The sequence below is a fragment of the Nicotiana tomentosiformis genome, chromosome 12 (genome assembly GCF_000390325.3).
Source record: "Nicotiana tomentosiformis chromosome 12, ASM39032v3, whole genome shotgun sequence".
Lineage (NCBI taxonomy): Eukaryota > Viridiplantae > Streptophyta > Magnoliopsida > Solanales > Solanaceae > Nicotiana > Nicotiana tomentosiformis.
In genome coordinates this window covers 122,522,716-122,594,602 of record NC_090823.1, presented here as the reverse complement: position 1 = coordinate 122,594,602, position 71,887 = coordinate 122,522,716, and the positions used below count along the sequence as shown (strand labels likewise).

General features: G+C 36.7%; 6 protein-coding genes and 1 non-coding gene across 9 annotated transcripts; 3 read left to right on the top strand and 4 right to left on the bottom strand.

Moving 5' to 3' along the window:
* Positions 1–6,997: 6,997 nt before the first annotated feature.
* On the bottom strand, positions 6,998–8,535 carry LOC138903334 (putative protein FAR1-RELATED SEQUENCE 10). The gene is made up of 3 exons (XM_070191282.1): positions 8,493–8,535; positions 7,689–8,363; positions 6,998–7,134 (listed from the first exon to the last, which is right to left on the bottom strand). Exons 1-3 carry the CDS (start codon positions 8,533–8,535, stop codon positions 6,998–7,000), a joined length of 855 nt encoding a protein of 284 aa, XP_070047383.1.
* Positions 8,536–11,513: 2,978 nt separating this feature from the next.
* On the top strand, positions 11,514–15,189 carry LOC104118853 (glutathione S-transferase-like). Its single transcript, XM_009630230.4, has 3 exons — positions 11,514–11,760; positions 12,262–12,310; positions 14,544–15,189. The coding sequence occupies exons 1-3, from the start codon at positions 11,614–11,616 to the stop codon at positions 15,050–15,052; spliced, it is 705 nt and encodes a 234-aa protein (XP_009628525.1). The 5' UTR covers positions 11,514–11,613; the 3' UTR covers positions 15,053–15,189.
* A 1,002-nt stretch (positions 15,190–16,191) lies between these two features.
* On the top strand, positions 16,192–16,262 carry TRNAG-GCC (transfer RNA glycine (anticodon GCC)). The gene has a single exon. It is a non-coding gene; the product is annotated as a tRNA-Gly (tRNA).
* A 715-nt stretch (positions 16,263–16,977) lies between these two features.
* On the bottom strand, positions 16,978–21,605 carry LOC104118852 (protein C2-DOMAIN ABA-RELATED 4-like). 3 transcript variants are annotated; one of them, XM_009630227.4, is made up of 4 exons: positions 21,448–21,605; positions 19,182–19,522; positions 18,243–18,338; positions 16,978–17,521 (listed from the first exon to the last, which is right to left on the bottom strand). In XM_009630227.4, exons 2-4 carry the CDS (start codon positions 19,353–19,355, stop codon positions 17,231–17,233), a joined length of 561 nt encoding a protein of 186 aa, XP_009628522.1. In that variant the 5' UTR covers positions 19,356–19,522; positions 21,448–21,605; the 3' UTR covers positions 16,978–17,230. The 3 variants fall into 3 exon arrangements, with proteins under 3 accessions (XP_009628522.1, XP_009628524.1, XP_018634009.1); XM_009630229.4 differs by having other exon boundaries at positions 19,182–19,395; positions 21,448–21,588; XM_018778493.3 differs by lacking the exon at positions 19,182–19,522 and having other exon boundaries at positions 21,448–21,599.
* Positions 21,606–24,247: 2,642 nt separating this feature from the next.
* LOC104118851 (geranylgeranyl transferase type-2 subunit beta 1-like) lies at positions 24,248–35,890 on the bottom strand. Its single transcript, XM_009630226.4, has 10 exons — positions 35,683–35,890; positions 33,968–34,021; positions 33,216–33,366; positions 32,872–32,988; positions 32,501–32,567; positions 32,162–32,310; positions 26,186–26,319; positions 26,008–26,106; positions 25,447–25,522; positions 24,248–24,527 (listed from the first exon to the last, which is right to left on the bottom strand). The coding sequence occupies exons 1-10, from the start codon at positions 35,800–35,802 to the stop codon at positions 24,433–24,435; spliced, it is 1,062 nt and encodes a 353-aa protein (XP_009628521.1). The 5' UTR covers positions 35,803–35,890; the 3' UTR covers positions 24,248–24,432.
* Positions 35,891–53,280: 17,390 nt separating this feature from the next.
* On the bottom strand, positions 53,281–54,114 carry LOC138903333 (uncharacterized). Its single transcript, XM_070191281.1, has one exon. The coding sequence runs from the start codon at positions 54,112–54,114 to the stop codon at positions 53,281–53,283; it is 834 nt and encodes a 277-aa protein (XP_070047382.1).
* Positions 54,115–61,931: 7,817 nt separating this feature from the next.
* Positions 61,932–64,310, top strand: LOC138903332 (uncharacterized). Its single transcript, XM_070191280.1, has 4 exons — positions 61,932–62,211; positions 62,906–63,432; positions 63,522–63,659; positions 63,759–64,310. Exons 1-4 carry the CDS (start codon positions 61,932–61,934, stop codon positions 64,308–64,310), a joined length of 1,497 nt encoding a protein of 498 aa, XP_070047381.1.
* Positions 64,311–71,887: the final 7,577 nt, after the last annotated feature.

Sequence of the window (71,887 nt, the reverse complement as noted above, 5' to 3'; positions counted from 1 at the left end):
TGGGTTCATGTCTTTTTACCCCCTTCTTCAACTGCAAGGCCGAGATGTTCTCGGCTGCCATCTTCATGGGAATGCACGGAATAATGCAGGGCTTGGCCCCATTTGCCCCCATCATCAGCAGCATGTCTGCATACGGTGCGGGCATGGTATTGGTCTGTCTCAGGAATTCCAACCCCACGATTAACTCAAAGTCATCTATGATCACTACGCGCAGGTTGAACTTTCCTTCATAAGGGCCAAGCTTCACTGGTACTTCTTTGGCTATTCCACCCACTGGTTGAGGTGGTGAGTTGATAGCCTTCACACGACCTTTGCCCTTTCCTACGACTAGTCCAAGACGCTCCACCTGAGTCGAGGCTAAGTAGTTGTGGGTGGCACCTGTGTCTATCATTGCCCGAATGGGCTTGCCATTTACCTTCATGTCAACGAACATTAGGGTCCTCTCTTGATGAGGAGGAGTCCTCAAATTCGCCTTCTTATTTCCTTTCCTGGCAATTGGACAGGGGTCCTTCTTCTTGCGGATACCGGCACTGGTACCCGCTAAGGGCTCAGAAATGGAGCCAACAATTGCATTGAATGCACCTACTGGCTCGGTCTGGTCCGCATCATCGGCGTCGTCATCCGTCCCATCCTCAAAAGCTTGATGGGCATTCATCTGTGCATGTGGACATTCATTATTCCAATGTGGTCCGCCGCAATGGCGACATCCTGAGGGGGGCTTCCTCCCCCGATCATTGTTGTTAGATGCAGCACTAGTACTGCCGGAAGAGGGAGTCTTGGATTTGGGTGCACTCCGGTCTCCTCCACTTCTGCTAGGGCCACTAGTGTTTGGTTGGCCCCCTTTGTATCCTCCTCGGACAGGCTGTTGAGGCCTATCCTTCCGGGCTTCCACTTGGTAATCCCCAAGGCACTCTGCTGCTTGGATTGCCTTAGGCAACGTGTCTACCCTTTGTCTCTGCAACTCCATCCGGGCATAAGGTTTCAACCCTTCCAGGAAGGTGAAGAGTTTGTCTTTGTCCCCCATGTCCCGGATGTTCAGCATGAGCGCGGAGAATTCCCGCACGTAATCTCGCACTGATTTGGTCTGGCGGAGCTCCCGCAACTTTCTCCTGGCATTGTACTCAACATTTTCGGGGAAGAACTGTAGGCGTATGGCTGCCTTCAGTTCCGCCCATGTGTCGAGGGCATCTTCACCTGCCTTGATGGCTTCGTACTTCACCCGCCACCAGAGTTTGGCATCACCCTGAAGATACATGGCAGCAGTTGCTACCTTCTTAGCTTCTTCCAGGCTTCCCACGGCATCGAAGTATTGCTCGATGTCGAAAATGAAATTTTCCACTTCTTTGGCATTTCGAGCTCCACTGTATGGCTTTGGCTCAGGAATTTTCAGCTTTTGTGCCATGGGGGCGAGGTTCACACCACCCCCAAATTGGTTTCCGCCTCCTCGAAGTAGGCCTTGTAAAGCAGCATTGACAACATTGAGCTGGCCTGTCAAGTTGTCAATGGTTTGTTGCATGGCAGTCACCCTGTCTGCCTCTTGTTCCCTGTTGGCTAAATCCTCGGCACGCTCCTGCTGGAGGACCTCAAATTTACCAAAAATTTCAGCTGCCTCTGTGGCTGCTGTTTGCCGGTCTCCTTCAGAGTCGCGGCTGATGTTTTCTATGTCAACTTCGGCCTGGATGAGTCTGCGGTCCAGGTCGTCCAACCTTTGCACTAGGCTGGTTTTTAGATCGGGCACCATTTCCACGATGGGCCGTAATGCGTCAACCGTTCCCTCAAGGGTCGCGATGCGATCCCCATAATTCACCATGGTCAGAAATGGTGGTAATTGCAATGTGATCCCTCGTCCGATGTCGAGCCTAGGCTCTGATACCAACTGTTACGCGGCGCCTTCCTGAAGTTCCTTGGAAGGGCGACGTAAGGCTAGGCAACCGATGTCAGTACGGTTGCTGTCCGCCAACTGAGGTCCCCTCCGTACGCTAGACTAGATTGTCAGTGCCGTACGGGAAAACCAATGTCATGAGCAATTGAAAGAGAGCAGAAAAGAGAATTGAGAATGAAAGAAAGCTTGATTGCATTGAATGAAAGCTATTACAGAAAACAAGACGGTGTCGGGGGGGAGAGACACCAGTACAGAGAATTGTTTGCTTGCTTGAAAGTTTTGATTGCTTGGTCCCCCTTAATAATGCTTAAAAAAATAAACCAAAGTTACATGACTAGACCTATGAAAGCTGGAAAATCACACTTAAAGAAAATGCAGCAAAACTACTCTATATTTACAATGAAAAGGACTTAGTCTTCTACAAAGCAGCAGCAAGTCCGTTGGCAGCAACTTTGTCTTTAGCATCAGGGTCTGCGCGCGCGGCATTGTCTGCGCGCGCGGCGCTGTCGGCTTTTGCCTGTGGCTGGGCGCTGGCGATGGCTATCGGTGGGGCGACAGAGGCACATGCGCGCTTGTCACTTGGAGCTGCCGAGACCACGGGGCCGACCGTGGCGACGGGCGTTGGGAGGCTGGCCAGGACGCCACGGGGCGCGTCCAAGGGATCATGGGGCATGGCTGGAAAGCCGCCCATGACATTACACATGCATGGCTTAATCTTTGAGACAAGCATATGACTACTGGCAGGATCAACCAGGTAGCATTCCTCATTGACGTCGTAGTTCATCATAAGTGTTTGGCTCTGAACCAAAGGCAGGTTAATTGTTAAGCTAATACCGAGCCCGGACTCAACACTACAACTAGTTTGGCTGTTTATTCTGTCTTTAATTTGCTCATCTAAAGCTATATTTATCATTTGTATTGAATTAGTCTCCATATCCTTAAAATCGCGTATAAATTCAACTGTTATCCATTTTTAAGGGTAAACAATACGTACATTCGACTCTTACTTTGTATACGATTGAAGAGTAAAAGATTGAAAAGACAAGAAACTTATACATACATACACACTGTTACGCGGCGCCTTCCTGAATATATATATATATATATATATATGGAGTCATCGGACCCCGTAAGTTTCGCCAAAAATTCTGTGTATGTATATGTATATACCTTAAAATTAATTAATTTAACGTACTTGGCATCGTGAACACTAAAAGCCTTTAGGGAAAATTAGTTGAGCAGAACACTGTGTCCTCGTCGCAGAAAAATCTTGGATCCCCCACATATATATATATATATATATATATATATATATATATAGAAGAGTCCAAATGGCACTTACCACTAGTGTACTGACCACTAGTGTACTCTCTAAATTTTGAATCACCATATGAATTTATTTAGGATATAGGTATAGTCCAGTTGTAATTATTGTCAATCTATGCTGCGATAGTATTATTTATAATAAGGACAAAATAGAATAGGCCTATATATGTGCTTGTGATGTTGTCATTTTTGATTATTCATAACAATGTCTATCTACAGTTATTGTCCTTTCTGGAAAGAGTAAGTTGTTTTTAGAATCTTTTCTGTTTTTATTGAACCACTCAGGTTCTGGTGGGGTTTGCCGTAAGCAGTGCCATACAATATACCAAGCAAGTGCAATTATTGGAGCATACTATAATTTGCTATTTGGATTGCAAATATTTTTTTTTAAATCTCTCTCGGTATTCTGTTTTCCTTTGTACATTCAGATTTATTATTTATGCCTTTATAGTAACTGAGGGAATGGTGCCTTTTTTTATACTAGATAATGAGTCTATTTGGATTGAATTAAAAAAAAAAGTGACTTTTCAGCAGAAATAACTTTTAAGCCCAAAAATAATAAGTTGGGGTTGCATAACATATTACTTTTGGCATGTTTTAAACTGTTTTAATTTATTTTAAGCACTTTATAACTTTGACAAATACTAAAAAAAGTTAAACCAGCTTAAAAGCTGATTTGACCAGCTTAAAAGTCAATCCAAAAACCCTCAATAACGAGGAGTAATTTTAAACAACTTTTGGAAAGGGAGCTGCGTAAGATGATAATTCTTGCCGGTTATTAGATTGCCAAAGAAAAAAATCATAAATAAAGGACAATCCGATGCACAAAGTATTCCGAATTTATGAAATATTCTGAAAAAGGTCGCACATCAATGGCGTGTAATGTAGGCAAAGGTAGATCAACAATTTAAGATCTATGGATTTAACCTTTGAGGTTTTTTTTGTCATTGAACATATTGTATTTTTAATATTATGAGTCCATACCTACTATTCTTGGTCATTTTAATATATTTTTACACATAAATTTATGTTTCGCATCAAACATTTTTAGACAAGTAGTCTGCCATGTTCATTATTTACTTTTTCTAGCCATATACATAGATTATATAGGATTATATACACATTAAACATAAATTATACATATTATATATATATCTGTCGACTATTTTTAGTATAAGTGATTGAGTGGACGGCTACTCGGATTAATTCTTCTATCCTGTTACCCATTAGTCTCTTTTCGTCCAGGCCAGACCAACAGGCTACGTGACGAATGGCCCACTAGGCCACTATTGAGCTAAGCTTGGCCCATTAACAAATTGACAGGCCTAAGACCTTATGCCTCCTCTAAGTTTTCCTCAACAAATCATTAGCAAAGATTGTTAAAACATAAATAGCCATCCTCTTACTATAGTTTACTTTAGTTGACCCTAACAAAATTTAGCCATAAATGTTTCAAGTCAAAGAAACGGAAAGAGAAAGAATCCCTCTACATGCAGTTGCGATAACACAAACGTTACCAACAACAAAAATATCCTCAGCAACTGTACCATTCCTTATCTCCAAAGATTTATATTCAAAGTTGAGAAAACTTGGATGAAAGAAAGGAGTAAAATACAAATTTTCACCGAAAAATGCAAATATTCTAGAAATTTTCAGTTGTTGGAGAAGATGAACATAATACATAGTACCGATATAATAAATCTATAAACCAGTATATAATCAGTGTGTAATGTATATGCATTAGTTTATACAAATATTATATAGTGATTACACATTTATAACTTAGTGTATAAATAACGCTTAGTAATATGGGTTGCTAATGCAGTTAATTATGCTTTAGTTTTACCATATCATTGACATTTAAAAGATCACAAATTACTCTTTCAAAGCTTCTAATTGAAATTAATGAGAGAGATGCCAAGGGGAGGAGGGTGGAGGTTGAATTTTTCTACAATTACAATGTAAATAATTGTACATTATTAATTAGTTATTTATCTGCCAACTACACATAAGTGTCCACGTTTGATGCGAACTGGAGCACATGAAGGAAAGTTTTTCCAATTATGCGATTGCAACGTGCAAAGGTAAAGAAATAAGAAAATAGGTGCTATCCTTTCTACTCCATTTTGTATGGTATTTTTTTCTTTTTTAATTTATTCTTAAAGAATGACACAGAAATGTTATACTAATTTGTTTGGGACACAAATTTCATGTTTGGGACACAAATTTCAAATATTTTCTTTCGGTTTAAATTTGTATCCAATAAAATGGTGTCATATAAAATGAAATGGAGGAATATATTATAAAATTTATGTTTCGCACCAAATTTGAACCCAACGATACGAGAAATTTTACTATATAAGTCACATAACCAACATTATTTATGTGAGTCTAGTTTATTTCTTGACAAGTTGATTCAATGTTCCTACTTACTTATTTTAAAGCATAAGCTAAAAAGGCAATATTTAGGTCTACTCTTTTTCCTAATTAGAGGCTTAACTAATGGACAATAAAAGGAAAAGAAGAAAGAAAAAGATCTATTTCATTGCTCCTATTATATTATTATAATATTATAATAAAGAAAAAAAAAAGCAAACTACGGTGAAACAATGCATTATGATCTATGTAATCTTCAAAGCAAAAAACAAGTTGAGAAAAGCAACTACACTAAAATACCTCTTGTCAGTCTCAATACTAATAATTCCAACTCAATTACTAATTCGATTTCTATACTCAATTCGCTTGGCCACTAAAATCAACAATTCTTCCAGTGATGTTTGAAAATTTTGGTTCTCAATGCCACCTCCAAATTGGTTAGTTGAAGCCTGAGTCAACAGTTGTGTGAAGCTAGTGTTTTGATCTCCATATAACTGCATCATTGAATTAAAACGAGTAAAGCAAAAAATCAAATCAAGACCGTTATGTAAATTAAAATATAAATATCTAGTAACAAATTGAAAATTATAACTTGATAGTTTAGAGATTGAACCTCAGAATTTAACCCCAATGATTGTTGCTCATGTTGTTCTGTTGCTCTAGCTTTTAATGTCTTTTGTGGTGCCCGCCTCTTCTTTTGCTCAGTTCTTGGTTTTAATCTTCTGTATCCATTTCGATTACCCTTTTTTCTTAATTGGATCCAAAACTTAATCATTGAATCCCAAAGAAGGGCCAACAAATGTACTAGATTTGGAACAGCTCTTATGGGTACCTTCTGCATATAATTCACTTTAGAGTTTAGTGATCTCAATCCTTGCTTGATACAAATATTTTCTAGCAATTTCTTCAGACTCGGCATCATTTGCAGCTAAAGTCGTAACTGCAAATGATTCTTTCATCAACCTGTTTAAGCGAATAGCCATAGATGAAATTGGTGTTTTCTTCTTATTGTTGTCCTCCTCCAAACCATTCCCTTGTTTAGCATTCTTTGTCCATCTTTTCAAAATATATTGTGCAGGGATATAAGAAAAATCCAAGTCAAGGAACAAAACTTTTAGTGCATGGCAACATAACCAACCCAAAGATTCAAACATAAGACAACTGCAACTTATGGAATTGTCCACAGAATTGAATTGCACTGTCTCAATTTGTCCACCTTCTTCCCTTGAGGATTGTGTATGTGTGACAGGTGCCATTAATTTCAGCATTGATCACCTTTAATTTTTTGGATATCTCCTACAAAAATTCATGTTGAAATCTTGTAAATATAGTTCTTGCGTATAAAGTTGCAACATGCTTTAATAACCCACAATCATCTATTGCAAGTTTAGGTGTTCCTCGACATTTAAAATCTTATGTCGCGTCAATGTCACGCATTTCAGCTGCCCGTTGCTCATAATGATTAACAAATTCAGTTAAACTCATAGTCTTGCAAGCCATTTCTGTAAAGACTCTATTAGTGCTCTCATTCTTCTGAGTTGATTTAATATCTGCAGAGAAAATAGAACGACTAAATGCAGAATACCACTTTTCCCTCAAGTCATATAACCTTTGGAGCCAACTATTACTCCCACAAATTTTTTGCCATACCAACTCAAACTCTGATTCCGACATGCATCTCCATAGGAGTTTATCAAAATATTTTTCTCTAAATCCCGGTTTCCAATAAAGTGGAGGTATATATTCTTTTGGGCATTCCTATTAATATGCGCGCCATTCACACAAACGATGAAAAGTATCAGAAAAAACTTCTTTAATAGCAGCCGCTATTGCAGGAGCTTGATCAGTAAATATAGTTTTGGGTGATATGCCTCCCATTGCCTTAAAAAAAGTGTGGAATAGCCAAACAAAAGAACTAGTTGTTTCATCACTTAAGAATGCACATCCAAAAAAACATTTTTCCAATGATTATTTACGCCCTCAAACGGAGCACAAATCATGTCATATTTATTTGTACGATATGTAGTATCAAAAATCATCACATCTCCAAAACACTCATAATGCAATTTAGATATACTATCTCTCCAGAAAAAGTTGCACATACTTCCATCTTCATCAACTTGAAAAGAGTAAAAAAAGTTTGAATCCTCTGATTGCATATGTATAAAACGATCCACAAGAGTTTGAGCATCTCCATTGTTAATCATACTTCTTTTATGTGCTTGTATGAAGTTATGAGCATCCTGTTCAATAAATCTAGCATTTTCAATACCACCTGCTTCATTTTGAAGGTAACGAACAACTTTTTTGGTGCGAATATCAGCATCTACCATAGAACTGAGAATGTCTTTAGTAGCAGTTGTAAGCTTTCGGCCAGACAATATGAAATGTTTCAAATTTTCCTCGATCATCGGGTGGTTATGCTCATTAGAAAATCCGAAAACTTCCCATATCTCATTTGAAATCTTAAATTTTATGCGAGTCATACGACCACATCTATATTCTAACCTTTGACGTTTTCTTTCTAAATAATTAGAATACAAAGGAGATTGCCCTTCACAAGAACAAAGAAATAAACATCTTGTTAATTCTTTGTTTCTGTTGTAAGTGTTTGCTCCCTTTCGAATACCAAAACCTTTTGCTAAAGCATTGGAATTGTATGCTTCGTATGATTCATCTTCAGAACCAAATTTCATCCCAATCTTAATAACGAAGTCACTGTTGATGTTAGACACATTATGGACGAATGTGGAACAATCTTGATCATTAACAGTATAATCTACAATAATATAATCTAAATTAGAAGTACAATATTTACACATAAATAATAAAAAAATTAAATTACGTTTTCCATTTAAAAAAGTGAGAACTTGAAATTAATAGAGTGTTTAAAGTTCATGTTGCTTACCTTCACCTTCATAATTAATATCTTCAGCAAAGTGATCCTCCATATTTTTTAGCATAAAGTGTATGCTTTCTTCTTCACATGCTAAGAAATAAGATTTTCAATAAAAAATTTTTTTTTATCAAAAAGCAGACCTAGAAATCGTTGATCTTCCTTGATTTTTTCTTTTTTCTTTTCCTTTTTATTGTCCATTAGTTAAGCCTCTAATTAGGAAAAAGAGTAGACCTAAATATTGCCTTTTTTAGCTTATGCTTTAAAATAAGTAAGTAGGAACTTTCTCGTTAACTTTGCAAACCTGTTTAATGGAAGTTTATTTAATGCGTCTTCTGATTGACTTGAAAGTCAACCAACCATTCCTTTTATTTTTTTGCATTTAACTTTATAACAGTTTAAATAACTTTTACACTATTATTTCTGGTTACTAATTTTCCTTTTATAAATAGTTATATGTAATTAAATTTCAAATGATCTAATAGTTGTTGCTTCTTCATATGATTAACAATACTAGCTTTAGTGTGCGTGCGTTGCACGTGTATTTCGCATCAATCAGTATAAAATATATACAAGAAAAATAAATTGGTGTATACATTGAAACAATATCTTCTTAACATATAGAGATGATGAATTTAGTTGAATTAGTTATATAATATTTGTAATTATAATATAAATAAGATATAAATATGCCATGTTGTTGTATATGGTCTAACATCTCTTTGTAATACAAGTAATACAAATTTTGACTATCAATTAGACCAATGATAGTATTATATTAGCTCACAATTTGTCAAAATTGTTATTTTATCAAAATATTATAAACCTTAACTACTGGATATAAATATTTTACCTGATTGTTTATCCGATAAATGCGTCACTACATCCCCAAATATATATTTCTTGAAATTCTAATGGACTAAATAATGCAATTTTTCATAAAACTCTAGTCACCTAACTAGGCCAGTATTCAGGAAGATGTTTTTTAAACAAATTTTCTTAGATCTTTATAAAATGATATTAATTGGTGATAAAATTTATTTTTTGTAACCAAGGTACATAATATTCGGTCATATAGACTCAAGAACCTTTCCAGCTTTGTATCAAAATTAAAAGACAACATAATTCAATTATCTTGTCTTAAATGATATGGCGTTGGTAAATAGAATATGGTTATATGGCATTGATAAATAGAATATGGTACTTGATGTATTTTTGTTGGACAATTAAATCAACGTATAATTGTTGATTTTAAATTCTTAAAAATATTAATTAATTTAAAGGTCCTAAACCTTAGGGAATTAATTAAATAATTTTTTTGGTCTAGTGTAAGCTCTAATTTTAAAAGGATAAAAAGAAACAAACACATTTTGCAAGGGACTTTGTACTTTTAATATATTATCGATTTTTAAGTGTAAGATTTACATGCAGTAAACTTTTAATATTTTTAAAGGTTTTGTAGTACTTTCTACCTAATTCAAATAAGAAAGATTTTAATGCATAAAATTTTAATTCATTTAAACTGTTAAATATTAAAAAACAATTAATTGACTACTCAATAAATTATTTCTTATAGTACTTGACACATATTCCAAGGACGGCAGTTTTTGTTTATTAATAAATGGGGAAAAAACCGTTAGTTTTACAATCATCTATTCTAGGTAAATATTAATTCATTGATAGTAGTATTTAATTAATATTGTAGAATTAAGGAAATATATAATAGGTAATGTATCCCTTGTTAATGAAAGGATATGGGAGAAAACGTGGTAAAAGTATGTTATGTTGGTATTTTATTTTTTTAAGTGATTGATATAAGGTAAAAGTTTAATTGATTTTAAAGTACTAAATATTAGGATTGTCTACCTAGTTTAAATAAGGAAGGATTTAATACATAAAATATAGTAATTAATTTTCAAGTCCTAAATATTAGAAAAATAATTTAAATGACTATTTTGTCTAGTGCAAAAATTAATTTTTAAAGAATAAAAAAGGCAAACGACATTTCGTTAAGGACTTTCGTGTTTTTAATATAGATATAAATGATTAAATTTTTTAATATTTTATCAATATTCCAATGCTTTGCTTAGGACAGAAATTCTTAGGAATCATAATGGGTGGGGAAGCATATTTTAGACGTGGTTTGAATTCTTCAAAGCAATTAGTATCCCAATTATATATCCAGTAATTGCGAGCACGTAGTCGTCAGTTGCTGTTTTTTAAAGATTACGGACTTAGGTTATAAGCAATATGGAGAATTAATTTTGTGGATAAGATTGGTCTTCGTTCTTGTAATGAAGTTGGTATGTTTACTTCATGTATCGTATTAACGTTAACTGCTAATGTCTAATGTAATGAAGTTGGTGTGCTCTTTGTTTTTAGAGACTCTTTTGCTGGTAAACTAATATATAGGCATAGATATTTGAAGTTCGGCTTGAGCCAACCAAAATTTTAGTCGCGTAAGTCTGAAGTTCAGACAAAAAATAATACTAGTATTTGAAGTTTGCTTGCACAAGCAATATGCCAAACTTCACGTAAAATTTGTAACTTTTTTTTTTTTTTTTAGTAACTTCAAAAGCCGGTTTTTGCAACTTTAGTCATGTATGCCTCAAATTGGTTTGTGAAATGACTAAACTTATAAAATTTTATAAACTACGAATATGCCTTAGATAGGGTTAAATCCAAAGTTGGCTATCTGTGCATTTTCTCCTCGAAACAAGCAACATTCTAGTTATGCGGCTCCTCTTAATAAATTTCCTCACCCTACATTGGATGTAATATTGTAACAGTTTATTTTGAAAATATTTGCTAAAGTGCACTTTACTAATCTTTTATTTTCTACATCAATTATCCTAGTAAACTTTTAAGTATATGAGATGTGAGTGTATGTGTATAATTAGAAAAAAGACCAGAAAAAGTATATTAAAAAAAAAGGCTAATTTGATTTGGTTTATTGATTCAACAATGTTAATTTGGTCTTTTTTAAATTTTTTTAAAAATCGACTCAAACCAAACCACCTAAGCACTAATATGAGGTGCATATATTACACCTATATATAACACCTGCCTTCTACTTGTCCTTTCATATTTGTAACACAATTATTCAGCAAATTTTCTCTAACAATATTATATAATGGTAATAAAGGTTCATGGTCCAGTCCAGTCACCGGCGGTGTTGAAAGTGATAGCGTGCCTCAAAGAGAAGGAGCTTGATTTTGAGCTTGTTCATGTTAATTTGCCTGCTGGTGATCACAAGAAGGAACCTCTCATTTCCCTCAATGTATGTACACCTTAAACCTAGCTAGTACCTTTTTCATGTCCTTATCGTGACTCCATTCGCAAGACTTAAGCCTGAAACATCTGATTAAGAGTGAACGAACTTTTACCATTCTATCACACTCGTTGGTGGTGAATTCAATTTTATATATTCACAGTGTTTTAAATTATTTCATATGCATATGTGTGTGTGAGATCTCTATTACTACATGTTGATAATTCCATTTATTTTCTAATTATCTTGAGGTTATTAGTGCTTGTTGTTACTGCTTTCTTTTCATCTTTCCTTGAGTCGAGAGTTTATCGGAGACAGACTCTCTACCCTCAAGGTAGGGGTAAGGTCTGTGTATACATTATCTTCCCCAGACCCCACTTGTGAAATTTTAGTAGAGTTTTTTTTGTTGTTGTTGTGTGTGAGTCGAGTCAAAAATTGGATGTAATTGTATGTCGACAGCCTAAATCTGATCAGATTACCAACTTAATTAAATTTCTCTGGTTCATGCAGCCATTTGGTCAAGTTCCAGCATTCGAAGATGGAGATCTCAAGCTTTTTGGTAAGTTAACTTTCCTTTGCTACACAATGATAGAATAAGCATAATTTTATTATATGTATATACTTTTTAAATGACTTTTATCTATGCACACATAAAAGCTGAAAGTAATAGATTGAAATGAACTCAAAGAACCAGAAGTGGACCCTAATTTGAAATTTGATGGGTCAATATTTATGTTCTTAGCTTAGTATCTGTCGACAATTTTGTAATTTTGTATATATATATTTGTTCTCCGTACAAAATATATTTGGTTTAGGTTGAACTCGTTGAAACTACATTGCATCTGTGTCCACAAAACTCACCCTAAATTCTGCCTCTCCTGCACACAATCGCACCCATCATTTTAAATTCTTTTTTGACTAGTATAAGAACCCGCGCGCGGATAATTTGACAGAATATTAATCTTATAAAATTATGATCTAATATATCATATTAACTTAATAAATATTAGTTGTATTTTATTATTTAATATAGTGTACAAAAATATAGCACAATCTATACAAAATTAAAGGATACACATCATATTGTAATCAAATAAATTGTTTGATCCTTTTATTTTTATTATTGAATTAGCAAGTACTTAGTACTATTAATAATTCTCTTGAGTGTTATTTATTTATCTTTTATTTTTTTTAACTAATTTAAAATATAAATATCATAAAATTATCTCTACCCCATCTTTTCGTACGTTCCTTTCTGCTGTAATACTTATTTGATTAGTTTTTAAATTTTGTAGTTTATTAAAAATTTAAATAATGTAATATTTTTTTACTAAATTATAATTTTGAATTCATCAAAAGTATAGGGAGATGATATATATATATATATATATATATATATATATATATATATATATATATATATATATATATATATATATATCTTAAGATGTATATATAGTATATAAATCGAATATAGCTTATATATCAAATGAAAGTTTTTTTATTTTTTTATTTTAAAATAATTCTAAAACTCCTACTTGAAACTACTGCACAATTTGAATGGATAATTGTTTGATCCTTTTATTTTTATTATTGAATTAGTAAGTACTCAGTACTATTGATAATTCTCTTGAGTGTTATTTATTTATCTTTTATTTTTTAACTAATTTAAAATATAAATATCATAAAATTATCTCTACCCCCTCTTTTCGTACATTCCTTTCTACTGTAATACTTATTTGATTAGTTTTCAAATTTTGTAGTTTATTAAAAATTTAAATAATGTATTTTTTTTTACTAAATTATACTTTTGGATTCATCAAAAGTATAAAGAGATGAATTTATATATATATATATATATATATATATATATATATATATATATATATATATAATATCCTAATAGTATCTTTATATTTTTGTATTTATCATTTGAATTGAATGTTTCTTTATTTTTTTATTTTAAAATAATTCTAAAACTCCAACTTGAAACTACTCCACAATTTGAATGGATAATGTTTATTATATATTTTCATTTTTTTATTATAGCTAATTTTATATATATATTTTAAAATATTTGTAAAGCTTCAACTTGAAACTACTCCCCAAATTGATGGGTAGTTTATTTTCATTTTTTTATTATATATATTTCCATTTTTTTATTATAGCTAATTGTTTTTCTTTTTTTCCTTTTTTTTTAATTTTAAAATATTTGTAAAACTTCAACTTGAAATTACTCCCCAACTTGAATGGGTAGTTTTTTTTTCCTTTTTTATTTTTATTTTTTTATTATAGCTAATTATAAGATATCTTTATTTATTAATTTAAATAGTGTAACCAATTAATTCAAAATTTAAAATTCAAAGGTTTTTAATTAGAAAGGGAATAACCAAAACTATTCCCCAACTTGAATAGGTAGTTTTTTTATTATTATTATTAATATTTTCGTTTTTTTATTGTAACTAATTTAAATTTTTCTTATTTTTCGTTTTTAAATTTTAAAATAACCACTCTAACTTGAAACTACTCCCCAATTTGAATGAGTAGTTATTTTTTTATATTTTCGTTTTTTTTAAATATAGCTAATTGTAAGATATCTATATTTATTAATTCAAATAAAGTAACCAATTAATTCAAAATTTAAAAAGATTTTTTTTAGTTAAAAAGGTAGTTTATTTTGTCTTAATAATGCCACTTGGCCTTTTATGGTTATACCAATTGTCTTAATAATGTGATTTTGCCTCTGCTTTTATTATATATAGATTTATCAATATTGATATCTAAAAATGCAGAGTCAAGGGCCATTACACAATACATAGCACACACATATGCAGACAAAGGGAATAAACTTCTACCCAATGATCCTAAGGAAATGGCAATCATGTATGTATGGATGGAAGTAGAATCAACAAAATTTGACACACCAGGTTTCAATCTATCCTTTGAGATAGCTCTTAAGCCATTATTCTTTGGCGTGGCGACAGATGAAGCAGCAGTGACAGAGAATGAAGAAAAACTTGGCAAAGTTCTTGATGTGTACGAATCAAGACTTAAGGAGTCAAAATATTTGGGTGGAGAAAGTTTCACACTAGCAGATTTGCACCATATACCTGTTGTAAACTATTTGATGGGGACTAAAGTTAAGAGTTTGTTTGATTGTAGACCTCATGTTAGTGATTGGTGTGCTGATATCTTGGCAAGGCCAGCTTGGTCTAAGGCACTTGACTATTTGAGTGCAGAAACAGAGAAATTACCACATGAATATGGCCTATGTATCAGCAGGTTAATAAACATGGGCTAAAGTTAAAGATTTTGTTTTAGTTTTGCTTTATGTTATTTGCTTCTTTTTTTTTCCCTTTCGTCCTTTGTCTTCAGTAGTGTGTGTTGAGTGTGTCTGTGTACTCTTTTTCGAGAAATCAAACTTTCCATATTATCTGTTGTCTTTGCTATTATTACGAGTGTTTATCTTTAATATATTGTATGAAAGGCCTTCAATTGCATTACATATAATCTCAATTCATAAATTAGAAATGAATACAAAATTTGGCGAAGAAAAACATGTAATATCAAGTGACTTGGTTAGTAGGCGAAAATGACAATATATAATGACATCTTGTGGAGTTTAACTACTATATAATAACAACGTCAAATAATTTTTATATTATCAGGTCACTTAGAAGACAAGTAAAGTAATTATTCATGACACGTGAAAATATTCATTTGGAAAATAAAGTAGATAATTTGCTACAATAGGTTGGATTACACTCAGTGAGTCACAGTGTAAAATTTTTTATCTTACTAGGGTATATATGTTAAATTTTGTTTAATTGTTAAGACCGTCTCATTTTGAAACCGAACTCATTACATTTTTAGCCTACCAATGCTATACTATTCGACACGGATCTGGATGTTTTGCGTCGTTTCGATCGTCGTGGCCTATTTTACTTGCTCTATTTCTTGATCGACGTCAAATAAAGAGCCTTAACAAAATATACAATAAATTTGAGATTAGTGAATGCTACGTCCAGCTGTTTCTATTGATCACCACCAATAATAAGTTCTTTTTGCCATTGTTGACGGACTAGAAGATCAATTTCCACATTATTCGTTAATGGGAAGCATTGAAGTCCCTATACTACGAGAATGAGGAGAAAGAAAGAGATTGATAGAACCGCACTACCAATGGCGAAACTAAGAATTTTTTCAAGGGTATTCAAATTTGAAAGAAGTGAAAAAATATTCCCGACAAAGGGTGTTCAATATGTTTTATATACCTCTAAAATGTAATATTTTATCTATATACATAGTACAATTTTTTGATGAAGCATGTGGCTTCGCCACTGCATAGAGCTTAAATTATGTCATTTTCAAAGCTTTTTCCTTTCCATCTCCTTTCCAAAGAGGAGAATTATATATAGTATGAGGTTAACTCTCAACCAAGCACCAGTGGTCTAGTGGTAGAATAGTACCCTGCCACGGTACAGACCCGGGTTCGATTCCCGGCTGGTGCATATCTTATTTCTTTTTCTTCTTTTACATATTGTTTTTTGTGCTCAGCAAAATACCTTTCAGCTTGTATTAGGTGGTTTATATGGTTCGATTCTGAGATGTTTTTTAGGACACAAGCAGAATAGTGTCTTTTCTCTTTTGGCTTTATGTAGTAACCTGGAAAGCATAACCTAAGTAGACAGCATGTTAGAATTCCTAGCTCTCTCATTTTCATGCTTTACATTAATAAAATTCTGATTACCTAACAAAAGAGGGAGAAAAAAAAAGCCTAGTTCTCAAATTGAGCACCTTTATCCATCCTCTTGACGATACCAGCAATAACCTGAAACATTGGTATCGAAATCAAGCATTGGAGACTGAGGCGGTGCCGGGATTTCAAAGTTATAGGTTCTAAATTTTAGAACGACGATATTAAATGCTAATAACTGAATTTTAAATTTAATATTTGATCATATTTAATGAATTATTTAGTAGTATACTATTTGAGCAAAAGTAACTGAGTCAGACCGAATCCGTATTCGGGCTTCTAGCTCCGCCCTTGATTGGAGAAGTAACAGAAAAGGAAAAAGGAAAAAAAGAGTTAAGAACACTGAATGTTAAACCGTGTATATGTTCAATGCTAGTATATATTTCAAAAGTCAATAACATCCCAGAATATAAAGATGAAAGACAATAAGTTATGCATAGAAAAGAAAGAAAACGTATACAACTTTCTGCAAAAAAATGCATTATCATTATTACAGCATACATAACAAAAGTAATTCCAGGGAATTACATAACCAAAAGAAAAAGTTCAAACCCCATATCCAACTAAGCTACAATTCTTGTGCACATAAGTGCAGAGTGAAGAGGTCTTCATCAAACTTGACCTATATATATCAAACTCCATTACCATATCCCACAAACCATTAAATTGTAGAAGCAGAAAAGAGTTTTTTAAGCTATAGACAACAAGATATATCGGCGCATTCTACAAAATTTTACTGCCAGGGAGTTCAATCCACTGAAGTTGGAGTTCAACTTCTCCACATTCAACATTTCTCAACCTTAGGATCATATCTTGAACAACCTTATCATCTTGCCATACAACTCTACTCTCTTCGGCGAGGCAGTTTGTCCTACAAGGCAGTACTCTTGTAATTACAGTGCCAGATGGGAGACCATCTAAGTTCATTTTTAGAGCCTCTACAAATGGTTTTATGTCAAATTCTGCATCTCCCATTTTGTCGTCCATGCTGAACGTGTCGTGATCATAAACAGTCTGCAAGTAGATATAATAAACAAACATCAATCGATCTATCAAATGCTTCTTGATCCCAAATTATTTGTGATCGAATATAGATTCGTTCTATTCTTTTATACTTTACCATTATAGAGTAATTAGTCATGTTAATACCCCCGAAAAGCAGGCGAACAAAGAATGTTGGAGACATAATGAAGTAAATAAAAATGTGTTCTCTCTAACAGCTTAAGCTTTTAGATAAAATGGTCACACACTTCAACATGGTATCAGAGCAGGCATAGTTCGTGGGTTCGAGTCCCACCGCCACCCAATATCAAAAAGAATTTTCACGTACTTGGCTCATAAAAAAGAATCAAGTCCGCACGTGAGGGAGCGTGTTGGAGATATAGTGTGTTCTATCTAACAGCTTAAGCTTTTAGACGAGATAGTCACACATTTCAACATGGTATCAGAGCAGAGGTCCTGAGTTCGAGGCCCCACCGCCACCCTATATCAAAAAGAATTTCCATGTGCTCAGCTCATTAAAAAGAATCAAGCCAGCACGTGAGGAGTGTGTTGGAGACATAGTGTGTTCTTTCTAACAGTTTAAGTATTTACATGAGATGGTCACACACTTCAACTAAGAAATTAATGACGAGGAATGTTGTTTTGTTATGCTACTAAATATATGTTCTGCTTTCATAAAACTAAAAAACAGATATTCTAGGTATTTTATGTTATATGTAGCAAGATAATATACCAGCTTAACAGGAAGAGTGGGATCAGAAACAGAAAGGGTCAATTCTTCATTCCACTCAGGATTAATATCCTTCTTTATAACTCGCGTCTTCAGTTTCTGCAATTAAGTTAAAACGTAAGCAAGTCCAAAATTTGTGTTAGAGCAATTAATATAGGCTACATATAAAAGAGAAAAAAATTCTTGTAACTGCCAAAATCCAAGTTCTCAACCAAACATCTTCCAAATCCCAAACAGCTTAAAATTTACAAATTAGCCAAAGCCATGAATGAAAAGAAGAGCTAGATGTTGGGTTTTTTCCAGGAGTTATCCTGTAGTTCAATAAATAGCTGCTTTAAATCCTTCATTTTCAAAGCTTTACAACTCCTACTGAACCTGAATTACGAGTATTCAGGGAATATTTTATATGCAACAGAACAGTATATGAAAATTACAGTGTATGTTGATCCAGAGACGGATCCGGTATTTTAAGCTCGTGGGTTACTACAACGATCTCAAGTTAATATACATGATAACTGGACCAACTAACTCGGTTAACTATTCTTATACTTTTAATGAGTTTTTTTAGTACAATATAGGGTGTATGAAAAAGTTTTTGGGTTCACGTAAACCCGTAACCTTTGCACTATCTCCGTCCCTATGTAGATCAATACTATTTTTATGCGTATATCTTAATCTGAAATATTGTTAATAAAATTCTTGATTTCGCCGCTAATTGTACGTATTTATGACCAGGTGTATGTTTACAGCTGCTTTGAAACATATCTAGAAGTAGAATCTAGAAATTATATTATCCTATAAAAAAAAGGCAGTTCGGTACTAGACCACAAGGGTATCCTGCATTTTTGCAAGAGGTTGTTTTCACGGTTCGAACACGTGACCTCCGATGGAAAACTTAAATTAAAATCAAGAGAAGTATATAAAGGAGGGAAGAAATGAGACCTGTTTTTTACCCATCTTGACAACACAATAAGGATCACTGGTTCGAACATCACGAACAGCAAGGTTAACTCCTCTCTTTATTTTGATTCTCAGAAGTCCCAAAAGGTTGTCCATTAATGATTTTGTTGCACTTGCTGCTCCTTTGCTGTCTGGTGTTTTTGGTGATGACTCCATGTCTTTTTTATCTTTAGCCTCCCCTCCTTTATATTATATACTAAAAATAAATATATGTATAGTATTATAATTAATATTATGAACGTACCAAATTAATTATTGGTTCTTTTCACTAACGTTTTTCACGAACACCCTTCCCACCAACTCAAACTCGATATCTGTCAAATCTACCACACCAAAAAAAAATTAAAAAAAATGGAGTTATTCGAAAAGAAATAATTAAATAGTGGAGTTGTATGTTAGACTGTTACGTAGCATCAGAATCTCCCGAATATAAAATGAGAATTACACTCTTACTTTTGAATACCTTTTAAGAAAAATATTTAATAACTTAATAATAAAAGTTTTTGTGTATTACTAATTTTTTGTCTTTCTTCAAATGTCCCACTTAAATTAATTCTTTACTACTTGAAACAGTAAGAGTAAATCAGAAAAAAATTAGTTTACTTTTTTTATTATAAAACATAATAAAGGGCAATGTTGTGCACTAAGCTCTCGTTATGGGCGGGATCCGGAGAAGGGCCGGACCACAAGGGTCTATTGTACATAGTCTTACCCTGCATTTTTACAGAAGGCTGTTTTCACGGCTCGAACTCATCATATGTCATCAACTCTACCAATTATATCAAGCTCACTTTTTTTTTATGAAACATAATATATTTTATATAAAATTTAATTTGCTAAAAAGATTAATAATGGACGAAAGATATGATAGGACAGCACAAAAAGTGCAGAGATAAAACGTTACTCTTTTCTTCTTAGGGCCCATTTGTAATAAGAATCTTTCTTAAAAAAACTTTTGGTCTACGCCGCGTGATGTCGTTTGGTAGGGTGCATAAGATAATGTAAATATGGTGTATTAATATTGCTCGTATTAGTTATGTTTGAATTAGTTATGGTGACATATTTCTTATCTATTGTTTGGTTTGATGTATTAAAGTATTGCACAATTTCTAAAAGAATTATTTGTTTTCAAAAATGCCCTCAAAACCAGTCCTTCACTCTATCTTTTTAAAAGAAACATATGTTGGAAAATGTTTTAATATGAAAATTTTTTAAAAAATTTATTTGATTTGTCTACCTATATTGTAGTATAGAACTAAATATTTATTTATAAAAAAGAAAATATGCTAAGTATTTATTTATTTACTAGGGATATAATTTTATTTCTCACTATTTGGATTATTTTAAACTTGCATTAATATAATAGCATATTTTAGTCAAGCATAAATTGCGAAGGACAATTTTGTCTTTAACTAAGATAATGCATGCATTAATACTCATTGCATTTCTAATACCATGGTTTTCCATGCATTAGTTATGCGCATGATAATACCAAATAAGGTGTATAACTAATCCTTGCATAATTAATGCATAGGTTCAAAAAGTATACCAAACAAAATATTATTAATACACAAAATTAATGCATGCATTATTTTATCTTATCTAGCAAACTACAATTTAGAAATGAGCTTAGCAACGACCAGTCAAGTGGAACAAAGAATCTTAATCCATTTTGGAAAGAGATCTACCCACAAATCAAATCACAATGACTTGACATCTTTTATCTTTAATAATTAAAGTTGACTAATAATCAACAACAATAATAAAAAATTTAGTGTAATTCACAACTGAGGTCTGAGGAAAATAATATGTACAGATTTTATCTCTACCTTAAAAAGATAGAGAAGTTGTTTCCGACATATACTAAAAAATTTACTAATGCATCCAAATAAAATAACCCCTTAAATAAATATAATTGGCCTAAACAAGTACTAATGTCAATGTTAAAAATAATTTATAATATAGTTGCATGCAACTATCAGTTCTCACATGCTGATTCAATTGATGTGAATGCTACTCGTTCTAATGAATAAAAATATATAATTGGATAGTGATTAACATTTCATCAAACTTTGTTAAACACTTTTCATGGTGGAAAAAAGAATAAAGAAATAAAAATTCCAATGCTTCCTTGACTCTAAAGATGGCAACAAAATCCCAAGTATATCTCTTTTCTCAAAAACAAAAATTATAATCTTCTATTACATTAGGAGATCAAGAATAGAGAGAATGTTCATGTAAAACTTACCATGATTACGTTACAGGCGCTCTGACTTCCGAATTATAGAAAGAAGAAAGAGAAGGGTGTTGGAATGAATATTTATTATTTGTTCTTATTGAGGGAAGGTGCAAAGAGAAGCAAAAGACGAATAGTTATTTGACAAACGAAATTTCAAGAAATAAGAGTTTCAGTTGGCAATGGTTGGTGTCTAATATGTTTCATGCTTAATTCTTGTCCACTAGGCAAACGGATAAAGCGATATGACATAGTCTTTCTATCCATGTTTTTCTCAATTTATGTTTGAAGAAGCTAAATGATTAATCTCTTAAGATTATTGGGAAAAAAAGAATTTAAGTTTTTATCCACGAAAATATTAAAAATAATTTTGAATGATCACGTAATTTGATCGAGCGATTTTAGCAAGCTATTTAGTATCCTTTTCTAGTTATCAACTCATACTTAGTTTAAATACTTATCTAGAGTAGATAGTTCTTTTATTTTAATTATGTATGTATTTCTTTACACCGTCCATCACGAAGGAAAGGACAGTCGGGTGCATAAAGTATCTTGTATTCACATAGGATCCGAGGAAGGGCCGCACCTCTAGGGTATGATGTAGACAACCTACCAAACGCAAGCATTAAAGATGTTTTTCCAACTCGAACCTGTGACCTATAAATTACACGGAGACAACTTTATCATTCGTCATGGAAGATTAAAAAGAAACCACTCTAGCTATCCTTAATAAGTAGTTCTCATTTTCTATCTATTATCCAATTATTCTTCGTTTTCAGTTGAGTAAGATCAATGGCTTAAATCTATCTCCAATAATTCTTGTTGGCATCTGTATCGAGTAAGAAATCAACTTCATTTGAGGCAGTATATGGAATCTATGGCTTACACAAAATTTTTGGTAAGCAGTCTCACAATTAATCGGTGGAGTCCATTACTTAAATGATTACTCAACTATCCGAAATTATTTAGTCTAGTCATCTTTCTTTCGCTTATAACAGAAAAGTCACTTAACCATGCTTGTGACACTCAAAAGGTCACTCAACCAGATTTCTCAAACTTTTCATTATCAAATACCTATTTTACCCTCTAAATTATCAACTTTTATCCTTTAATATTATAATATTTTAATCTACATTATGGACTAACTTATAGAAAATAAGCTTTATTTATAAAATAAAAAATTAGTTTTCTAGCATATACAATGTAGGAATAGTGAAATAATTAAGCATAATACTCAAGAATATATAATGTATATTATAGAAACAACTTTATTTTAAATAATTATTTTTTATATTACGTGCATGGAATATATATATATTATAAAACATTTATTTTCTTTCATTATGATGTGTAAATAAATTTTTGAGTTTTTGTTGTTAATATCAAAATTATTATTACAAATAAATTATTTTTTACTATGATCAATATTTTATTATTCCAACATTATATATGGGTAAAACAATTTTATTTTTTTAATTTATAAATAAAATTTAATTATTCTATAGGTAAGTCCATAATATAAATTAAAAGGAGAAAAAAATAATAATATTAAAAAGTTTTTTAAAAAAAGATACAAGTTGATAATTCAGAGGGTAAAATAGATATTTGGCAATCAAAAGTTTGGAAAATCTAGTTGAGTGACCTTCCGAATGTTATAGGCATAGTTACGTGATTTTGCTGTTACAAATGGAAAAATGATGACTTTAGTAGGTAATTTCGAATAATTGAGTGACCATTTGAGTAATGGACTCTTAATCGATGGATACACCTTCGTTTCTAATTGCTTGAAAGTTAGTAGCGGATACTTTTCAATTCCAAACAAAATTGAAGCGGGTTAATGTCAATCCTTTATAATTGTTTTGTTCTATTCAGACCCAAATAATCCCAATATCAGTATGTTTGTAAACTATTTCTTGTAAATATATGCTTCCTTTTTTGGCTTTTGCCGTCACAGTTTTTATTTTTTATTTTATTTTTTTGGGTACTTGTTTGGATTTTTGTTGTTTAAACATGAACTTGTATGTTTGAACATTTATTTTGGACTCCCCTCTCCTCACCCGTACCCCCAAGTAACCCTCCATAAGTAACTCGGGTGTGTTTGGTAGGAAGGAAAATATTTTTCAAAAAATATTTTTTAATTTTTTCATGTTTTGTTGGCTAAAATATTTTGAAAAATATTTTAATCATGAAATTATTTTCCTCCAATTGAAAAAAAATATTTTCCCTATAAAAAGAAGGAAAAATATTTTCTAAAACTCTTTTTCAATCACGGATACGAACCTTGGCACCAACTAAAACTTAGTATATTTTTCTAAATGAACTAGAGGTCACATAAACTAGAGGCTAGACAATTTGAGGCACATACTTTGACACACTTTCTTTTCCAAGAATGTGTATTCTCCCAAGTTCAGTTCCTTGCTATATCAAATTCCAGATTGCCAACACTGTTAAACTCAAAAAATAGGATGCACAAGCAACAGTAGTTCAAATTTGGACATCGAGTTGCTTAAATAAAAGCCGAAATATTTTAGAGAGATGTGCAAGAAAATTCTAATGTGATTTCAGAGAAAATAAGGTAATCAATACTCTAATTTCCATTTATGAAATTCCATTCCCAAATTACTTTAACATAAATCTTTTCTAGGAATATTAATTGAGCAAAGATTTTATAGTCTTATGTGTTTAACATAGGAAGTCCTAGAAACTCTATGATTACTTACTGTTCGAGGGTGAAAGAAGCACAAGGGAAACCCACGATGATATAAAAAACAAAACACAAGAATGCAATCAAGAGCCCGCAAAGACACGAAAGTATGTAAATGGAGACAACATCATGTATATATTAAACTGTTTCTCCGACTTTCACCAGAACAAGAAAGAGATAAGACCAATCTGCCCAGCACCGGCAATGAAAACAAATGCTTCAGTTCTTAGTAACACCAATCACCTTCTCCAAATGACAAATTTTCGGTAATCTCATATCAAAAGCAAGATCCATTATTTCCCAAGGATAACTTTATTTACAACACTAACAGGCAAGGCATAAGCAGGATCTATAGGTTTCAGCCCTGGATATTCAAGAAGTGAAAGCCCTGCAGTGCAAAAAATATAAAGGAATAAGTTATAACAATTGAGGTCAGAAAAGTCAAATTTAGCCATTGCCAACAATTGGAAAGAACAGAAGTAGCTGTTAAAAAAAGTTTCCACAAATATCTTCCCTATAAAATTTGCTTCTAGTTTTATTACTTACAAAGCCTTTTGCTTTAATTAATAGGAAGTTATGGAAGCCAAGAGTAAAATACTGCACCAGTATAAAAACAGTTGACAACTATGCATGTACGGTCTCTATGAAAATGTCTCGGCAAGTATAAAGAAGCTCATTCAATAACGAAATTAGTAATGCAGTTAAAACTTTAAATCAAATGGATCAAAAGGAGTTCACTTAATAAATCTGTCTTACTATTCCTCACTTGCCTTTTAACATATATTTATACCATCTAAAATTATCTTGGATGTAGAAGGAGTCACGCATTGCAATCTCTTTAGAAACAAACATGTGATGCACATTATATTCCTAACCTCGCCACCCCTCCACCAGAAAGGTTGGCATCATTGATTGAATTGCTAATGCACCCATGGCGGGCGTGTTTGTAAACTCATGATCATTAATCAAGTTCATGGCTAACAAACGCATGTTGGGTGTTATTCCAAGATACCACATTAGTAGTCAGAAAGGTTGGCATCATGGCTCAAGTTAATGTGAATGGCCTATTATGAACACCATTGTTAGCTCAGAATCTTACAGGTAATGACTCGTGTACCACAACACATCATGTAACTGACAAATGTTTTAGATCAGCTTTTTATATTCTAAATAGGACTTCCAAGCTTCCATCTTTCAATTCGCATCAGATATGAAGTTAGCATGCTCAAAAGCATGATGTCCACCATGTCATTACAGATAAAAATACGCTAAGCATTTTGCAATCAGCATGGTCAACTAACTCTTACCAGCGACTCCAAAGTAAGTGTGGAAGACATCAACCGCATCATCTGGCCTATCTGAAATTCCACCCTTCTCTTTATCCTACATTCACGAAGGAGTTGAATAAGTTGATGATGGAGTTGTACAATTACATGAAAATATGATATCTATGGCCAAGATTCAAGTAGTGTTGTCAAAGGCGAAAAGCTCTAAAAACCGCTCTAGGTCTATTGAGGCTTTAAGCGCAAAGCACACTTAAAGTATGGGCTTTAGTAATAAAAAAAAAGGCGCAATGAGGAAAAAGATAAAAATATATGTAATCCAAGAAAAAAATAACAAATTCATTCATAATGTTTTCCTTAACACTTATACACTTATTGCCGATTATATTTGTTGTTTAGTACTGCTCGATTCAAGATAGAACTCCTGGGCAATGAGGCACATTAGTGCCTTGCCTACAGTGAAGTGCAACTTAAGCGACGCAACGTGCCCTCCTCGAGTTTCTCTGAGCTTCAGGGCTGAGCGCCTTAAATGAGCCTTGACAACATTGGATTCAACTAAAAGAAATGGTCAAATTCAGATGTAACCTGACAGTCCAAAATAAATTTTGCAAGCTTCTCCTTGTCGATCCAGTGCACTCTGTCAATCATGATTAAGCTGGAAAGAACCCACCAAGAGTAGCAGACCTGAGAGGAAACAACAGGAATATCAATAAAGCTCAAGTAACATGCAAATAGAAATTTCAATTTAGCAAGAGTAACTAACATCAGGAAGCTTCTCGGGACGCCCATTTAGACCTCCAGATTTAACTTGTCTTTCGCATAACCACCAACCAAGGAGGTCCTTATCAACATGATGCAGAGAACCAGTTATAGCAAGAGCTCCCACACAACAGAAAACTGCAATGAAGAGGCATAGTAATGATTGCAGTCCAATAATGCAGCAAAAAGTGACTTATATATGATAAGAAGACTAGCGAAAGATGGAAACTAAATGTAACACAAAGAGCTTAAAAACCAACAAATAGCCGAAAAAGATGGAAACTAAATGTAACACAAAGAGCTTAAAAACCAACAAATAGCCGAAACATTGATCCCTCCCTCTAACTTTTCACCAATAATATGGCTTTTAACTAAATGTTATATAGATTGACTGATTAAAGAAAAAGATTTTACTACAGAAAAACTAAATCCTCCAGGAAACCCTATTTGTTCCATGCAAAAGAAGAGACAAGCAAAATAGAAGGATTTTTATTTCATTCTCACTTTTTTTTACATCAGTTGTTTCACCAATCTAGGACCTACAAACGGATAATTTATCTCGACTGAACGTTTATCAAAAGCAGATAATGACCATAAACAGTCACCGTGCTCTATCCATTGCTCGTGACTGTGAGAAGGCACGGGAGAAAATATGTTATTGATATATTGAATGAATGAATAATACTACACAAGAGGTCCTTATTTATAGCTATACTATACAAGGACATACTACTCCTCTACCAATGTGGGACAATACTACACTATATACATGCTGTAAATTAATACTCCCCCTCAAGCCGGTGCATACAAATCATATGTACCGAGCTTGTTACATATATAACTAATACGAGGACCAGTGAGAGACTTGGTGAAGATATCTGCAAGTTGATCATTTGACCTCACAAACTTTGTAGCAATCTCTCCTGAAAGTATCTTTTCTCTGACGAAGTGACAATCAATCTCAATGTGTTTAGTTCTCTCATGGAACACCGGATTTGATGCAATATGAAGGGCAGCTTGATTATCGCACACAAGTTCCATCCGACTGATTTCACCAAATTTCAACTCCTTGAGCAATTGTTTGGTCCAGACTAGCTCACATGTTGCCATAGCCATTGCTCGATATTCTGCTTCTGCACTAGACCGAGCAACTACATTCTGTTTCTTGCTCTTCCAGGACACCAAATTTCCTCCTACTAAAACACAATATCCAGACGTAGAACGTCTATCAGAAGGTGATCCTGCCCAATCAGCATCTGAGTATCCAATGATCTGCTCATGACCTCGATCCTCAAAGAGTAACCCTTTGCCTGGAGCCGATTTTATATATCGAATAATGCGGACAACTGCATCCCAATGACTATCACAGGGAGAATTCATAAACTGACTTACCACACTCACAGGATAGGAAATGTCGGGTCTAGTCACTGTGAGATAATTTAATTTTCCAACCAGCCGCCTATAGCTTGCAGGATCGCTAAGCGGCTCCCCCTGTCCTGGCATAAGTTTAGAATTCGGATCCATCGGAGTGTCAACAGGTCTGCAACCTATCATCCCCGTCTCCTCAAGAATGTCTAAAGCATATTTTCTTTGAGAAATAACAATACCTGAGCTAGACTGGGCAACCTCAATACCCAGAAAGTACTTCAATCTGCCTAGATCCTTAGTTTGGAAGTGCTGGAAGAGATGCTGTTTCAGGTTGGTAATACCATCCTGATCATTGCCAGTAATAACAATATCATCAACATAGACTACCAGATAAATACAGAGACTTGAAGCAGAGTGCCGATAAAACACAGAGTGATCAGCTTCACTACGAATCATGCCAAACTCCTGGATAACCGTGCTGAACTTACCAAACCAGGCTCGAGGAGACTGCTTTAGACCATAAAGTGACCGACGCAAGCGACATACAAGGCCACGAGACTCCCCCTGAGCAACAAAACCAGGTGGTTGCTCCATATAAACCTCATCCTCAAGATCACCATGAAGAAAGGCATTTTTAATGTCCAGCTGATAGAGGGGCCAATGACGAACCGCAGCCATGGATAGAAAAAGGCGGACTGAAACCACTTTAGCCACGGGAGAGAAGGTATCACTGTAATCGAGCCCAAATATCTGAGTATATCCTTTAGCAACAAGACGGGCCTTAAGTCGATCAATCTGTCCATCGGGACCAACTTTGACTGCATAAACCCAACGACAACCAACAGTAGATTTACCTGAGGGAAGAGGAACAAGCTCCCAAGTACCACTTGTATGTAAAGCAGACATCTCGTCACTCATAGCCTGGCGCCATCCTGGATGAGACAACGCTTCACCTGTAGACTTAGGGATGGAAACTGAGGACAAAGAAGATATAAAAACATAATGGGGAGATGACAGACGATGATAACTCAAACCGACATAATGAGGATTAGGGTTAAGTGTGGTCCTTATACCTTTCCGAAGTGCAATCGGTGTACTAGGAGCAGGGTCCGCAGCAGGACGAGAACCAGTTGGGCCTGATGGAGGACGCAAACGACGATGATAAGTCAAGAGTGGTGTTCCTGTGGCCGGGGAACTAGGGGGAACAACACTAGACTCCTCAACGGTTGGTATGGATGAAAACTCTGTGGTCGAAGGTGGAGGAGGAGCTATAGTAAACTCCTCAAAGGTCGGTATAGGTAAGACCTCAGATATATCATGGTGGTCAGCAGAGGTAAAGAAAGGTTTAGACTCAAAAAATGTGACGTCAGCTGACATAAGGTACCTACGAAGATCTGGAGAATAACAACGATATCCCTTCTGAACACGAGAATAACCAAGGAAGACACACTTGAGAGCACGGGGAGCTAACTTATCTTTCCCAGGGGCTAAGTTATGAACAAAACACGTGCTCCCAAAAACACGAGGTGAAAGAGAGTATAAGGGTGACTGGGGAAACAATACTGAATGCGGAATCTGATTCTTGATGAGAGATGAAGGCATCCGATTAATCAAATAACAAGCTGTGAGAATTGCATCGCCCCAAAAACGCAACAGAACACGAGATTCAATTAGAAGTGTGCGAGCAGTCTCAATAAGGTGCCTATTCTTTCTCTCAGCAACCCCATTTTGCTGAGGGGTATAAGGACAAGATGTCTGATGAATAATTCTCTGAGAAGTCATAAATTGCTGAAATTGAGAAGATAAATATTCTAAGTCATTATCACTGCGAAAAATGCGAATAGAAACACCAAATTGGTTTTTGATTTCAGCACAGAAACTCTGGAATATAGAAAATAACTCAGAACGATCTTTCATTAAGAAAAGCCAAGTACATCTTGAATAATCATCAATGAAACTGATAAAGTAACGAAATCCCAAGGATGAACTGACTCTACTAGGACCCCATATATCAGAATGAACTAAGGAGAAGACAGGCTCTGCATGACTCTCAACGCTACGCGAAAAGGAGGCTCGGGTATGTTTCCCAAGTTGACACGACTCACAATCTAATGTAGACAAACTAGATAAACTAGGCACCATCTTCTGAAGTTTGGATAAACTCGGATGTCCTAAACGTCTGTGGATTAGATCTGGAGGATCTGTAACTAGACATGTTGTGGAAGGACTGAGTGAGTTAAGGTAGTAAAGGCCTTCTGATTCACGTCCTGTACCAATTGTCTGTCCCGTACTGCGGTTCTGCATAATAAAAGAATCGTCAATAAAGTATATACCACAATGGAGGGCACGAGTCAAACGACTAACAGATGCAAGACTAAAAGGACAGCCAGGGACATAAAGAACGGAATCTAGGGTGATAGAAGACAAGGGATTAGCTTGTCCAACTCCTTTTGCCTTAGTTTGACATCCATTGGCTAAAGTAACAGTGGGAAGAGACTGTGAATATACAATATTTGACAAAAGTGATATATTACCAGAGATGTGATCAGAAGCGCCGGAGTCCATGACCCATGGGCCAAGAGTGCTAGACTGGGAAACACAAGCAAAAGAATTACCAGAAACAGAAGTATCAGTCTGAGCAACTGAGGCTACTTGTGGAGATGTCTGCTTACTTGCTCGATACTGAAGGAGCTCATTATATTCTTCTTTAGATAAAGAAAATCCTTGGTTACCTGGAGTCTCGGTCTGAGCAATGTAAGCATTTTTGGGTGGACGACCATGTAAGGAATAACACATTTCACGAGTGTGTCCAAGATTGTGACAATAAGAACAGTTGGGTCTAGATCTTCCAAAACGACCTCCTCCTCGTCTATGCTCCATAGTTTGAGATGCCCGAACATCCATTGTCTGGGATGCAAGAACAGAGGAATCAAGTATCTGTGATGAGCTCACTGGTGGACTTGGTGCTGCAGCAAGGCGGAGTAATCGAGAGAATAATTCATCAACTGTCGGGACAGACGGACTAGCCAAAATCTGGTCGCGTACTGAATCAAGATCATTAGGAAGTCCAGCGAGGGTAAGAACGAGAAACATCTTCTGTCGCTGCTCTTGTTGTTTTTCCACACTAGCCGAAACTGGCATCAACTTCTCAAATTCCTCCATGACTGCCTGTACTTGACCCAAGTAAGTAGACATATCCAATTCCTGCTTCTTTAAGTTTGTCATCCGTGATATCACATCATAGAAGCGAGATATGTCATTAGTGTATAAGGTGCGTGCCTTTGCCCAAACCAAATAACATGTCTGGAATGGACGAAACAAGGGCATCAACTTGGAATCAATAGATCGCCACAAGATGCTACATAACTGAGCATCGATTTTTGCCCAAAGTGCTATTGCCTTTTCATCTCCATCGCTAGACTGTTTGATTAGATGATCTTGAACACCTTGACCTCTACACCATAACTCGACAGATGAAGCCCAAGCTAAGTAGTTTGAACCTCCCATTAAAGGTTCCGAGGTAATAATAGCACTAGAGTTTCCAGAACTCATGTTTCTAGACCCAAAAGCATCAAATCCCAAAGACATTGTTGCAAATTATTACCAAATAGGAGAAAGAATCAACTGTAATCCACTTAAACAGTGTACGGAAACACAGAAACAGAATACTGAAATACTGTAGCTGCCGGAATCTACTGTAGCTGTCGGAATAGTACTGTAGCTACCGGAAAAAATTCAAAGTTGTCGGAATGAAATGAAAACAGTATGGGTAGGATCGGAATTACCAGGCGACCCAACTGTTCTGAAGGAAGATTTTCAAAAAATGGCCGGAAGTGGTCGTACGCGCCGGCGCGTGAGCTCACGCGCGTGAGCTTTTGGTGGCGCGTGGAGGCGCGTGAGGCTGCTTCTGCCGGAGTTGTTCACTGGGGTTTGGTCGCCGGACAGTGACGACTCTTGTGGTAGTGTTGGATTTTGCACAACACTGACAGAAATGAAGCAGATAGAAAACAACCTTAAAAAAAAATACTGATTTCTCTTTCCCGGAATCGCTGGAATTTATGCACAGCGATAAGTCTCTCACAATTGCTCTGATACCATGTGAGAAGGCACGGGAGAAAATATGTTATTGATATATTGAATGAATGAATAATACTACACAAGAGGTCCTTATTTATAGCTATACTACACAAGGACATACTACTTCTCTACCAATGTGGGACAATACTACACTATATACATGCTGTAAATTAACAGTGACTATTTCAAATCTTTTGACAACTTGAAATATCATGCAACACCAGTACCTTCTACTGATGATTTTATCGCTTTACTTATTGCCAACTAATCCTGGTTTCTGGTAGAAGAGCTTATTGTCTTGGTTGTTGATCTAGATATCAAATGATAGCGCGCTATTATGGGACACTAATCACAATGTCTTAGGAGCAGAACCCTTAAGTGGAACATGAAATGTGGAAATCTTGCCAAAAAAAATGCGTCTGTGGAATAGAAACAAAATTAAAAAACTCAAATAAGATAGGGGCTCTTGTTCGTGTTTCAGTTCAAACAACTATCGGAAGTATGGTAAAATTCATCATTTCTTTGTTCCACATACTTTGCCCAGCATGAGATTCTGCTCCGGGTGTGCATCCAAATCCACCATCCACATTCTTGCAACTTACAATATATTTCACTGCTTTTCCAACATCAATTTTATCCAACTGGCGCAGCAGTGCTAGAGAACAGATTGCAATGTAAGAGAACCTAAAAGAAGACTTAATTTAGGTCATACCATTCTCAAATGACTGCTAATATTAGTTTCCAACAACGAATATCTAAAATTATAGCTAATCCCCGCTAGAATAAGAAAGATTTAAGGGGGATAAAAAGAAACGAATTCTACATTGAAGCATGCTGAAATACGTAAACAGTAAACAAAATGAGCAGCTATTACCGTGTGTCAACTTCACCCCACATATCACCAGAAAAGGATCCATCTTCATTTTGCAGGCCTGCAATATCTGGCCGAAAAAGTCAAGTTTATCCTTGGTTACACAGGATTCTCAATTGGTGTCTAATGGACTCAATGCCAATTAATTAATTAATATTAATCAACTGATGAGTGCCTTCTACAACAGTTTCACCATATTTTAGGTATCAAAGAGCAATCCTACCAAACGAGCCAAACATATCCAAGTACTGGTTTCTAAGTAATCGGCAAAAGCAATCAATGCTATTAGTGCTACAGGTTCATACATATAGATGAGATCTAAAGAGATCCATGGACAGAAATTCTGCTGCAATTACAGACATGATGAAGGATACAGCTTGACACCTTATCAATGTCAAGAACATGTAGTTTACCAAATAGGGCCAAGACTTGAATAGCACTAAGTGTATACAGCATATGCGGATCATGTCCAATGTTACCACCAAATCCACCTGCATATTAGACAAATGGAGAAGTGAACTTTTACATAAAGATCATGTAGAGTAACTTAATCCAACAAGGGAGAGTAAAAGAGAAAAAGAGAAAAAGAACAAAAAAAAGATGGGCATCCTTTTAAAGAGCAGCTGGCAGATTAGCTGCAGTGAAGTATGACAGTAAAGTTGGAAATAGGCCCAAATATTTACTGTCACAAAACAAAATAAAGTGCAAGAAAACACACCGGATTCGTGTTGGCACTGCATGACCCATGAAATAACTTCATCTTTATCCACAGCATCAAGCTTTCCCAAAATATCAAGAGTTGTCAATCCCCAGTATGCCCCATTTAACCTCAGATGCTCCATCACCACAGATTCAAAATCATCTTTCCTCTGAAGTTATATGAGCACATTTTAGAAATAAAAATAATATCATACATACTTATATAGAGATACAGTAAGCAACAGATCCACAAAAAATCAATTATTAACTATTTGACTCATCTTAAACGTAAAATACTTGCATGTCACGCCACATTTATGAAGTTAGGAGATTGATTTCTCCTAGAGTTATTGGGCATTCTATGTGCTTACTAACTATCACGTAGACGTCTACTCCAAACACTACTGGAACTCAAAGATGAGTCACAAGTTACAACTAATACAATATTTGAGGAGAAAAGCCATGAAATGATATTAGTGCCAATTTAACATAAACCAAATATCTTGGACAAACTTTAGGCTCTACAACATGAATTAATTGTTCCGAATTCCATTTAACTTTTGCCTATTTTATTAAGAGACTATTTGTCTTCCAGTAGTATGTTTGAGCAGTGCCACACAAATATGATCATAAGAAGCAGATACTACCAGCCACATGCGTACCAGAACAATGATGCAGATGGAAACTTTCCGGTGAACAAGTAATACAATAACAGATATGGTATAAGATGAAAAGGAAAAAGAATAAGTAGATGTGAAACAAGATGAGTACCTTTTCAACTGTTAAAATGTACGCAACATGCCTTTCCACCTGCAGTTCTCCCATCTGCAGTTATTATGGCACATAAGTTAGATTATGATAATAGCCTAAGTGTATCAAAGCAAAAATTATTAACCCAAAACAAAAGGTTGAACCCCATTTCATAATATTCTATTGTCAAACTTGTAACTCAGCTCTGCCAATACCATATGACTGAGTTTCCTGCTGTATCATTGACCCAAAGGTCCAACCAAATAATGCTAAAAGGATACTGTAATATCCAAATTTACAAGTATAATGAAAAGAACATTGTCACAAGAAAAGGACATTTAAGTAGCGTTAAGTTTCTTGTAGTGGAGACATCAACATATTTGCTCTTATCCAGAAAATAAAAAGAGGAAAAGCAAAGTAGGATCCAACTTCGTCAAAGTTCTAAACTCCAAAAACCATGGAAACAAGAAAGAGTCTAGTTTATTGCCGCTGTGCTAACGAGTGTGAACACCTCCTTTCCTGTACATTTTAAAATCAGTTGTAAAAAGGGTTCTGCAGCCAAGGGAAAATCAGAACAATATTTGACTCATCCAAAGGGCTCTACAGAGTTACAACCAAAAAAGTGTAGCTCGCGCAAATGGTCTACTAGGATGGAAAACTAAAACGCTATATATTGAGACACCTTTTTAGTTTCTAAAAGCTTGTAAAATACTCTCTGAAAACCTAAATTGCTCGGACATGGGTACGGGTGTTCAACTCTGGTGTAGATCTAGAGGTCGGATCCTTCGAGATATAAATTCTAAGATTCAGGGATATGAATTCTAGTACGGATACGGGTGCGAGGATCTGGCTAAAAATAATTCAAAAATATAAAAATATAAAAATATCTCTAAATAATGAGAAAATTTGTGAAACATTTACGTATAGCTTGTAAAGTGTGGATTTCTTTTTTATTCTCAAGTTGTAGATAAGTAAAGGATTGATTTCCTAGATAAAGTATGCCATTTCCTTCAAATTTATCCTAGTTTTGGTTCTCATCTCGAATTTTTCCATCGGTCATGGTCAAAGTACCCAAAATTATTTGAGTGGATCCGAAACGGATCCCATACCCACAGCCATACTAGTGTCGTGTCGACAAAGGTGCGGCACCTAAACTGCCGTGTCGGAGCAACTTAGGTGAAAACTAAGACAGACATATATTGAGATATGGGAAAACGAGTTAGAAATGATTAGAGAAAAGCTTGAGACAATGCAGGAAGGAGTTTCTAGGTTATAGTATTATGATTGTTAAAAAGTGATCACTGAGAACACTTGCTATTTCGCCGCCCAGCTTGAACCTTGAATATGCTTCATTTGAACAGCAGATTCCTTTGAATTACAGTCATTCAATTCTACCTATCTTGAATCAAGCAATTCTCAACTGGCATCAAGTCGAATGTCTCATCAGTGACCTTGAGGACAAGGTCAATTTCAAATTAATTGGTCGTCACATGAGGGGCATTTGCAGTGAAACTATTGTGGGGAACCGTTTAGCCATTAGATTTCAATTTCAGTTTCTAATTTGTAATTTGAGTTCGTTGATTCATAGAAAATCAGAAAATTTGTCCCTAAATTCCATTTATGTATTTTGATTCATCCGCCAATATGCAGGGATCACATATAAGTTAGCGAATACAAGGGGTTTTTTTAATGTTATGAATTGATTACAAGTGAATATGAGAAAGAGGGAAACTTACATCACCGGGAAAAAAAGAGATTGAATTCGCCGGAGAAAGATCAGAAGCAAATCGCCGACGTTGAGACTCTGAAACGGGTCGGTTCTTCAATCCCAAATGAGGATGCCTCTCATGGGTCATGTGAAATCAGCCCAAAACATGACCCAAATCCATTAGATATTGGGTCAATTTCGAAATCCATCCGCCTAAAGAAACTGAAATTATTATTAATAGGAATTTTTACCTAGATATACTTCTTTGGATAAATATTTATTATTTTTTTGGATTTCTTAAAAATTATATATATATATATATATATATATATATATATATATATATATATACACACTAATATTCATATACAAAATCATGATAAAAGAAGGATACCTTACTCTTTATGCAGTGTTGATCAATGTTTTTGTTGTTTGCTAGCTGCCTTACATATTCGTTTTCGTGTGTGACAATGATGTCGTGGTGTTTCAATCTTGTAGTTTCATTTGAAGTCTGTAATAGTGAGTAACCCAACTTGTCAAACCTTAGATTCTATTTGGTGTGCGCAAAAAGAAAATTTTGGACTTAATTTTAGTATCAGCATCACAATCAAAATGACTATTTAGTTCATATATGTTATAAACATCGTTAAGAACTTTATTTACAGTCATTAAAAAGTTTCAACCCTCTAAATTCGAAAATTGGGTTTGGTAAAATGATTTTTTATTTGAATTGGGTGTTGTTGTAAATGATTGTGAATATCTTTTAGAGTTTATATCATAATATTTAGGGAGTTTAGTGAAGATTAAAGTTGGTTTTGGTTGAAAAAAATAATAAAGTACAACTAAATTGCATGTGTTTGTGTCATGGGCTGCTTTCCATCATCGACACATGACCCCTTGGACGCGCCCCGTGGCGTCCCGACAAGCCTCCCAACGCCTAGCGCCACGGTCGGCCCCGTGGTCTCGGCAGCGCCAAGTGACAAGCGAGCATGTGCCTCTGTCGCCCCACCGATAATCAGTGCCAGCGCCCAGCGGATGGCGAATGCCATCAGTGTCGCGCGCACCGACAATGCCGCGCGCACAAACCATCATGTTGCCAACAACGCCGCACGCACAGACAGTGCTCCGCGTGCAGACACAATGCCAAGCACCAGCGCCCCGCCACTGGCAGATCCAAATAGTGCCGCGTGCGCCCACAGCAATGCGCGCGCAGACCCTGATGCTCAAGACAAAGTTGCTGCCATCGGACTTGCTTCCATAGAAGACTAAGTCCTTTTCATTGTAATTATAGAGTAGTTTTACTTCATTCATTTTCAGTGTGCTTCTACAGCTTTCTTAGGTCAACTCATGTAACTTTGGTTTATTTTTTTAAGCATTATTAAGGGGGACCAAAGCATTCAAACATTCAAGCATTCAAACAATTCTCTGTACTGGTGTCTCTCCCCCCCGACACCGCATTGCATCTTGTAATAGATTTCATCATCATCAATATAATCATCAGTTTTCATCATCAATTGCTCATTTTTCGCTGCTCAATTGCTCACGACATTGGTTTTCCCGTATGGCACTGACAATCTAGTCTAGCGTACGGCGAGGACCTTAGTTGGCGCATAGCAATCGCACTGACATCGGTTGCTTAGCCTTATGCCGCCCTTCCAAGGAACTTCACGAAGGCGCCGCATAACAGTTGGTATCAGAGCCTAGGCTCGACATCGGATGAGGGAACTCATTGCCATCATCATCACCATTTCTGACCATGGTGAATTACGGGGATCGCATCACGACCCTAGAAGAGACGGTTGACGCATTACGGCCCATCATGGATACGTTGCCTGATCTAAAAACCAGCCTAGTGCAAAGGTTGGACGACCTGGACCGCAGAATGCGGCAGGCAGAAATTTACATAGCAAACATCAGTCAAGACTCTAAGGAAGACCGAGAAACGGCTGCCGTCGAGGCAACCAAAATTCATGGCAAATTCGAGGACCTCCAACAGGAGCGTGCCGAGGATTTAGCCCATCGGGAACTAGAGGCAGACAGACTGACCGTCATGCAGCAAACTATAGACAACTTGACAGGCCAGCTCAATGTTGTCAATGCTGCCCTTCAAAGCCTGCTCAAAGGAGGCGAAAACCACATCAGGGGTGCCATGAACATTGCCCCCATGTCATAAAAGCTGAAAATTCCGGAGCCCAAGCCATACAACGGAGTCCGGGATGCTAAAGAAGTGTAAAACTTCATCTTCGACATCGAACAATACTTCGATGACGTTGGACAGTTGGAGGAATCCAAGAAGGTAGCAACTGCTGCCATGTATCTTCAAGGCGATGCAAAACTCTGGTGGCGAGTCAAATACGAAGCCATCAGGGCCGGTGAAGATACTCTCCAGACATGGGCATTACTGAAGGCCGCCATACGCCTGTAGTTCTTCCCCGAAAACGTGGAATACAATGCACGAAGAAAGTTGCGTGAACTCCGCCACACCAGGTCGGTGCGGGACTACGTGCGTGAATTCTACGCACTCATGCTAAACATACGGGATATGGGGGACAAAGACAAACTGCTCGCATTCATAGAAGGTTTGAAACCTCATGCTCGTATGGAGCTGCAAAGACAACGGGTAGATACCCTGCCCAAGGCCATTCAAGCTGCAGAGTGCCTTGGGGATTACCAGTTGGAAACTCAGAAGGATAGGCCCCAGCTGCCTGTCCGAGGGGGATACAACGGGAGCCAACCTAGCAACGGTGGCCCCAACAGAAACGGAGGAGATCGAGGTGCATCCAAATCTAAGACTCCTTCCTCAAGCAGCAACACTGTTGCATCAGTCAACAACAATCAGGGGAGAAAGCCCCCATCAGAATGCCGTCATTGCGGCAGGGAACATTGGAGCAATCAATGCCCCAATACACAAATCAATGCTCAACAAACTGTTGACGATGATGAGTCAGATCAGGACGGCTCAGTCGGCGAAGAACAGGTAGGGGCCTTCAACGTATTTGTTGGCTCCATTCATGATACCTTGGCAGGAACCAGTGCTGGCAACCCCAAGAAGAAGGCATTCCCAATCGACAAGAAAGGGAAAGGAAAGGCGGACGAGAGGCCTCCCACATCACAAAAGAGGACCTTAATGTTCGTTGACATGAAAGTAAACGGCAGACCTATTCGGGCATTGATAGACACGAGTTCTAGCCACAACTACCTGGCCTCAACTCAGGTGCAACGCCTCGGTCTAGCAGTGCAAAAATGCAAGGGTCGTGTCAAGGCTATCAACTCTCCATCTTAGCAAGTGAGTGGAATAGCCAAAGAAGTGCCAATCAAGCTTGGCACATACAAGGGAATGTTCGACCTACACATAGCTATCATCGATGACTTCGAACTGATAGTGGGATTGGAATTCCTCAGGCAGACCAACACCATCCCAGTACCATATGCCAACTTGCTCCTAATGATGGGAGACAACGGGGCCAAACCCCACACCATACCGTGCATATCCAAGAAGATGGCCGCTGGAAACATCACGACCATGCAGTTTAAGGAGGGAACCAATAGACCTGAACCCACGGTTCCGGCTGCCCTCAGCATCATCAAACAGACATCACATCATCGGGGTCCAACAGCTCATGGCGCCCCTCATTGTGTGAAGACTTGTCAAGCATCCCAAAAGGACAAGTCGGATCACTCAGCATAAGCGGGACTCTTGGAGCCGCTACCTGTCCCACAGAGACCTTGGGAAAGCATTTCCCTGAATTTCATCTCAGGATTACCCAAGGTCGGAAATCATGCAACCATCATGGTGGTAGTAGACCAATTTTTCAAGTATGCTACCTTCATCGCATCCCCACAGAACATATCGGCAGAAGATACAGCTCGACTCTTCTTCTCTCATGTTGTCAAACATTGGGGTATGCCCAGCAACATCATTAGTGACTGCGACCCACGCTTCACTAGCAAGTTTTGGACCCAACTCTTTAGTTGCCTCGGATCCAAATTGAGTTACAACTCAAACCATCATCATCAGCAAACATATGATCAAACAGACCGGTTCAATGACATGCTGGAGGAATATCTCCGCCAATTTGCAACCGGGTCACAAACACATTGGGTGAAGCTTCTGGATGCAGCTCAGCTGTGTTTCAATTCACAAAAGTGTACCCATACAAATAAAAGTGCTTTTGAAATTGTTACCGGACAGCAACCGCTACTCCCACAAAATGTGAATGCACCAAACATGCCATCATCTCATCGAGCTGCCAGTTTCTCGACAGAATGGGAGCAAACTTTGAAGATAGTGCGGAGCTATCTTGTCAAAGCCCAAGAGAGGGAAACGAGGTATGCCGAACAAAACCGTCGCTTTGCCCAACATCAAGCAGGGGACAAAGTGATGGTAAGAACCCCGAGGCGAAACTTATTTGCAAAGAGGACCCAAGATCCTCGCCTATTTCAAAGCTACATCGGGCCTTTTTCCATTGAAAGGCGCATCGGGAAATCCACATACAAGCTGAACACACCAGCCTGGTGGAAAATCCATCCAGTCTTCCATGTCAGCTGCCTCAGGCCATTTCAGAAATGCATGGAAGATCATTCAGAAAGACATCTCACAACACCGAGGGGAACATACCTCCCAGCCAACGAGAGCCTGACCAATCATCATCATCCTGCAGGTAAGGCTCCGAGGACGTCGCCAACTCAGGCGGGGGAGAATGTCATGGGCTGCTTTCCATCATCGACCCATGACCCCTTGGACGCTCCCCGTGGCGTCCCGGCAAGCCTCCCAACGCCTAGCGCCACGGTCGGCCCCGTGGTCTCGGCAGCGCCAAGTGACAAGTGAGCATGCGCCTCTGTCGCCCTACCGATAATCAGTGCCAGCGCCCAGCGGCTGGCGAATGCCATCAGTGTCGCGCGCACCGACAATGCCGCGCGCAAAAACCATCATGTTGCTAACAACGCCGCACGTACAGACAGTGCTCCGCGTGCAGACCCAATGCCAAGCACCAGTGCCCTGCCACTGGCAGATCAAAATAGTGCCGCGCGCGCCCACATCAATGCGCGCGCAGACCCTAATGCTCAAGACAAAGTTGCTGCCATCGGACTTGCTTCCATAGAAGACTAAGTCCTTTTCATTGTAATTATAGAGTAGTTTTACTTTATTCATTTTCAGTGTGCTTCTACAGCTTTCTTAGATCAACTCATGTAACTTTGGTTTATTTTTTTTAAGCATTATTAAGGGGGACCAAAGCATTCAAACATTCAAGCATTCAAACAATTCTCTGTATTGGTGTCTCTCCCCCCCGACACCGCATTGCATCTTGTAATAGATTTCATCATCATCAATACAATCATCAGCTTTCATCATCAATTGCTCATTTTCCGTTGCTCAATTGCTCACGACATTGGTTTTCCCGTACGGCACTGACAATCTAGTCTATCTTACGGCGAGGAACTCAGTTGGCGCATAGCAATCGCACTGACATCGGTTGCTTAGCCTTACGTCGCTCTTTCAAGGAACTTCAGGAAGGCGCCGCGTAACAGTTTGTATGCCGGGTGTATGTTATTTGTATATCTAATGTATCACTATGCATTCAAATAACATACAAAATACATACAAACGACACACAAAATATATAAATAATATAAGTGTACATAAGTTGTATACAAGTTATATGTGGGCTTCTTTTCCCATATTATATATATATTGTAAAAAAAACTTAATTAGTTTTTGAAAATTACAATACATAGAGAAAACTAGTAAAAAGGTTTCTATTTTAGTACATATATGAAAAAATCCCTTATTAATAGCACTTTTTATATACTTAAATATACAAAAGAAAGAAAAAAAAATAAAAGAAATAGATATGTTGATTCTCATATGCAAACGTTAAAAAGACGATCTTTTGGCATGAAAAGTGCAACTTTATTGGTCCCCCTCAAGCGCTCAAATACAATATATATTTGCATTGCAATCCATTCTTCGTTGTAGCTCATTATCTATTAATTTTATCTCTTTCAATAGTGTCCTTTATAAACGAGTGATTAAGAAATTATTTCAAACTATGCGTTGTAAAACGAATAAGGTACATTAAGGTCGGGAACAACTCGTCTCCATTACTTTTAGCTCTAGTGGTCTTCAATATAGTCTTTGATGACGGACACATCCACTTATAAATTTTAAAAATTAGAATTTGTTATAAGAAAAATTAAATTATGATGGATGTCTACTCTTCCTTCATGATCTTCTCAAATGATTAATGACATATTTCTATGCTTAATGACATATTCAATGACATATTTTTCTTCACTTTTCATGCCTATATAAAGGCCTTGTAATAGATAGGAAAATACACACAATTGAAGAAGAAAATCTCTTCCTTCTCTCTATCTCCATTTCTTATTCATGTTTTACTAAATTATTTTTATTTTATAACACGTTATCAGCACGAAACTCTAACCAAATTGAAAGGATAGCCATTTCATGATGGAACTATGTATAACTGACAACGTTGAATCAATTTGGTTGAGTCAAATAAAACCTGGGCATTTCGTATATCATATCAATATTTAGTTTGCTTCTTACTGTCCAGCAGTGAGTATTATTTTTAATTATTATCATAAATTGTGTATTTAGCTTATGTTAAAATTTAAGATTTGTAGTTGCTTTGGTTAGACAACAGTAAGCTTTGATTTTAAGTTTTCATGCATGTATGGTTGTATATGGCCGCTAACTTTGTTCCTAGTTCTAAGATTGATCTTATACAATTATAACATCATGCTATTATTGATTTGCCATGATATTAAAAGATCTCTGTGAAACATTTAAAATAAATAAATATTCTGGTCATGTTAAGTGTAATGTAACATTTGGTTTAGAATAATCTTGTGTGTGAACGAGGATTTTAAGATCGATGGCCTAATCTAATTAGATGCAATATTTTTTTATGTTGATAATTGACAAAGTGATATCATTATGTTTTACTGGCCTATTTTGACTTCTTCTGTATAAAAACAGAATATGCTAGCAATAGTTATTACTTAAGATTATTTGCTTTCTGAAGTTAAGTATATTTAGAGATGTGTTTCAATTCTTGCGTATATTTTATGTAACCATCATGTATTAGTTTGCAGTAACACATCACATAGTAATAACGCTACATGGTGACTCTTTGTTTTGACATGTTTATATGTAGGATACTAGTACACGAGTTTGTACTCCATCATTTTTTTATTGATAATAGTTCTTATCATTTCTATTTACTTATTTTTATGATAGATTTTACTACATGACTACATAAAATTATGTTCCATTCCTATAAGTGAATGAGATAATTGGTGATAAATATTATATGAGGGTAAGACGGTGGGTTCAAGTCCCAACGCACCATGAGAATAAGACATTGGATTTAAGTCTTGGTGCACCATGATGATAAGTGTTGGGTTTGAGTCCCAATTCATTATGGTCTAACGTGCTTTTATATAGGCAAGACATTGGGTTTAAGTCTCAATGCACCACATTGATGATATAATAATGACTAAATAAGATAATGTATTTTTCATGAAAAAGCATGAAGCTTGTCACACTTGATTTGTTCCATTCTTGAAGTGAATGTGATAGCAATGCATAATAAGTTTAAATGAAGACAAGTGGTTGGCGAATGAACATTGGTGTGACAAATGAAAAAAATAATAATAGTCATTATTATGGTAATTATAAAATGAGAGAATAACAATGGTTCTCAAAATATATCCTCCAAACGGTGAAGGCAATGTTTACCATCAAATTGGTATAGAAAAATAATAAAGCACGTCTCTATGACTATACTCCATTCTTTGAAGAGAATGTGACTTGTGATAAACATTGAGAATGCAGACCCATTCATGAAGGTGAATGCAGCAATATGTGATAAAAGTAATGAATAAAGACATGCAATGTATAATTGGATGAATACCGCACAACTCACCTCTAAGGGATGTTTGAGTGAAATAAAGAGAATTAATATTATTGTGTGGTTACATGAATATGTCATTGATCGCGTACATGTAATACGCCAAAAGATTTTAGCATGTCTTATAAAAGTTATTAAAGGAAAAATTAAAGCAAGAAATAATTTTGCTTATGATGATTTTGACCATGGCAATTTATTATGATGTAATTTTCTCCATGAAGGAGACATTTACCATATGAATGGTGTGACAAAAGATCTTGTAGTACAAAAATTATTAAGAGCTCCGAAAAAATTAATTTGTTACTACCAGAATAAATAAAATTATTCACGATATTGATATTGTAAAGTCTCAAAAGAAACTTTTTGAGTTTCAAATGTATAAGTCAACGTGGTTGGCATATTGAGACTATAAATGAAAGGAATATTGAATATCTTCATATTTCTATAATCATAATGGGTAAATATAAAACGTTACCCGATTTTTTTTCTATTTATACTACACAAATATAAGCATGATGATGAAATCATATGTCACAAGTAAACTAGAGGTTTACTGAAATAAATATTAGTTGGAATGACCGATTAACCATCCCGGTTCAATTATGATGCGAGAAATTAAGGGAAAATTACATTGGCATGTATTGAAGAAATAGAAGATTCTTCGAGAATTCTCTTGTGTTATTTACTCTCATGATATACCAGTTAAGGTTGGAATTGAATCCCTTAATTTCTGGAATGAATAAAAGGTGATAAATATATGGGCCAATCACCTGCCATGTGGACCGTTTACTGTTATATGATTTTAATAGATGCATATATTCTATGGTCACATGTGCATTTGTTATCAACTTGCAGTTTGGCTTTTGCAAGATTGATTGCTCAGATTATTAGAGCACAATTCCAGAATATAAATTATGATGATTTATCTGGATAATACTGGTTTAAATCCAAGTTGGTTTAGCAGAAATTGTATGCCTCCAATTATATCTAAACTATTGGTTATGAGAACAAAACTGCCAAAATAAAATTGGTATTTGATGTATTATTTAATATACAACAACACTTATACGCATCTAGCTAGGTTATGATAAGTTCTCCCTATCACAATCGGTTCATGGTCAGGAACCAAATAATTTCCATCTAGAAATATGAATGTGCTATATGATTTAATTGTTCTACCACAATACACAAAGATGGACCCCCAAATAAGGCTAGGGATATGTGTTGGTGATCCCAATAATAGGAAAAGAAAATGGGCAGTTGAGAAAGTAATGCATGTAATGAATTATTATGAGTACATCTAGATCCTCGTACGAGAAAATGTGAACTTGAAATTCAAGTAATAATTCATTTGCAAAATATTGCTAGTCGTATTTGCTGACCCAAAGCTAAATGTCATATTCAGCTGCTAATGCTCCAAATAAAATAAAGTCCATAATGGATAGAGTCTATGGCATGCATTAAGTATAATAGACTAATCGATTCTAAAGATAACTCCTTGAAGAAGGAGAGGAGAAAATGTTTAAGATGGTCATAATAAGGAGGCAAGTGCTCTAGAAGAGCACCACGACATAACACTTAATAAGACCTCATGGGAGAGGCTCAGGTACCTGAAAATAATAAGATAAAGAGATCTCAATAAGTTATGTCTTTATTGGGTAATAATAGAACTGATATAAAATGATCGTCGACGATATTGTTAATATAATGTAGCGCTCAATATTATTAATATTGATGAGAATCTTGAGCTCAAATCTATCATGAAATTTGGACAGATAAATGATTGTCCAAATAAAAAATACGCAATAAAAATTGATTTCACCTGAAAAATATAAAGTTGGACGGATAGTCCTAACACCTGAAAGTATAAAGCCAGTGGAGGTATAAATGTGTTCTTGTACGGGAAAAAAAAAAGTCAAGTCGATAGACATAAAGACGATTTGTGTCACAAGAAAATTTGTAAATATTCTGACATTGATTATATAGAGACATGTTCTCCTGTGGTGGATGTCGCCATTTCAGGTTTTAATCTGGCAATACAAGAAAAATGTGATATGCGTATAATGGAAATCATTGAAGGATTTAAATTGTTCTGAAGCATATTAAGGTTTACAAAAAAAAAAGAATTATTAAATAAACTTCAAAAATCTTTATACGGATTGAAACAATCAGGGCACATGTGGTATAATCGCCCGAGTAAATACTTGTTGAAAGAAGGGTACAATAATGATTCAATTTGTCCTTGTATCTTTATAAAAAGATCTGGATCTAAATTTGTTATAATCATCGTGTATGTTGATGATTTAAATATCATTGGAACTCCTATGGGAACTTCCTAAAACAGTAGACTATTTAAATAAGGAATTTGAAATGAAAGATCTTGAAAAGATAAAATTTTGTCTTGGTCTACAAATTGAATATATGAAAGATAGAATTTTTGTCTATCAATCAGCATACACTAAAAAGATTTTAAAGCGATTCTATATAGATAAAGCACATTAATTGAGTACCCCGATGGTTGTGAGATCACTCGATATAAATAAAGATCTATTCCGACCTCGTGAAAATAATGAAGAGCTTCTTGGTCCCGAAATACCATATCTTAGTGCAATTGGTGCAATAATGTATCTTTCTAACATTACAATGTCTGACATAACTTTTTCAGTTAATGTATTAACAAGATATAGCTCTACTCCTATAAGGAGACATTGGAATGGAATCAAATACATATTGCGGTATTTAAAAAAGGACTACCGATTTGAAATTATTTTATGGCAATGATTGCAGTCCTGATCTTGTTGGTTATGCCGATGCTGGGTATTTATCTGACCCATATAAGGCTCGATCTCAAACAGGTTATGTGTTTATATATGGAGGCACTGCCATATCTTGGCAATCGACTAAGCAATCAATCATGGCTACTTCATCTAATCATGCTAAGATAATTGCTATTCATGAAGCAAGTCGAAGGTGTATATGGTTGAGGTCTATAATACACCTTATTCGAGACAAATGTGGTTTGAAGTGTGACAAACTACCCACAATTTTATACGAAGACAATGTAGCATGCATAGCCCAATTGAAGTGAGGATTCATAAAAGGGGATATGACAAAGCACATTTCATTAAAGTTATTTTTCACACACGATCTTCAAAAGAAAAGTGATATCAATGTGCAACAGATCCGTTCAAGTGATAATATCGCTGATTTGTTCACCAAATCTCTACCGACGTCAACCTTCAAGAAACTAGTGTACAATATTGGGATGCGAAGACTCAAGGATGTGAATTGATGCTCTCATCAGGGGGAGTTAATACGCGTTGTACTCTTTTTACCTTACAAGGTTTTGTCCCACTGGATTTTCCTTGCAAGGTTTTTGACGAGGCAACCAAAAGGCGTATTTCTAAACATGTGTATTCTTTTTCCTTCACTAGGATTTTTTTTCCATTGGTTTTTTTTTTCTAATAAGGTTTTAACGAGGCACATTATCTATGGACATCCAAGGGGGAGTGTTATAAGAAAAATCAAATTTTGGTGGATGTCTACTCTTCCTCCGTGATCTTCTCAAATGATTAATGACATATTCAATGACATATTTCTATGCTTAATGATATATTCAATGACATATTTTTCTTCACTTTTCATGCCTATATAAAGGCCTTGTAATAGATAGGAAAATACATACAATTGAAGAAGAAAATCTCTTCCTTCTCTCTATCTCCATTTTTTATTCATGTTTTACTAAATTGCTTTTATTTTATAACAGAATTTATTTTCTGCTTATTTATTTTTTTGACGTGCAATTTCTCTTAATTATAACATCAAAAAAGACAAAATTCTAAAACCATCAAATATTTTCTGTTTTTCCATTTTTTCTTGTTTCTACTTTCCTCTGTGCCTAAAGGAACACATTCTCACGTATTCTTCTCACAATCAAGATCACGAAACTTGCACACCACCGCCTTGTCCCGCCTCCCTCTCAACTATGTCACGCAAATTTTTCCTACAACCCACCCACCGTGTCATCCCCAAATATCTCTATATAAAGGGGGTTGTGGTAGAGGTAATGCAAACACCTTTTTTGAAGAGTCCGGAACCCAAATAATGTTTAATTAGACTTAAGCGACCAAACTATGATTAAAAAAATAGAAAATAAAAATAGGTATAACGCATTAATTAAATGCGCTATGTACTGTCGGCGCTAAGGCCCATCTCCCTCTTTCTTTCTTTTTGACACACACAGCGCATGAAAAAAAGATAAAAAAGAATTTAATCTACTATTGTGCATGGTGGTACAATGGTTATACCCGACTGCGGTTTCATTTCTTTTCATTATTTGGTTTAAGTATTTAGATATAAATACTTCAATATTTATAATTATTTTTCAGTGTAATTAAAATAATTTAATAGTTATTAGAAAATTATGATTTTTGAATTCATTAAAAGTAAAAAAGAGAAGCCTTTTATTATTTCGTTAAAAAACATCTACCGATATTTTTAATAGTTGTTATTTTGTATTATATGCAAAACGATATTTTTCTATTTTTATTTTGAAAATAGAATTATGAGTTTTATTTTATAGTTAAAATTTCCATAAAAGAATACTATATACAGTTTAATCTATTGTTTGAAATGTTTTTATTTTTTAATAATTATCCTTTTAAATTTAATTATTAAAATTTTGGTTATATTTGTACTATATGAATTTTATTAATCAAAATTATAATTATAAATCTTATAATTTTTTATTATTAAATATAAAGTAATTATAACCATTTAATCATTAAAATTACAATCCAAGAATTATTATTAGCTAAGTAATGGATTATAATTTTCATATTCTTATCATGACAATTAATAAAATGATTATTCGTAAACTAAATAGTTATAATACAGTTTAGTTTAGAAAAATTAATTAAATTATTGTTCATAAATTAAATGGTAACAATCAGTTTAGTTTAGTAAAATTCTTATTAGGAAAAATATAGTCTATGAGCAACCATTTAATTAGTTTTCCTAATAAGAAAATAAAAGTTATATTTCATTACTTAGCTAATAATAATCCTAATGGATTATAATTTTAAAAAATGAAATGGTTATAATCAGTTTATATTTAATAATAAAAATAACCATATTCTTATTTAAAATTTTAATGGATATTACAATTACAATAGCCAAGGAATAAAAGGAGAAATAAAAAATACATTTCAGGAAAAATATAGAAAATGTAATTAGAATTTTGATTAATAAAATTCATATAATGTAAATATAACTAAAATTTTAATAATTAGATTTAAAAAGAAAAATACTAAAAATAAAAAAATTCCAAGAAATAGATTAAACTGTATATATTAATTAAATTTTTCTTATGAAAATTTTAACTATAAAATAAAACTCATAATGCTAATTTGAAAATAAAAAGAGAAAAAAATAATTTTTTTTGCATATAATACAAAATAACAACTATTAAAAATACCGGTAGATCTTTTTTATGAAATAATAAAAGGCTTCTACTTCTTTTTTTTACTTTGAATGAATTCAAAAACCATAATTTTTTAATAAATATTAAATTAATTTAATTACATTGAAAAGTAATTATAAATATTAAAGTATTTATATCTAAATACTTAAACCAAATATGAAAAGAAATGTAAAATGAAAATGAAATAGAAAAACAAAATTTGTCAGTGGAAGGAATTGAACCCTGGACTTCAAGGGCAAAACCCAGCTCTAATTCTAACCTTTAACCATTGTACCACCCAGCACCATACTGCTCAATTAGTACATTAAATTCTCTTTATCTTCTTTTCATGCGGTGTGTGTGTGTGTCAAAAAGAAAGAAAGAGGGAGATGACGTCCGTTAAAAAAATAGACATAGCGCATTTAATTAATGTATTATATGTTATCACTCTGTATTCAAAATCAGTAAATCAATAAACGTTAGTTTAAGGAAAAAAATAAAGCAGAGAAAATTTCGAACCCACAAGTTTCTTGTGTTTCCTTAAGGAATTTAATTCCCTCACAATGCCCAAGGCTGAGGATTAATTCCTCTCAGGATAGAACGGAATAACTATTCTGTGATAGCGGCACTTCAAATCAGAGAATTTCGACAAATTCAAATGGCGGAGAAAATCACACAAAATGCTTACGTTTTGCTTTTGAATAATCAATGCAGTATGCAGAAAATTGAGGGGAGAGATTTCAGATTTTTCAGTAGTGGAAAATGAGGCTAAGCCTCTCTATTTATAGACAATGAAAGGGTGAGATGAAGAGGTGCAATCCAAGAGGTGCCTCTTCCATTTCCCATTCACACCCCAATTAAAGGGTGAGATGAAGAGATGCAATCCAAGAGGTGCCTCTTCCATTTTCCCATTCACACCCAAGAGGTGCCTCTTCCATTTTCCATTCACACCCTTTAATAAAAATGCAACAATCCCCCACATGAATGGGGAATGGACATATGTGAAAAAATATGCATGAATATATTGTGTGATTCGTAATTAAGGATTAATCGCATCTGGATAAGTAGGTTTCCCTTTGAACTTTCCGTAGTGAGTTTATGCTGGATATACTCGATTAATCGATAGATTTGATATCTTTGAACCGTCGAACTTTGGTGTATACCTAACAACCATAAGTCACACAATCAACCCTTAACCGTCTTTGGTTCTCATTATTGTGTTTGTTTCAGCCATGAACACCACCTGGTTCATAAGTGCATAGAGAATTGGCCTTACAGAATTATCCTTGAAGCGGCTTACACTTTACACTTACATAGGTGATTCCTAAGTGTGTTATCCCATAGATACACTATTTGATATACCCCGTATCAAATTTAGAAACCATTAAAAAGCCTTAATGCTTTTTCCTTGGTACTGAACATTGTCTCATCACGAGAATGGACCAAAAAGAAATTTTATTTGACAATGTTGAACCATCATTAATGACTTTGTTTGATCTCCTTGAACCTAGATCTTGGGATTTCCAGTCTTCTAGGTAGAGTTACCTCCACAGTGCCTTGTCCTCGGCCATAGTCCCATTCCCTTTGATGACTTCTCAATCGCCTCTCTAGGTAGGCCTTTTGTAAACGGATCCGATACATTATCATTTGACTTTATATAGTCAATTGTGATAATTCCACTAGAGAGTAGTTGTCTAATGGTATTATGCCTTCGTCGAATGTGACGAGATTTCCCATTATATATAACGCTCCCAGCCCTTCCTATTGCTGCTTGACTGTCGCAATGTATGCATACAGGTGCCACAAGTTTGGGCCAAAATGGAATGTCTTCTAAGAAATTCCGGAGCTATTCAGTTTCTTCACCGGCCTTGTCTAAAGCTATAAACTCAGACTCCATTGTAGAGTGGGCGATGCATGTCTGTTTGGATGACTTCCAAGACACTACTCCTCCACTAATGGTAAAAACGTATCCACTTGTAGATTTTGATTCCGTTGATCCGGTGATCTAATTTGCATCATTATATCCCTCAACAACTGCGGGATAATTATTGTAATGCAATGTATAGTCTTGGGTATATTTTAAATATCCCAAAACTCGTTTCATTATTATCCAATAAGCTTGGTTGGGATTACTTGTGTATCGACCAAGCTTAACTTATCGCACAAGCTATATCAAGTCGTGTACAATTTATAATATACATCAAACTTTCCAACACTCGAGCATATTCCAATTGAGACTTGCTTTGACCTTTATTCTTTACAAGAGTATGGTTTAAATCAATTGGTGTTTTTGCTTCTTTAAAGTCCAAATATTTGAACTTTTCAAGTACCATTTTAATATAATGAGATTGAGACAAAGCTAGACCTTGAGGAGTTTGAAGGATCTTAATTCCCAAAATTAAATCAGCAACTCCTAATTTTTTCATATCAATCTTACTAGTAAGCATGCGCTTAGTAGCATTTATGTTAGCAATGTCGTTACTCATTATCAACATATCATTCACATATAAACAAACAATAACTATTTGATTTGGAGTATTCTTAATGTAAACACATTTGTCACACTCATTGATCTTGAAACCATTTGACAACATTGTTTTGGTGCTTGTTTTAGTCCGTAAAGTGACTTAACAAGTCGACACACCTTCTTTTCTGGAAACTACAAACCATTCAGGTTGTTCCATATAGATTTCTTCCTCTAAATCTCCATTTAAGAAGGCTGTCTTTACATCCATCTGATGGATTTAAAGGCCATACACGGCGGCTAATGCTATTAACACCCAGATAGATGTAATCCTTATTACCGACGAGTATGTGTCAAAGTAATCAAGACCTTCTCGTTGTCTAAACCCTTTAACAACTAATATTGCCTTATATTTGTCAATAGTACCATCAGCTTTCATTTTCCTTTTGAAAATCCATTTAGAACCCAAAGGTTTATTTCTCGGAGAAAGATCAACCAATTCCCAAGTATGATTACTTAATATAGATTATATCTCACTATTGACTGCCTCTTTCCAATATTGTGCTTCCGAGGAAGACATTGCTTCTTTGAACATTTGAGGCTCATTTTCCAACAAAAATGTCAGAAAGTCTAGTCCAAAGGAAGAAGTTGTCCTTTGACGTTTTCTACGTCTGGGATTTTCCTCATAAAACGTACTTTTCTTTTCTTCTTCTCGAGGTCGCTTAGATTTTTCACTAGACGACTCACATTTATTTTTATACGGATAAATATTTTTAAAGAATTCAGTATTATTAGATTCAATTTTCGTATTAATATAAATGTCGGGATTTTCTGATTTATGAACCAGAAAACGATATGCTTTACTATTTCTTGCATATCCTATGAAAATACAATCAACCATTTTCGGTCCAATCTTCACCCTTTTGGTTTTAGGAATTTGTACTTTAGCCAAACACTCCCGCACTTTAAAATATTTTAAGTTGGGTTTCCTACCTTTCCATTTTTCATATAGAATAGATTGCGTTTTGTTATGGGGAACTCGGTTGAATATTTGATTCACTGTAAGAATAGCTTCCCCCCACAAGTTATGGGGTAAACCCGAACTTATCAATAAGGCATTCATCATCTCCTTTAACGTTCTATTATTTCTTTCCATAATTCTATTAGGTTGCGGTGAGTAAGGGGCAGTTGTTTGGTGAATGATGCCATATTCCAAACATATTTCTTCAAAAGGAGATTCATATTCACCACCCATATCACTTCTTATCATTTTGATCTTTTTATTTAGTTGTGTTTCAACTTTATTTTTGTATTGCTTGAATGCCTTCATTGCTTCATCTTTACTATTAAGTAAGTAAATATTGCAATATCTAGTACTGTCGTCAATAAAAGTTATGAAATACTTTTTTCTACCTGGATTTGAATTCCTTTCAACTGACTTATAAGGATGTTTAACATACTTTGATTCCACACATATTTGAATTTCGAGTTATTGCATTCAAACTTAGGCAATACTTCCAAATTAATCATTTTTCGCAAAGTTTTGAAGTTGACGTGGCCTAAACATTCATGCCATAAATTATTTGACTCAAGCAAGTAAGAAGAAGCTGAAATTTTATTCATATCAATGACAATTACATTGAGTTTGAAAAGGCCCTCCGTAAGGTAGCCTTTTCCTACATACATTTCATTCTTACTAACTATAACCTTTTCGGAAACAAAAACACACTTAAAGCCATTTTTTGACTAGAAGTGATGTCGAGACTAAATTCTTCCGCATTTCAGGAACATGAAGACATCATTTAGAGTCACAATCTTTCCAGAAGTCATCGTCAAAGCTATCTTGCATGTTCCTTCAATTTTTGTAGTAGTGGAATTTGCCGTAAAAACTATCTCGTTGGGTCCAGCGGGAGCATAAGAAGTGAACATCTCCTTGTTAGCACAAACATGACGAGTTTCCCCCGAATCAATCCACCATTCTCTAGGATTTCCGACTAGGTTGCACTCCGAAAACATGGCACATAAATCGTCTATTTCATCATTCTTCTCAATCATGTCTGCTTGACTTTTCTTCTTGTCCTTCTTTGGTGCACGACATTCAGCAGCCTTGTGTCCAACCTTTCCACAGTTGTGGCAATTACCTTTGAACTTCTTTTTGCTTGGGTAATTCTTTGGACCAGACGACTTCTTTCTCTTTTTGCTCGTTGAAGCTTCCTCAACAATATTTGCACCCATAATTGTTGAATTTCCACGAGACTTCTTCTCAGTAGCCTTGTTGTCCTCTTCAATCCGTAGACGAACAATAAGGTCTTCAAGCGTCATCTCCTTGCGCTTATGTTTCAAGTAATTCTTAAAGTTCTTCCACAACGGAGGCAGCTTTTCAATAAATGCCGCAACTTGAAACGCTTCATTTTTTACCATACCTTCAGCAAGGAGGTCATGAACAATAACTTGCAATTCTTGGACTTGCGTTATGACAGATTTACCGTCAACCATTTTGAAATCCAAAAATTTGGCGGCCACAAACTTCTTTAGTCCAGCATCTTCAGACTTGTACTTCTTTTCAAGAGCATTCCATAATTCTCTTGATGTTTTCATGATGCTATAAACACTATACAAGCCGTCTTCCAAAAAACTTAAAATATAGTTTTTGCATAAGAAGTCAGAATGCTTTCATGCCTCAGTGACCACAAATCGCTCATTTTCAGGAGTTTCTTCTCCCAGAATTGGAACGTCTTCGCTGATAAAGCGCTGTAAACTGAGTGTGGTCAAGTAGAAGAATATTTTCTGCTACCAATGCTTAAAGTCCACACCGAAAAACATTCAGAGTTTTTCTGCCGGTGCCATCGCAGGTGCAGGAATTGTGCGACTTGAAGACGTTGTTGCCATTGCAGCAGTAGTCCCAACAGAACCATTCTGTTGTTTCGCACTTATTGTCATTTTTGTTTTGTAAAAGAAATTAACAAACAGAATTAGTATCTCGGTGAAATTTTTATATCTTCAAACCGAATACAAGCAACCGAGTTTTTTATATATCGGATTGAGTAGAAAGTCACAAAGACTTTAATCTCAAACTGGAGTAGAAAATCCGAAGATTTTAATCTCCAAAACGGGAGAAGAAAAACAATAAGATTTTAGTCTCCCAAAACAGAATGTAAGATGAATACATAAATAAATATTAAATTCTTTAAGCTTGTAATCACTCTGTATTCAAAACCAGTAAATCAATAAACGTTAGTTTAAGTAAAAAAACAAAGCGGAGAAAATTCTGAGCCCATAAGTTTCTTGTGTTTCCTTAAGGAATTTAATCCCCTCACAATGCCCAAGGTTGCAGATTAATTCCTCCCAGGATAGAACGAAATAATTATTCTGTGATAGCGGCACTTCAAATCACAGAATTTTGGCTAACTCAAATGGCGGAGCAAATCGCACAAAATGCTTACGTTTTGCTTTTGAATAACCAATGTAGTATGCAGAAAATTGAGGGGGGAGATTTTGGATTTTTCAGTAGTGGAAAATGAGGCTAAGCCTCTCTATTTATAGACAATGAAAGGGTGAGATGAAGAGGTGCAATCCAAGAGGTGTCTCTTCCATTTTCCATTCATACCCCAATGAAAAGGTGAGATAAAGAGGTGCAATCCAAGAGGTGCCTCTTCCATTTCCCATTTATACCCAAGAGGTGCTTCTTCCATTTTCCATTCACACCCCTTAATAAAAATGCAACATTATACCTATTTTGTTCTCCATTTTTTTCACCATAGTTTGGTCGCTTGAGTCTAATTAGACATTATTTGTGTTCCGAACTCCTTTTTTGAATGTATTGAATATCTCTGTATTTCGTGATCTAAAAAGGCTTTAAAATGCTACTAACAAATCTCAGAATTTTTTATTTCAATCAAGGATGAATTGGAGGTTTATAAAAGAATTAAAAATGAACAGGTAAATAATCAACATCATGTTGAAGGGATAACGTAACAAAAGTTACTGATATCCTAGGTGAAGTGCTTGCCTATATGGAAGAGATGCACAAGACGTCTCAATAAAATTCGTGACCTAAAGCCAAATTTTAGTAAGGGTCTTTTTTTTCCCTATATTGTAGTTATCCTACAAAATACAATATTAATATTTACATTGGTTTCCTTGTTTCTTTATTTTTGTATATAGTGTAGTTATCATATACAATATAATATTAATATTACATTGGTAAAATTTTTTTTAAGTTAATAGGATGTCAGCCATGTATTATAATGTATTACCTTGGATCTTATTGTAAAAAACTTTATTTACCAATATGAAGATTTGAGTAACTTAATTCAAAGTTCTAAATATTTCTATTGTTAAAAATAGACAACCTTTCGTTCTACTTTTATAAGAATTTTGTACTTTTGTTTCTTTTTCTATAAACTTTAATATTGTCTAAGTGAAAATAAGATAGAAAATCCACAATAAAAAATTTATTTGGGTGTCACGACCCAAATCCCAACTCGTTGTGATGGCGCCTATCATGATACTAGGCAAGCCGACAACTCATATATACCAACACTTTCAAATTCATATTATACTAAAAACATGTTTAAATAAGTAAAAATCTCATAAAAACTAGATGAAAACGTCACAACTCAATACAGATATCCCAAAAATTCGGGTGTCACTGAGTACATGAGCATCTATACAATGACATAGTCTTATACACTGATTAGAAAGTAGAACTGAATAAATAAAACTGAAAGATAGGGGAAGGAGAGTCAAGGTCTATGGACGCCAAGCCAGCTACCTCGATAATCTCCGAATAGTTAAAACTCTGAGATCAACAACCACCATGCCCGAAAACACCTGGATCTGCACACGGAATGCAGGGTGGAGCGTGAGTACAACCAACTCAGTAAGTAACAAGTCTAACTTTTGGGCTGAAAGCAGTGACAAGCTTCACATGTACAGTCCAATTACGGAAATATAGTACAGAAATATAGGCATGCTTTCAAGTTCCACAGTTAAAGCTCAAACAAGTAAGATATGTCAAGTGTAACTAAAAAGAGAAAGGATACATCTCGATATCTACATGTTAGTTATGTATGCCAACTGTAATACAAAACAGTGATGAATTCATGTGTATACTCTTAGAGTATCAATCACTCAGTCCTCCCATTCACTCCATCCTCACATTTACTTAATTCTCCCAATCGCTTAGCATTCTCTCTCGACACTCGCACTCAGTAGGTACATGCGTTCACTGTGGGAGTGCAGACTTCGGAGGGCCAGATCTAGCCCAAGCGCTATAATAAGACAATCATGGCATAAATCAATAAGGCATGTTGTGGCGTGCAACCCGATCCCATAAATATCCTCACAATCAGACCCTCAACCTCACTCAGTCATCAATCTCTCCAGTCTCTCGGGCTCACAAGAATCATGATAATCAGCCCAAACAATGATGATATGATGTATCGATAAATGTCAACAGAGACTGAGATATGATATGAAAATAATAGTTGTGACTGAGTACATTATTGCAAATTAAATAAACAATTCAACATTCAACACGACCTCTGTGTCCCAACAATACCAGCATGTAGCCTAAGCATGATTTCAAACATGACTTTCAACTCAATTTCTCTAACACATGGAGAATATATGGATAACGACAAGATTATTTAACTATACAATTTCACGGAATCAATCAAGTCACAATTCCTACGGTGCATGTATACGCCCGTCACCTAGCATGTGCTCACCTCAACACCAATCACATAACTCGTAATTCGGGATTTTATACCCTCAGAATCAAGTATAGAAGTGTTACTTACCTCAAACCGTGAAAATCTCTACTCTAATAAGCCTTTGTCTCACGAATCGGTCTCCGAATGCCTCGAATCTAGCCACAAGCAATTCGATACAATCAACTCAAGCTATAGGAATCAATTCCATATAAATATGCTAAGTTCTTAATCAAAAGTCAAAAAGTCAACCCCCAGGGCCACGTTTAGGAATCCGATAAAAGTTATAAAATCCAAACACTCATTCAACCATGAGTTCAACCATATAAAAATTACTCAAATTCGATACCAAAATCTCGCTCAAATCCCCAAAATTCAGCCTAAGAAGTTTTCTCCATTTTTTCCCAATTTTTCAACCCAAATCACTACTTAATTGATGAAATAAAAGATATAATCATGAAATTTAACCAAAATTAAGTAAGAATCACTTACCCCAATTACTCCCTTGAAAATCTCTCCAAGAATCGCCTCAACTGGAGCTCCCAAAATCAAATTTGTGAAATGAACTCAAATCTCGTTTTTGAGATTTAATATTCTGCACAGATATCCCTTAATCGCGACCGCGGAATATGCTTCGCGATCGCGAAGCACAAACTCAGCTGCCTAGGATTAACCTTACGCGAACGTGATAGTCTCCAAGAGAACGCGAAGCACTGCCTCCTCAAACCTACGCGATCGCAGACACAGCTACGCGATCACGGATAACACCCACGCGGAACCCAGCTACCTCACTTCCTCTTCGCGAACGCGGCCTAGCCCACGCGTTCACAATTCACCGATTCACTAACATACGCGATCGCAACCCTCAACTCGCGAATGCGTAGAGTAAAAATTCAGCTGCCCAAAACAAGCATTCGCGATCGCGGACCCCACCACACGATCGCATGAAAGGAAACGAGACCCGAACACCAGCAAACTTCAGAAGTCTCCCAAGTCCCAATTTCACTCTATTAACCATATGAAATTCACCCGAGCCCCCCGAGACCACAACCAAATATACCAACAAGTCCTAAAATATCATACGAACTCGCTCTAAGCGTCAAATCACATCAAACAACGCTAAAACCACGAATCGTGCATTGATTCAAGCCTAATGAACTTATGAACTTCTAACTTCTACATTTGACGCTGAAACCTATCAAATCAAGTTCAATTGACCTCAAATTTGCACTCAAGTAATAAATGACACAACAGACCTACTCCAACTCCCGGAACTAAAATCCGAGCCCGGTAACCACAAAGTCAACTCTCGTTCAAACTTCTCAATTTCCAAAACTTTTAATTTTCCAACTTTTGTCATTTCAAGACTAAATCAACTACGGACCTCCAAATCACTATCCGGATATACTTATAAATCCAAAATTACCCTACGCAGCTATCGGACCCGCCAAAACTCTATTTCGGAGTCGTTTAGACATAAGTCAACATCCGGTCTACCTTTTCAATTTAAGCTTCCAACCTTGAGACTAAGTCTCAACTCATTCTGAAATATCCCTGAAAGCGAAGCAACTACCCCGGCAAGTCACATAACGACATTGAACATAAAATAAGCAGTAAATGGGGGAACGAGGCTACAACACTCAAAATGACCAGCCGGATCGTTACATCGGGACCCAATATTTAGATGATATAGTTTGGCACAAAGTTTAAGGTACAAAGTGAAGACTTTTGAAACATGTGGTTCTATAAGTTTGAGGGGCAAAAATTATATGGAGCCGTGACATTTATGTGGCTATAAAAGCTTCTCATTAAGGGCAAAGTTAATAAAATAAAAAGTTTAAAGTTAAATTGTTTCCAAATATAGAAATGTGCCATTCTTTTGGAACTAACTAATAAAAAAAGTGTGTGATTTAAATTAAAACGGATGGAGTATTAGTTTTCATATGGTTGATATCATTAATTGCCTCCTACGGTATAATCACCAATATCGAATATTCAGAACATATAAATTTATGTCACAATATTTTGAGAACCACTTTTCAAATACTCGGTGAAGAGAGAAAAAGTTCGAGAGTTCGAGATCAATGTTGAGAGTTGAGTCGATTAAAAAGTTCAAAATAAAGGGCCACTACTATAACGAATCCCCTGCAATTTGGTCAAGTTTACGTTCACAATATTGAGATGATAACTGATTTCTGGGTTCTGGCTATAGAGAATTTGAACTCACAGTTGCAATTCGAGTATTTTGGTTGTTAAAGTTTATTTTATTACACAATTGTGCATTTGCATTCGCTTAACTGATTGAGAGGCAAAGGTAATTTAAAATATGGAGAAGAATAAGAAGAAAATTTCTCTTAAGTACAATACAAAGACACGAGGTCGGGGGCATTATCAAACGTCACTATGATAGAACCATAAGCATATATGGTGTAAGCAGAACAGCTCCATTGATCCAACTAAAATAGTAAAGAACATAGCGAATTAATTCCTTAGATGATCACCCAACTTATGAGAATATTCTATTAATGTTACTTTTATTTCTTTTAGGACAATAAAGTCACCCAACAATTGTCTTTTGACTTAGAAAATACACGCACATATTAACCCATTAAAACCCTATTTGTTTAATAATAAAAAATCATTTAACTTATGACCGTTATACCTCTAACCCACCCTATAAAAATATTGGTCTCAAATAAGTAAAAATTGTGATCATAACTGCTATTTCATTATCTATGTTGGAGGATGATTTAATATATTAATATAAAGAGCTTTCCAAAGCAATGGCAATTACATTCTTTTCAAATTAAATTAAAGACAGGGGTAAGGTTTGTGTACACTCTAACCTCCCCGGACCTCACATGTGAGACTACACTGGGTATATTGTTGTTGTTGTTAAGAATGTTTTAAAGCAGTCTTGGCAAAGTTCATTATGAGTTATAGTAAACTCATTATTCTACATTAGTTGTAAAAAAAATAGTAGATAATATTGACCAAGAACAAGAACGAAACAAAAACAAAAATAGTTGTGGCAAGCCATTGTCATTTGAAAGCGATTTCGGCCCGTTTGGGTGCAAATCGCTAAAGACCGGTCGCGCTCCAAGGTTCCACAGCACCTCCAAACACGTACACTCAGAGCTGGAAGTTTGGAATTTGTACAAAATAATTGCCCATAAATCAGTTGAAGAAGAAGAGAGGATGAAGTTATTTTATATGTCTAAAAACTTCACAAAACAGCTCCTAATATAGATAAGATGCTAGAGTTGTTACAAGAAGGAGAACTGAACAGGGAGTTATAAATCAGATGTTGCAAAATTCAATTCAATGAGAACGAATTTGGACATATTCTAGTAAGCATGTATTTGGACACTTTTTTGGTAAGCTCAAAAACATGAAGAAATAATTTTAGCAAAACCAAATTTGGATTAAGCCTCACGTATATCTCACGCGCAAGGGGGAGGGGCAAATTGACATGTTTTGCCTTCAGGATTAATTTCTCATGTACGCGAGGCCACTCTCTTTTACTAGCTCTTTATAAATCCAACAAAGAGCATATTAATATAAAGAGTAGAAAAAGACTTTCCACAACCAACTAGGGACACTTTATTTTTCACAAAAAGATAAAAAAGTAAAGAAGAAAAAGGGACCACAAAGAAATCTTCGACTTTGCATTACCAAGTATAAATGATACCAACATTAGTTACTGTTTACTCGAAAAATAGGATAACGTTAAATTTAGATATGGTTCTAAGGGTATGCAAATTCCTTTGATACAAAATGACAATACAAGTATTTTTGCTGTAAAATGAGAATGATGGACGGGAAGACTGAAATGTATTAGAAAAACAAGCACAATGAAATCTTAATGTCTCTTGGAAGACCAGCGTCTATTGCAGTCTATCCCCCTTTTATGGTAGAGGATCACTGCTTTATCTATAACAACATAATAAAATAATACATATAGTGGAGGACCCATGATGGTTTGTCTCTTCCTTGATTCTCTCCAAGATTCTCTCCCTCGGTGCGGTTGTAATGGCTCTTGTCTGCGAGCTTGGCACTGGCTCGAGCTCGGTGTTAGATCGAACCCCCAGTCTTGGTTCGAGCTCGGTTCTACCTTGGGTCATCGATATTCGGGGCCTGTGTCGATTGGTGTTGCCCTGTAGTCCGATTCAGACATGGGCTCGATAATCAAGTTTTGCCGTTGATTGGTCTTATAGCTCGAAGCTCGACGTCCCTACTTCGGGATTCGTCCGAGCTTGTCATGTGGATACCATTCGATTGAAACGTCATTGTCTCGACCGGTCTTTATGACTGAGAATCGGTTTTGACCGTACACAGATAGTCCCCTCATTTCTCGGAAAGGATGTGGCGAGGATCGATATGATTTCCCTGCGGCTCGATCAAATTTATGCTGACGTTTCCATCGAACCCAATCTTGATGTATGTGATAGCTGTCACGTCGGTTCGGTTTTGCCGAAGCATTTAATGTGTGTCAGACGGTGGTCGCCCACCGCTGATACCGAACCGTCATGCCTTAGTCTATAAATAGTCTTTCCATACAAACTTTACCACTTTTGCGCCTTCTCTTCTTCCAAACTTTCTTATTTATCCTCTCTATTTCGCTACTACGGGGCCGTCCATACCAGAATTTTGGTACTGTCTATTTCTTCACCTTCCTTTGCGCTCTTCCCTTTCATATCAATGGCGAAAAATTCCAAAACCGTACCTCAGAAGGAGAAAGCTTCTTCCTCACGGCCGTCTGATGATAAGGCGCCGGTGGAACCGTCAGTTCATGAATATGTTCCCGGCCCGTGCACTTTGAAGACCGATTTTAAGATGGAGAATCCTTCCTCCATTCTGGGTCGATGTGAACATGTATCGATGTATACGTGCTCTATAATGGAGGATCACCTCGAGGCCGTCAGAAAAGACTGCAACTGGGGTTCCGAGGTCGTGTTGCAAATTCCATCTTCCGATGAGAGTATTACCACTTACGTGGAGGGGTTTTTAAGTGTTTATACTTATCCATTCACACTGGGACCCGTCGACCCGATGATTATTGATTTCTGCAAAAGGTATCAAGTCACCCTTGGCCAAATTCATCCCTCCTTATGGCGTATAGTGATCTTATTACGCTTCTTCTCTATCAAAGTCGGGGGGTTGGATTTTTCTTTGAACCACCTCATACGACTGTATCGGCCTCAGATCTTTCGAGGACTAATCAGACGTTATCGACCTCAGATCTTTCGAGGACTAATCAGACTTTATCGTCAGGCATCGAAGGATTTGATGTCGAGCATCAATGAAGACAAGGATCGGGGTTGGATGGGTCGTTATATTCGAGTGAGGACCCGTGATCTCATTCCGAAGGAGAAGATGCCGTTCCCTGAAGAATGGAATTTTGACCGTAAGTGATTTTTGTTCACTTTTCATGTCCTTTTTCAATTTTTTCTGATGTCCTTCCCTGATGTTCAGCTGCCCCTTGGATGCCATAAGCGGTGCCTGACCTCGAGGACTGGGTTCGGAAGTTAGCCTCGACCTCTTCTTACGCCGAGCGTGCTTGGCGTGATTTGGCAAAAGGCAGATGGGAGGCCAAGAACCATGGTGAGGTTTGCCTTTTGTTTCCTTCGAAGTATTCCTTGCGTTCTATTCGTTACCAATTTCCTTTTGTGCAGGCGTAACCAGGGATGCCGCTTTGAGGCCTTCGAGCGGTGAAGAAAGAAACAAGTCCCTAGTCCCTAAACAGGGGGAAGATAAGAAGCGAAGAGCTTCCTCTCGGCCAGAGGACTCCAAGCCCAAAACACGAATGGTGAGGAGAAAAGCAATTGCCCTTTCGATTGACTTGGTCCAACGACTGAGAGAAGAAGAAGAAGAAAAAAATAGCTCTTCGGCTTTGGTAGTCCGATCTACAGAGGCCATCGAGGTTGCCAAAGCTCCCGAGCTGATGGCGGCTGTGCCTGTCGGGGTTGTTCCCGAAGACCTGAGTCTTGACTGGAGTACTACGAATGATTTGCTCAGGGCTATGACAATGGGTCATTCGCCTTCTCTGCCATCTTTTTCTGAGGAGGCGTTGAAGGAAGCTCGAGAGTTGAAAACTCCCGATATCGGCGCAGGCTCTGGTGCATGGGATCCTTTTAGGGATTGTTTTACTGGAGTCGACGATGGTTCCGATATTGGTGACGCTTCTATTTTATTAGAGGAGGCTCAGCGTTTCATTACTCGGGTAATGATTCTTCCATACTTGGTTTCTTTGTTCTTTTTCATACTTGACTCGTGTTTCTTACTGTGCAGGCCATTAGTAGGTTTCGACTCGATCTTAGCCAGTGTGAGGCCGAGATCCAGAAGGTCTCAGGCGATAGAGATGCCATGCGGCTTCTTTGCAGCCAAAAGGACGAGGCTATAAAGGACCTCCAAGCGGATTTGGCTAAGGTTCGTGAAGAAAGGGTCGAGCTCGATAAGCATGTGAGCCTCGTTCTGTTAAAGTATGGGTCTGACTCAACCATGGAAGTTAACCCTTCATTGTCTCAGTTGCAGCAAAAGATCGAAAAGATCGGGTTACTTCGAGAAGAAGTCGATCAAATCCGAGCTGAATGCAATCAGTGGAAAGAGACCCTCGACCGCCTGGCAGCGGAAAAAGAAACCATCTTAACAAAATTATTATCGGCCGATGTTCAACTTCGAAGTTTCAAGCAAAAGGGGTTGGTTCAAGCTAAGAGGATCGAGGAGCTCGAAACACGACTTGCTGAGGCTAAGGCGGAGGTTGAGTCATCAAAAGTCTTGGCGGATAAGTCCATTATTGTATATCGGGCTGATGCTGAGGCTACTCAGATGGAGGCCTGGGAAGTGGCAAAGACCGCCGATACTCGAGCTCATTGGGTTGCCAAACTTGCCAAGTGTAGGTCTCGGAGGGAGACCCTCGAGGAGATACATGCTCGAGGTTTTGACCTTACCGAAGAGGTAAAAAGGCTAAAGAGCTCAAAGCGGAAGCTGAAGCCTTGGCTTCTGATGATGATGATGATGATGGTAGCAAAAGCGGATCCGAGGACAGGGAAGAGCTCGACCGGGAAGCTTAGTTTCTAATTCTTCATGTTTGTAAATTAATCACGTAGGCAATTTTTGTATATATATGTATAACGAGATCGACTTGTTTTTGTTTTGTGAAGACTTTTAATCGAATGTTGACCTTGTAGTCTCTCTGATCGATCAGATTTGTATCCCCTGGGTTTGCTTGTTGAGTCGATGATTCAAACTTTGAAGGAACATAATCCGTAGGTGTAATGTAATGGTTGAGTTAATGTAAACTCAGAGTAAAAGTAGCTTATTAGCTGTTGAGTGAATGTTTTGAACTTGAAATATTGTAGCCCGTAGGCATAATGGTCGAGTGAGTGCTTGCTCGAACTCGGAATAACAGTAGCCCGTAGGCTTAATAGTCAAATGCATGTTTCGAACTCGAGATAACATAGCCCGTAGGCATAATGGTCGAGTGAGTGCTTGCTCAAACTCGGAATAACAGTAGCCCGTTGGCTTAATAGTCGAGTGAGTGCTTGCTCAAACTCGGAATAATAGTAGCCCGTAGGCTTAACAGTCGAGTGCATGTTTTGAACTCGAGATAATGTAGCCCGTAGGCGTAATGGTCGAGTGAGTGCTTGCTCGAACTCGGAATAACAGTATCCCGTAGGCTTAATAGTCGAGCGAGTGCTTGCTCGAACTCGGAATAATAGTAGCCCGTAGGCTTAACAGTCGAGTGCATGTTTCAAACTCGAGATAACGTAGCTCGTAGGCGTAATGGTCGAGTGAGTGCTTGCTCGAACTCGGAATAACAGTAGCCCGTAGGCTTAATAGTCGAGTGAGTGCTTGCTCGAACTCAAAATAATAGTAGCCCGTAGGCTTAACAGTCGAGTGCATGTTTCAAACTTGAGATAATGTAGCCCGTAGGCATAATGGTCGAGTGAGTGCTTGCTCGAACTCGGAATAACAGTAGCCCATAGGCTTAATAGTCGAGTGAATGTTTCGAACTCGAAATATCGTAGCCCGTAGGCATAATGGTTGAGTGAGTGCTTGCTCGAACTCGGAATAATAGTAGCCCCGTAGGCTTAATATTCGAGTGATCATTTTGAACTTGGAATATCATAGCCCGTAGGCGTAATAGTCGAGTGAGTGCTTACTCGAACTCGGAATAATAGTAGACCATAGGCTTAATGGTCGAGTGAGTGCTTGCTCGAACTCGGAATAATAGTAGCCCGTAGGCTTAACAGTCGAGTGCATGTTTCGAACTCGAGATAACGTAGCCCGTAGGCGTAATGGTCGAGTGAGTGCTTGCTCGAACTCGGAATAATAGTAACCCGTAGGCTTAATATTCGAGTGATCATTTCGAACTCGGAATGAAAGTTGCCCGTAGGCTGAATCTTAATTCTGATTGCACAATAAATCTCAAGTCATTGCACATGTGTTTATGTTTGGGCCAATCTATATGAGCATGGTTCACTTTGACCATTTGGCTCTTACAATTTTTTCTGTTGGAACCCTGTTGTTGTGAGATGACTTTCTTGCATCTGAACTCGATGTATTTGAGGGCCCTGATGCCCCCCCGGTATTCGAGGTCGGTTGCAAAGAGGCCTCGAATATTGTTAAAAGTGCAGCACGATCGATGGTTGCCTCATTAAAAACTTTGCCGAAAAACCCATTTGGGAAAAAACCGGTCTAAGGGAAAAAGAGTGCAACGCGTGCTTTTAAGCGAAAGATCTTCTTCAGCTCTTGTCCGGACTTCTGCATGGGTCAGTTAGATGAATATGGAAAGGTCATACCTTAGCAGTAGTATCATTTTAGATGTGATACATTCCAACTGCTTTATAGCTATTTGCCGTTTATGATGCCGAGCCTGTATAATCCTTTTCTAACGTTCTCGAGCACCTGGTATGGTCCTTCCCAATTTGGTCCCAATTTTCCTTCGTTTGGATTCCGAGTATTGATGGTGTATTTTCTTAACACTAAGTCCCTGGGCTTGAAATGGCGAAGTTTAGTTCTTCGATTATAATACCTTTCGATTCGTTGCTTTTGGGCGGCCAATCGGATGAGGGCAGCTTCTCGTCCTTTGTCCGATAATTCAAGGCTGGTGTTCATAGCCTCGTTATTTGATTCTCCCGTCATGAATCGAAATCTGGGACTAGGTTCACCGACTTCGACTGGTATCAATGCTTCAGAACCATATACTAAGGAGAATGGGGTCGCCCCCGTACTGGATTTTGACGTTGTTCGTTATGCCCAAAGGACTTCGGGCAGGATTTCTCTCCATTTTACCTCCGCATCGTTCAATCTCTTCTTCAGGTTTTGAAGAATAGTCTTGTTTGTTGATTCGGCCTGACCGTTCCCACTGGGGTGGTATGGTGTTGATAATATCCTTCTTATTTTGTGATCTTCGAAGAATTTTGTGATTTTGCTGCCAACGAATTGCTTCCCATTATCACATACTATTTCGGCGGGTATCCCGAATCGGCATATGATATGATCCCAAATAAAGTCTATAACTTCTTTCTCTCTTATTTTATCAAACGCCTGCGCTTCAACCCATTTAGAGAAATAGTCAGTCATAAATAAAATAAATTTGGCTTTACCTGGGGTCGATGGCAGAGGGCCGATGATGTCCATTCCCCATTTCATGAATGGCCATGGGGATAGGACCGAGTGAAGTTGTTCTCCGGGTTGATGGATCATTGGCGCAAACCTTTGACATTTATCACATTTACGAATAAATTCTTTCACATCTTTGCCCATATCGATCCAATAATACCCCGCTCTGATCACTTTTCGAACTAATGTGTCGGCACCGGAGTGATTGCCACAAGTGCCCCCGTGTACTTCCCGGAGGATGTAATTGGTATCTCCCGGACCTACACATACCGCCATCGATCCATCGAATGTTCTTCGATATAGTGTTCCGTCCGCAGCCAACGTAAATCGAGCAGCTTTAGTCCGTAGGGCCCTGGAATCTTTAGGGTCTGAAGGGAGCTTTCCGTTTTTTAAGTATTCAATATACTTGTTTCTCCAATCCCAGGTTAAGCTAGTAGAATTTATTTCGGCATGCCCATCTTCGATTACCGATCTTGAAAGTTGAATGACAGTCCCCGAGCTCAAATCATCTACCTCGACCGACGATCCCAAATTTGCAAGAGCATCGGCCTCATTGTTCCGTTCTCGTGGAACATGCCGTAGGGTCCATTGTTTGAAATAGTGTAAAGTGATAAGCAGTTTGTCCAAATACCTTTGCATCCTACCTTCTCAGACTTCGAAGGTTTTGCTTACTTGACTCACCACCAGCAAAGAGTCACAATGCGCCTCAATGACTTCTGCTCCCATGTTTCTAGCTAGTTCGAGACCTGCAATCATGGCTTCATACTCGGCCTCATTGTTAGTTAACCTGATAGTTTTAATAGCTTGCCTAATAATGTTACCCGTGGGGGGTTTCAAAACTATGCCTAACCCGGACCCCTTTATATTCGAAGCACCGTCCGTAAAAAGGATCCATACCCCGGACGATATACCTGATTTCAAAAGGAGTTCATTTTCGACTTCGGGTATGAGGGTTGGCGTGAAGTCGGCCACGAAGTCTGCTAAAATTTGAGACTTGATGGACGTACGGGATTGATATTCGATATCGTACCCACTGAGTTCTATGGCTCATTTGGCCAATCGTCCTGATAGTTCGGGCCTATATAAAATATTACGGAGTGGGTAGGTGGTTAATACGCTTATGGGGTGATATTGAAAGTACGACCTTAACTTTCTAGATGCGCTTACCAGTGCAAGTGCCAATTTTTCTAAGTGCGGATACCTAGTTTCCGTTTCCCCTAAGGTCCGACTTACGTAATAAATGGGATATTGCGTACCTTGCTTTTCTCGAACTAGGACACTGCTTACGGTGACTTCCGATACTGCCAAGTACAAGTATAGTTTTTCGTCGGTTTTTGGAGTATGAAGCGGTGGTGGGCTTGATAGATATCGTTTCAATTCTTGTAATGCTTGTTGGCATTCCGGTGTCCAGGCGAAGTCGTTCTTCTTTTTGAGTAGGGAGAAAAATTTGTGACTTCGATATGATGATCTTGAAATGAACCGGCCTAAGGCTGCAATTCTTCCCGTTAACCTTTGTACAGCTTTACGCTATCCACGATGGTGATGTCTTCGATGGCCTTGATTTTGTCGGGGTTGATCTCAATTCCCCGATTTGACACCATGAAGTCGAGGAACTTGCCCGACCCGACCCTGAAAGCACATTTTTCGGGGTTGAGCTTCATGTTGTATTTCCTCAGAATCTCGAACGTTTCCTGCAAATGGGCCAAATGGTCCTCTACGCGCAGGGACTTAACTAGCATGTCATCAATATAGACTTTCATTGTTTTACCTATTTGTTCTTCGAATATTCTATTTACTAGGCGTTGATAAGTAGCTCCTGCAATTTTTAGCCCGAAGGGCATTATGTTATAACAATATGTTCCATATCGGGTCACAAATGAAGTCTTTTCCCGGTCGTCTGGGTTCATCTGAATTTGATTATACCCCGAATAGGCATCGAGAAAGGTGAGGATCTCATGACCGGCCGTGGCATCGATCATGCGATCGATGTTGGGCAGTGGAAAGGAATCTTTAGGGCATGCTTTGTTCAAATCCTTATAGTCCCCACACATTCTAAGTTTGTTCCCCTTTTTAGGTACTACAACTACATTGGCTAACCATTCGGGATATTTTACCTCCCGAATGGACCCTATCTTGAGAAGTTTGGTTACCTCGTCCTTTATGAATGCGTGCTTTTCCTCGAACTGGGGCCTTCTTTTTTGCTTCACCGGTCTGAACCTAGGGTTCAAGCTTAGCTGGTGCGCCATTATATCCGGCGGGATCCCTGTTATATCTAGATGGGACCAGGCAAAACAGTCGATGTTATTGATAAGAAATTAAATGAGTTTCTTCCTGAGTTCGGGGCTCAAACCCGTTCCCAGGTATACCTTTCGTTCAGGCCAGTGTTCGATCAGTATGATTTGCTCCAGTTCCTCAATTTTTGATTTGGTGGCATTGAAATCATCGGGGGTTACGAAGGATCGAGGGATCCATCGATCATCATCATCTTCTTCAATGCTCTGCTTACCTGGCTAGGTTGAAGCTGATGTTTGTGATTGCTATTTGGTGCTCTACTCTCCGATTGTGTCTCCTTCTGAACCTGATCCTTTTATCGACGAAGACGAGGATATTGATTTTGCTTCTTTGACGGAGAATATTTCCTTTGCGGCCGGTTGTTCTCCGTACACTATTTTGACACCTCCCGATGTTGGGAATTTGAGGACCTGGTGTAGGGTCGAGGGTACGGCTCTCATGCTGTGGATCCATGGCCTTCCTAAAAGGGCGTTATATCTTATATCACCTTCGATCACGTGAAACTTTGATGGTTTCGGCCACATTTATCGGTAGGGTAATCTCGCCTTTGGTGGTTTCACATGCCATATTGAATCCGTTTAGAACTAGAGTTGCGGGTATGACCTGATCTTGTAGGCCGAGCTGTTCTACGACCCTCGATCTGATGATATTGGCCGAGCTACCTGGATCAATTCAAACACGCTTAATCTTAGTTTTATTCATGAGTACGGATATTACCAGTGCATCGTTATGGGGTTGGATGATTCCCTCTGTATCTTTATCACTGAAGGACAAAGTCACTATGGGTGTATAATCTTGAGTTCGAGATCGCTTTTCCCTCACAATCGATGTTTTAGTGCGTTTAAGCATCGGTCCTTGAGGGGCATCGACGCCGCCGATGATCATGTGAATGACGTTTTGTGGTTCTTCTGGCTCGTTTTGCTTGCCGAATTCCTTGTTGCTAAAATGGTTCTTCGCCTTATCACTCAGAAATTCCCGAAGGTGTCCTTTGTTAAATAAGAGGGCCACTTCCTCTCTTAGTTGCCTGCAATCTTCCGTTCTGTGGCCATGGGTTCCATGATATTCGCACATTTGATTGGGATTCCTTTGGGCAGGATCGGTCTGCATGGGTCTAGGCCATCTGGTGTCTTTGATGCGTCCGATGGCCGATAAGATGGCGGATGTACCAATGTTGAAATTATACTCCGATAATCGAGGGACTTCTATAGGATCGGCATATTTATCAAAGACACTCTTGCTCATAAGTCCCCGAGAATTTTGCCCCCGATCAGTTCTTCGGTTGTTCCGAACCGTATCACGTGCTGAACCGTTGTTCATCCGATCTGAGTCATACGGTTGGTATCGGTCTCTGTTCGACCTTTGTTCTCTGTTGATTTCCCTCTGATTTTTAGTGGTTGTATGGTTCTGACGTAAGGGCCCATACGGAGCTCACAATTGATCATCTTCGACCCTAATTTTTGATTGGTATCGGTTGTGTACATCTGCCCAAGTTATTGCTGGGTACTCGATCAAATTTTGTTTCAGCCGATGTGATGCTGTCGAACTTAGCTCGTTCAGTCCTTGGGTGAAAGCTTGAACGTCCCAATCGTCTGTGACTGGTGGCAAGTCCATACGTTCCATTTGAAATCGGGATACGAATTCCCTCAGCATTTCGTTACCCCTTTGTTTTACTTTGAAGAGGTCTGATTTCCTTGTTGTAACCTTTATGGCACCAGCATGTACTTTTACGAACGAATCTGCTAACATGGCAAAAGAATCAATGAAATTTGGTGGTAAGTTGTGATACTAGATCATTGCTCCCTTTGCGAGGGTCTCTCCGAACTTTTTCAACAACACGGATTCGATCTCATCGTCCTCCAAATTGTTGCCTTTGATGGCACATGTGTAGGAGGTGAAGTGTTCGTTAGGATCGGTCGTACCGTTATATTTGGGAATTTCGGGCATACAGAATTTTTTGGAGATTGATTTTGGGGCCGCGCTCGAGGGAAAAGGCTTTTGTATGAATTTTTTCGAATCAAGCCCCTTTATCATTGGTGGAGCCCCCGGGATTTGATCGACCCTAGCATTGTACGTTTTCACCCTCTTGTCATTGGCTTCGACTCGTTTTGTGAGTTCCTCGAGAAATTTAGTAATTCCGGGAGTAGTCCCCGATTCTTGCTTGTTAGATTTCACTATGGCGGGCTCTGTTCTGGGGGTGACTTCTCGAAGTGGATTGGAATCCAGCCTACTTTGTGTGCGAGTTTGGCTCTGTAGCTGAGCTATCGCTACTTGTTGGGCTTGCAGCATCTCGAAGATCATACATAAGCTGGCCTCGATTTCCCCCGCGTTTTGGGTGTCTCGGGCTACGGATCGAGTACCGCCCTGAGTGCTTCTTTCCGGTATGGAACGCTGGTTCGCCTCCAAAGCTATTTGTGAATTGACATCCAATGGTATTTCAGCTTGAATTTCGGGTACTTCGATTCGAGCCTCGGGTGCCAAGTTGTTGGTTTCATCTTGAAGGCCGGCTTCGAGGTCGATAGGTAGAGCCATTGCTGATTTGAAGTTGTAAGCTGGAGTGTACTGTAGATTTATATCAAACAATTACTGTTACCCTTAGCCCCACAGTGTGCGCCAAACTATTTACCTAAAAAATCGGATAACGTTAAATTTAGATATGGTTCTAAGGGTATGCAAATTCCTTTGATACAAAATGACAATACAAGTATTTTTGCTGTAAAATGAGAATGATGGACGGGAAG

Bases quoted from the DNA above. Each gene is read 5' to 3' on its own strand.
- LOC104118852 (XM_009630227.4), bottom strand. From the start codon at position 19,355: ATGGAGTCATCACCAAAAACACCAGACAGCAAAGGAGCAGCAAGTGCA. The intron at 18,339-19,181 runs GTCTCATTTCTT...ACTTAATTGCAG, and splicing joins TCAAGATGGGTAAAAAACAG to AAACTGAAGACGCGAGTTAT. The intron at 17,522-18,242 runs GTATATTATCTT...ATCTACTTGCAG, and splicing joins CCACTCTTCCTGTTAAGCTG to ACTGTTTATGATCACGACAC.
- LOC138903332 (XM_070191280.1), top strand. From the start codon at position 61,932: ATGGCGAAAAATTCCAAAACCGTACCTCAGAAGGAGAAAGCTTCTTCC. The intron at 62,212-62,905 runs GTATTACCACTT...CCTTTTGTGCAG, and splicing joins AATTCCATCTTCCGATGAGA to GCGTAACCAGGGATGCCGCT. The intron at 63,433-63,521 runs GCTCAGCGTTTC...CTTACTGTGCAG, and splicing joins CTTCTATTTTATTAGAGGAG to GCCATTAGTAGGTTTCGACT.
- LOC138903334 (XM_070191282.1), bottom strand. From the start codon at position 8,535: ATGGAGGATCACTTTGCTGAAGATATTAATTATGAAGGTGAAG. The intron at 8,364-8,492 runs GTAAGCAACATG...ATATTATTGTAG, and splicing joins TATTAATTATGAAGGTGAAG to ATTATACTGTTAATGATCAA. The intron at 7,135-7,688 runs GTATGTGCAACT...TTTTCTCTGCAG, and splicing joins TCAAGTTGATGAAGATGGAA to ATATTAAATCAACTCAGAAG.
- LOC138903333 (XM_070191281.1), bottom strand. From the start codon at position 54,114: ATGAAAACATCAAGAGAATTATGGAATGCTCTTGAAAAGAAGTACAAG.
- LOC104118851 (XM_009630226.4), bottom strand. From the start codon at position 35,802: ATGACCCATGAGAGGCATCCTCATTTGGGATTGAAGAACCGACCCGTT. The intron at 26,107-26,185 runs GTTAGTTACTCT...GTTTCCTCTCAG, and splicing joins GTCCCGAGAAGCTTCCTGAT to GTCTGCTACTCTTGGTGGGT. The intron at 24,528-25,446 runs GTAAGAGTTAGT...TTTGCACTGCAG, and splicing joins CACTTACTTTGGAGTCGCTG to GGCTTTCACTTCTTGAATAT.
- LOC104118853 (XM_009630230.4), top strand. From the start codon at position 11,614: ATGGTAATAAAGGTTCATGGTCCAGTCCAGTCACCGGCGGTGTTGAAA. The intron at 11,761-12,261 runs GTATGTACACCT...TGGTTCATGCAG, and splicing joins AACCTCTCATTTCCCTCAAT to CCATTTGGTCAAGTTCCAGC. The intron at 12,311-14,543 runs GTAAGTTAACTT...CTAAAAATGCAG, and splicing joins TGGAGATCTCAAGCTTTTTG to AGTCAAGGGCCATTACACAA.